The sequence below is a fragment of the Tenrec ecaudatus genome, chromosome 5 (genome assembly GCF_050624435.1).
Source record: "Tenrec ecaudatus isolate mTenEca1 chromosome 5, mTenEca1.hap1, whole genome shotgun sequence".
In the NCBI taxonomy this organism is placed as follows: Eukaryota; Metazoa; Chordata; class Mammalia; order Afrosoricida; family Tenrecidae; genus Tenrec; species Tenrec ecaudatus.
The window spans coordinates 179,154,995-179,226,155 of NC_134534.1; the positions used below are offsets into that span (position 1 = coordinate 179,154,995).

General features: G+C 51.8%; 1 protein-coding gene across 2 annotated transcripts; it reads right to left on the reverse strand.

The window, feature by feature from the left end:
• Nucleotides 1-4,495: 4,495 nt before the first annotated feature.
• Nucleotides 4,496-57,793, reverse strand: JCAD (junctional cadherin 5 associated). Of its 2 annotated transcripts, none has more exons than XM_075550359.1 (4): nt 57,714-57,793; nt 41,023-41,323; nt 15,648-19,303; nt 4,496-10,141 (listed from the first exon to the last, which is right to left on the reverse strand). In XM_075550359.1, exons 2-4 carry the CDS (start codon nt 41,262-41,264, stop codon nt 10,107-10,109), a joined length of 3,933 nt encoding a protein of 1,310 aa, XP_075406474.1. In that variant the 5' UTR covers nt 41,265-41,323; nt 57,714-57,793; the 3' UTR covers nt 4,496-10,106. The 2 variants fall into 2 exon arrangements, with proteins under 2 accessions (XP_075406474.1, XP_075406475.1); XM_075550360.1 differs by lacking the exon at nt 57,714-57,793 and adding an exon at nt 46,541-46,637.
• Between the last annotated feature and the right edge of the window lie 13,368 nt (nt 57,794-71,161).

Genomic DNA, 71,161 nt, shown 5'->3' on the forward strand with positions numbered 1-71,161 from the left:
CCATGGGCTGGCTGACAAAACAAACAAACAAAGAAGTGTTTATTTCTTTAATAGAAAAACCTCCATAAACAGGAGTCTCACTAACAAGGAGGGTCCACAAATCCTCCCTGAAACTAATATGGTTACAACAACTCCCTGGGAAGGTGGAAGATTCATGCTCCAGTGTTCGGTCCGGGCCATTTGTGTTCAGAGCTAGGGGGTCCGTCTCAGGCCAGCAAGCACTGACACAAAATCCGCCTGAGGTCTGTCCGGAGAGGTTGGAGGAGGCGGGCTGCAACGCGCCTTGCTCCTGAGCTATTCTACCTCCATGGCTTACAGACGCAGCTCTCCCTCCACCTAGAGCAGGTGCCCTGGCTCTACCCACCCTGGAAGTCATTCCCTAAAGACGGCCGGACGAGGTCTCCACAGAGCAGCCCTGGGCCAGCAAGGCCTGGTGTCCCCAGGACCTTGGCACCCACACCCCTTTGTGATTCCTCTCTCCCTACCCTTCCCTGCCGTGAGCACCAAGGGCCCCCACCGTGGTGGGCTCATGCCTGTCGCTGGAAGGCGCATCTTCCATGAAAGTGCAAACCTCACACTTAATAAAGCTTGAGATCAGATCGGAAAGGCGGGTCACTTAAAGGGGACTCTTCGGGTCTCTTGGTTGTTCCCTAGCTGGATGGACGCTGCTTTTACAAGCCTCACTTCCCTCTGACAGTGCATCTTGTCTTCCGGGAAATCGAGTCTTCTGGGCTGTCCATGAGTTCCCCCTACACAGGCACGGGCAAGGCTGTCCGGCTGGCGGCACTCCATGGCTGGGCTGTGAACGTCCACCATCCCTGCGGGCAGTGAGAGGTGAGAGGCGAGAAGTGAGAGGTGAGAGGCGGCAGAGGCAGCCTGATGTCTGCGGTGACTCTCTTCCTTGTAGCAGAACTTTGGTTTGGTTCAGAATCATGGTTTGTTGCCGCTAGGCGCTCTCCAGTAGGTGCCGACTCACAGAGGCCCCTGTGCACAACAGAGTGGAACACTGCTCGGTGCTGCGTCGGCCTCATAATTGTTCTTATGGTTGAGCCCGTTACAGCCACTGGGTCGCCGTCTCACCAAGGGCCCTCCTCTTCTTCGCTGCGCCTCTACTTGAAATCACCTCCAGGTGGAGGCCACCGTGCAGGGACACGGGAACATAAAGATACCAGATTCCACTGCCACGGGGCCCTCAGCCGTCTGCCTGGACGCCTACTGAGGGAGTACTGAAGTGTCCGTTTCCATTAAGTCACTGCTGTTTTCCATTTTCTGTCATGATCAGTTTGAACCTGAGCCTAGCAAATTTATATCGTATTGTAAGAATCTTACCCCCAACTTTCCTGACTGAAGGATTTTTATTTCATCTTCCTGGGAAGGTCTCCGCCAAGACGGACAACAAGCTTTGAAGTGGATAGAGAGGATCGGATCCCTGCTCTGCTGTGAGCTGTGTGCTATGAACAATCATTTAGCTGTTCGGGGCCCGAGTCCGTGGATCCCCTGGTGGTATAGCGGTGATACATTGGACTGCGCTCCTCATGGTCGGCAGTTCGAAACCAGCTCCAGGGGAGAAAGACAGGGTTTTCTACTCCCATCAACAGTGACAGTCTCAGAAACCCACAGGGGGTGTCGGTGAGGCAGCATTAACTCGGTGGCAGTGAGGGGAGAGTGCCTCAGTTTGGGTACCCTGGTGACATGATGGTCATGGGTTGGGCCGCTAATCACAAGGCCCAGCCATTTGCAAACCCCAGTTGCTCCCTGGGAGAAAAAGACGGGCTTTCTACTCCCATATGGAGTTACAGTCTCAGAAAGTCACAGGGGCTGTTCTCCCCTGTCCTATAGGGTCTCTATGAGTCAGCATCGACTCCGTGGCAGTGGGTTTGGCTTGGGGGCCTAAGTTTCCCCTTCTATGAAACAGCATACACTCAGCTGATAAGGCATGCAAGCTTCCTGGGCGCAACATTAGCATGTCGCCCCTGCCCTCCACCCCTGCCTTTGCTGAACACTGTAAGTACGAAGGTCAAGGTACATGTTAGTCTGGCTATTTTAGAGAAGGTCAAGGTACATGTTAGTCTGGCTATTTTAGAGAAACAAGTCCACAGAAACTCATGGATAAGAGAGAGTTTTACATAAAGGTTAAGTGCACATCAAGAAAACATCCCAACCCAGTGCTGCCCAAGCCCACAAGTCCAACATTAACCCATATGTCCAACACCAATCCACAAAGTCCTCCTCCATCTCACAAAACAAACGCAATGATGCCGATTGCAGGAGGAAAGCCGAATCAGTGAACATGTAAGCATCTCAGCACTGGAAAGGGCCTCCACACGGCTGTTCCAGCACCCAGGGCTGCATCAGGGTAGGTCCATGTGACTTCTCTTCAGGGATGCCTTGCAGGAAGTGAGTTTTGCCAGCTGAAGCAGGAACTGGCTAAGGCAGCTGCACCCTGGTCTGACCATCACAAAGCGAGAAACCTGAGAACTCGAAAGGTGAGGCTCACTGAGCCATTTATCTCTCCGACCTTCAATTAACCCCACATGTGTTTATCGGCCAGGTTGGCACAATAAACTAACTACCTCAGTACACAAGTCCACCCTGCTATCATAGCCTTTGATATGACACACGCTGTGACCCGGTGGCAGGGGGACACACAGGATGGAGCCAGGTAGCTAGGGTCGTGGTGGCAGCAGTAGTGGACACCAGCCAGATCCAGAACAAACCGCCTTTGACTCATAGAAGAGCTGAGGCTCTCCAGCCGAAACAGGGCAAAGGGGCCCACTGGACTGCTGCAAGCTGGTGCTTACCAAGTTTCCCATGTCTCCAAATCGCTGAGCGTTATCTGCAGCCTGTGGGATGTTCACTGGCCGCCCAGGGGATGGCCCACATGGGGGATGCAAGCAGAAGGGCTGGCTTCGCTGGCGGGACTCCCTGCAAACGTGTCTGAGTTCATGCATTTCAAGGAACTGGATGTGTGTCGTTAAAACTGTTGGAAAATAAAGAGATCGGAGTAGCCCAGTCGTGAGAAAGGGGGTCTACGTGGGCTACTGTGGGTTAAGCCATTGGATTTCCAGGCTGTGTGTTTGTGTGTGTGTTTGTGTGTGTGTGTATGTGTGTGTATGTGTGTGTATGTGTGTGTGTTTCCCCCTCCCCATCTTACAGCTTTATTTTGGTTATGTAATCTCCTGTATTGTAAATGTGGGTTCAATCACCAAGTGACTGAGATGAATCCTTGCTTTACTCCTTGCCCTCTCAGCATGATCTGAAACGCCAGCCTTCTAGGGGCCCCGGGGAGGTGAGCTTCGAGACCTTTGAGCTTTGAGACCCATGAAATGTGAAGACCAGCCGGAAACAAGGAGATCGGCTGACCAACGATGGTGGGAAAAGACCCAAACTAACAAAGGAGGGCAAGTCTTTTTCAAGAAACACAAAAGCAGAGACTATCAGTCTGTTGTTGGGTCTCCGGGGCACAAGCCTGGGTACAACAGAGGCACGGGAACGCTGCCCGGACCTGTGGCATCCCTGAGACTCTGGCGAGGTGGCAGCATTTCCCTGGTGGTGCACAGGGTTTCACTAGCTGATTTTTGGAAGCAGATTGCTAGGCTGGTTTGTGTGTGTGTGTGTGTGTGTGTGTGTGTGTGTGTGGTTTTTTTGGCCTATCCTCATCTGAAAACTCTACTGAGGCCCATTCAGGATCCCAGCAGCACCATGTGCTGCGTTGGGCAGGAATCGAACTGGTGTCTTGGCCATGGAAGGCGAGAGCTCTACCACTGAACTGCCGCTGCCCTTGGCGCTCCCACTCCAAGAAACAGCACATTGGGAGCTTGCTGGGGGCAGAGCCTCTGCAGCCAGAACCGCGCTGCTGGGCACAGGGCAGCAAGCCCCTGGTGGAAGGCCGACAACCTACAAGATGTGACAAGTACTCTTTTCCCCTAAAGTGCAGGTGTCAACTCCCATCATGTGCTTTCAACAGCCACCACGCGCTTCAATCTCACACTCAAACCATCCATGTGCATAGGAGACAAAAGTTATGTACAGCGTAGCCTGTCCTCTGCTGATTTCATGTTTAATGCTGGAGCCAAAATCTGAACCAAGTCAGTCTTTGGGGGAGACATGCACACACCCCCAAAAGTACAAACTCCCTGCCACCGAGTCAATGGGGACTCATTGCGACCCTATAGGACAGAACAGAGCTGCCCCTGTGGGTTTCTGAGACTGTGAGGCTTGGTTTGGGTAGAAAACCTGTCTTTCTTTCTTCCTTGGAGCACCTGGTGGTTCAGAACTTCTGGCCTTGTGGTTAGCAGCCCAAATGTGTAACCACTAAGGCACGAGGGCTCCCCTTAGACACACACACACACACACACACACACACACACACACCCCTCCTCTCCCCCTGCCCCCTCCAAGCCACCCCAGTGGTTCCCCTGGCAGCCTGGGAGCGGGGTGGGGCTCTTCTGGGACCAGTCTTGAAAAGTAACAGGGCAGCTCTCGCACCCACCCACAGCCAAAGAGGACGGACATAGGATCGTTCATGCAAAAGCTTTATTTGGAACATGTGTGGTACGGAGCATGCCAGCCAGCCTGGAACAGCAACAGGGTATTTACATTGTGCGGAGTACAAAGGGCACCTTGAAGACCTTCATCTGCTCCTGGCTGTCCTCCTGTCGACTACTTTCCTCTGCCCTGTCCACCTTCCCCAGTGCTCATTCTTCCACGCCCAACCTCACCTCTCACCACCAGGTCTGGGCTGCCCGGCCCTGGCAGTGACCCGCAGCTGGTGACAGCCCCTTCATTACCATCTGTGTCTTCCCTGGGACCCTCTCTGGCTGCCAGGTCAATTAAAGGCACCCACAGGAAGGAGGAGCAGATACAGTTCCCTAGGGATTTGCAGGGCCCTATTTTAATTTTACCCATTTTTTTAAGAGGTTGCTGATTTTTTCCTGACGGCTAGGATTTCGCTGACCCAGGTGGACGGCGAGTACTTCATTGGTTTTAATCATCGGTGGGTTACTGCTTTCTCCCTGCCTGGGACACATGGTTTTCATTTCCAACTCCTGCCATATGCTTCTCAACTTGAACTTGCCTTTGTCTCCCGCTTACTCTGGAACTGTGAAGGTTACTCATCTTGGCTCTGGCTGTGGAGTGGGAGTGGGGAGGTGTGGGGGAGGGGTGCAGGGAGTGGGGTGGGCTATAAGGGACAGATATGCTGCGGCTTTGGGCTTGCTGGAAAGCAAGGCCCTGCCGAGCCTGCCTTCCCTATGGGGCAGGGGCTACTTCAAGGGGAGTGCTTCAAAGCCTCCCTCCCAGACTCATGGCTGGAAAACCTGGGCTTGCCTTTGGGTTCAAGTCTCAGCTTTGGGGCTGAGGCGGCAGAACAAGAAACTCCCTGTTCTCCCGCTGAATTCACGAGCACTGCACAGCAGGGGCTCCGAAGGCAACCCAGGCATCTGCAGGCTTTCGATGTCTCCCCCCTGCCCCCCCAACACACTGCTGAGCCAACCGAGTGCGGCTTCAAGTAGGTAGACCATAAAAAAACCTTTTCAAGTGACCTCAAGCTGTATGATAGTCTCGTTTACCTCTCCCCACGCGTACACTCACATACTCACACACACATACTTTTTCCTTTTTTTTCATGAAACACACAGCCGGGGAACCGTGACATGGTTCCTTTCTTTAACCTTATTTTATCAGCTCCCCCTTCATAGCTTGGCAGGGCCTGGGGTGAACCATCCCACTGGCGTGTTCAAGCACCTCCCACCATGCAAACTTTTAAAGGTCATTTGCAATGTGTCTCTTAAATCCTGTCCTGAGTAGTAACTCTCCTCCCACGGACAGATGTACAGAATCTGCTGTTCAAAACAAAACAGAAATGCAAAAATCGTCCGGGTCGGGGCACAGGCTTGGCTTAAGATTTGCACTCCCTGCCCCCAGCCGTCTCCTCTTCGTGGGGGTGAAGGCTTGCAGGAGCGGGGAGAATCGAGAATCTGGGTGTTTCTCTAACCAAAGACCATTGATAAAGAATCCTGCTGCATGGCTTGGTCCCTTTCGAAGAGATGCTACCCTGACACTCTGACATTGGGGATTCTCGAGTCATTTCACAAAACAGAAACTAGCCAGAGCGCACACCCAGGATCCCTGGGGATCTCAGGAGCAAGTAGGGGGTTCACGTGGTCTCCTGCCTGTTGGTCCTTGCTGTTCCGAGCTGGGAAGTCACTTCAATGGTGGATCTGCCTCCTGGTTTGCGTGCGGAAGCACTAAAGCCACACTGCTGCCACTTGGCGGCATCTCCTGCTACAAGTGGTGAGGGCCCCTTTTGGGGAATCAAAATTTGCGTTTAAAATCCTTGACCTGCAGTGATTGACGCCCCTTCACCAGTAGTACAACAGAACAGAAAAAAGTTGTACTCAGGACTTCCACAGGAAACAACGCTTCAACCTGGGAGGCCGTAAGGAAACCAGGTTCTCAGGAAGCAAGACCAAACTCTTGCAGGACCCTTGAACATGAACTCCAAAGAGCTGTGCGCCATCTCGAGAAGAACCTGGGGACCCACGGATGGGCTGGCCGCAGTCCTGGGGATGAGGTTTTTGTTGGTTGGTTGGTTCGTTGTGGCTTGGAGAAAGAGAGAGGCCAAAAAGGATACGACTGATATTTGGTTTCAGAGCTGTTCCTCCAAGAAAGACTGCTGTCAGTCTTCTTCTCTTGGAAATCAAGGGCTACATATTCATGTCACGGATAATCCCTCACGCCACTGTTTACCCTAGTGGTCACAACTGGGACTCCATCTTTCCTGGTTGTCTAAGTATCGAACTGCAGATGAGAGAGAACTGCAACTCCTATGTGGGACAAGGAAAGGCAAACAGAAAATAACAAACAAAAAAACTGCTTTTTTTCCAGGCTACAAATAATAATGCAGGGTTAAGCGTGTATGGGAAATAGAAATAATACAACATTGGGCATTAAAGTCGAAACCTCTGGAAGAGTTATTTTTGATTAGAGGCTGTATTCTTTATCTCAAGAATTCACATTTAAAAATCCAGATTTTTGAGTGACTTAAATTTTTAGTTATTCTATTTTCCAAAAACCCAGAAGTATGTTGGAACCCAGAAATTAAGGTCACCCCCCTACCCCCCCCAAAAAAACCCCAAACCTTGTTGCCAGTTGGATCCTAACTCATAACAGGCCAGCCTGAATTTACTTGAATTTACCGCTGTCTGTGCCTCTCTCCATAATTCCACAGAAGCCCTAAAAGGTGAAATTAAGGCTAGAAGCATCCATATTGCTAGCTTCAAAGAAATGCAGAGAAATCTAACAATTTAGAATGAGACGGGGCTGGAAAGCATCAGATTTAGGTAGCCTAAGGTGCGCATCCTGGCGCCATCTGGTGCCACTTTGACTCGTGGGGGCCCTGGGGAGACAGAATAAAGAGTCCCCACTGCAAGGGACTAAGTGGGTATGACCAACCAACCTTTTGGTTAGCGGCCACGTGCAAATTTAAGGTGCAAGAACTTTTTCTCCTGAGAAATAAGGTGAAAATGGAAATTTCTCTGATTTTGAAAGTCTTTTGTGATTATCAACAACATTTACATGAAGTCAGAACAGAGTTTATGAGGGGAGGGGCTCAACAATTTGGTGGGGCAGGGGGAACCCAGGATCTCCCCACTCCATTTCCCTGCCGACTTTCTGAAGCCAGTGAGAATTGAAACGCCCTGCTCCTCTGGGTCGCAAAGGTTTTCTCCTCTGACAGGGTGAAGTCTGACACTTTTCTGTTGCTCCCTGTCAGTGGGAATGCTGGAGTTTTCCATCCGTTGGCAGGTTTCTACCTACTCGGGTACCTGCAGTGCTCACAGATTTTGCTGTGCTCTAGGCAGCTTCAAAAACTCAAGGGAAAATTCCATTTCCCCTGAACTGTTGGCACACGTGTATGTGCGCGTATCTAGGTAAAGATATGACACGGTGGCACACACGCACACATATCCACAACTGGGCTTGAGAAAGTCCGTGGGAAATGGAATGGAAAGACCGTGGATTGCCCCCATGCCACCCCTCAAGAACCTTGTGGACCTTCCTTCTGGAGGAAGGAGGCTTTCAGTTGCATTTACAGAAGGATGACCCAGGCAGGAACTCCAGGTGGCCCAGCCCTGAGTCAGTTCTACCAGATGACGTGAGTGTCAACCACGATGGGGGCGTGACTGGCCTCAGCCCCCTGCCCCTTCCTTTCCTGAGAAAACACAGTCTCCCCCAGGAATGGCAGAGACCTGGCCCAGCTGTTGATTGCTGTCATGGAAACCAGCCTACTGTGACCTGTCAGAAGACCTCAGATCTGGGCCGAGGTGACTCGGATGAGGAGCAGGTAAGAGCCAGGAGTGCAGGTAAGTGTCCTTGCTGAGACAGAGTCTGCTCTGTTTATTAGGGTCCAGACACACGGCGTTCTTGTGGAATAAAAGCATATGGTACAGATAAAAACAGGCCAGGGCTGCTGCCCAGCAAGCACTGTTCTGGGGCCAAATTACAGACCACCCAAGAGTTCACATTTTAAGAATTTGAAATGTCTAAAATTAGATAAGGTGGTTTGAAAAAAAGAAGAAGAAGCCGAAGAAGGCAGCGAAGGCAAGGCAGCCAGGGTGGGAGGGCGGGAGAAAACGGAAGCTTGGTGAGATGTTAGGCAGGAAGACAACCATACGTAGAAAGACGGATAAATGTACACACACACACACACACACACACAAAATGCCTCAGCCTGGGCAGGTTCATGTGGTCTTCCACACGGTAGAATACATAGGCCGTGAAATACTTCTGTGAAGGCAGTTACATATTGCCATGTTTCTTAGCACTTAAAAAAATATGCAGAGTTTGACCCAAGAACATTCTAGATAAAAATACATAATCCTTAAAAGGGGCGGGGGTGGGGTGGGGTAGGGGGGCAGGTCAGTGTACTCTCCGGGAAGAGCGCCCCCAGGCGTCCAAGGATGAAACTTCTATTTTGGTCATCGTAGTCGATAGATAGGGCATCAAAAAGCGTTGTAAGGAGGATGCTGGCTGGTTTGGAGGAGCTATTTCCAGACCCGACCTTACAGCTACTTTTGGGGGTGGGGGGGGGAAGAAAAGTCTTGGGCAAGTTATTTTATTAACCCTGTCACGTATCCACTGACGTCTCTTTTCACAAGGGAAGGAAGGGGCAGTGCTGTTTAAGTCAGTGCCAGGGACCAAGCCTGTGTGTGAGCCACTGCGAGTCCCTTCCACACCGCGGGATACCGGCTCTTTTAAATAAAATAAAGCTTCCTTAAAAATCTGCCGCCTCACAGCTGTTTACATCATAGAAAAATAGCACTTTTTTTGGTTTTGTTTTTTGTACAAAGAAATATAGTTACTTTGTTAAAATGGTCTGTTTTAAACTAGCAATTATTTATATAAAGACTTTCTAGACATCCACACAGAAAATAAAAAAGAGATCAAACTGAGTGCAGAGCAGGCAGTGGTATGTTTGCTAATGATCAAAGTATTTCCTTGTCGGCTAAAGAAAGGACTCTTAGCTCATTATCGTACAAGCTCCACTCTCTTAGGAACAAGAAAGGCATTGCTGCTACTCTCTGGTGGCGAGTCACGCACGAGCCGCGTCCCTCCGGCAGCAGGCCGGTCGGTGGACTGGACACGGGTGGGGCGCAACTCCAAGTGCGGAAGCATCGGGCAAAGGCCTCTGCCCCACAGTCACCCAGGTGTGGGGGCACGAGCTGGGTAGAGGAGGGAAGGGGGAACCTGCACCATCCTCAATCTGCTCACGCTCATTTCACTAGCTCTCCCGCGCTGTCATGTTCACCCAGGACCAGATCAACACCAACAGACGGACAGATGCCAACTTGGCCAAATCCACCATCACGGAGAGTTTCTCTGAGCACTCTTCTCCCTGCTCCGAAGGCAGGCGCCGCTCCGACGGGCTCTGCTGGAGCGCCACAAAGCGAGGCTGTCTGGATGACGGACTTCCCCGCTGTGGAGGTCAAGGACGCACCCTCACGGAAAGGCCCCGCAGGGTCTAGCGCACACTTGGGCCGGCGGGGCTGGTGGGCTCCAGTGAGTCACAGGACACGCAGTCAGCACCTGCAGTCCCCGGGCTCTCATCACACCCGTTCCACTCTGCTGGGGTCATAAGAGTCTGTGGAAAGGAGGAGGAGAAGAGGGCGGGAAAGATGATTAGTGGTACATTCGACGGCTGGCCGTCTTTGTTTCGTCCTCGGGTCACAAACACAGACCCTCGGGTAGCAAGGCCACACGTGCACAACCGTTAGCTCTTCACACGCCCACAGTCTCAGGATCAGGAAAGAGCAGGATGATTTATAAAGGGGGGGTGGCTGGAGCCCTGGGAGGTGCCAACAGCTGGCACTGCTAGCCTGAGAGGTACCCTGGAAGAAAGGCCTGGCGATCTACTTTGAAAACATCAGCCCCTGGAAGGCCTGTGGGGCACAGTGCTCCTCAGACAAGTGTGGAATTGCTGTGAGCCAGTTTCTACTCCACAGCACCTGGTCTCATTCTTTCGGTGAGATCGCCTCCCAAGCGCAGATGGAAAAATGTGAGTGAGGTGCTATTGTGACAGATGCCACGTGTACAACCTGGCGGTCATGTGTATCTGACGCGGCTGATTAAGAGCTCTATTGATTTCTTGCTAAATTACAATGGTGGAGGGTAGAACGCTTGCAATAGGATGTCTGTCTGGGTGCTCCAATGCAGTTCCCTTCCAGGCAGGGGACTCTGAACCCCCGATTGCTTGGCTGGCAGCAAGGGAGCTCTAGTCCCTGAGTGTCATCAACCAGCAGGTATGCCCACAAGCACCCTCTCCTGTGGCTTCCTCGATCTCTGTGCACACACACACACACACCTCTGAGGCCGCCATTGTGGGCTCCCGCTGGGTGTTGTGGAGTTGGATGAGCCCCACCCATCTGTGGACCAGACGTTCAGTGGGCTACGTTCGTGTGCATCTGCTTTCTGTCCCTGAAGCAGGAGTGACCCCTCCAGTTTTGAGAGCACATGCTTAGGAAACGTGGGCGGATTCGACAGGAAGACACGCTCATCTCAGGATAAGCAGGCACTGGGGAGGCCACACCCCCCCCCCATTTCTCCAGCAGCAAATGGGTGTCCCCTCCTCCAACCTTCTCAGCTCATCTACAACCTCCTTCTGGGTGCGCTCTGAGGCCGGCCTGGCAGACCAGGTGGCGAAGGCCTTGCCGCCCTGTGCTGAGGACACAGTGGCAGCAGTTGGCCTTCTCCTGACATTTCACACTTGGCGCTCCATGTGACAGCACGAGACAGGACCAGCTGAGCTCTGCCCTCCGGTGCCTTCTCGGTCGGCCTCATGGGACGCTGATTCTGAGGGGGGCTTCCCAAGAGGAAAGACGTCCTTTTCCCCAATGATAAGGGGCCGGGCCGTACGTTAATGGTGAGCATGGGACAGGTCCGCCTTCTGGCGGCATGGAAGAAGCTGAAACTCTCTACACCCCAGATGATGTCGGCAAAGGGTGGGTTCTCAGTGCCCTTGGAGACACCTCCGCAGAAGGCACCTGCGCCGCGTCCCTGCAGTTGAAGCGACAGGGAGCTCAGGCCCCTCCTGCCGCTCAGGGAAGGCCAGGTTCAATACGGTCCCCAAGGGGGCTGCCAAACATTCAGGCAACCAGTCCGCTGTCTTCCGATCTCACTCTCTGAAGACCCTCGCATGAAGCGGAGAGCCGTGGGTTGAGCATTTTTCTGGTGCTCACATAACATAGGTGGGCTGATTTCAAGGGCAGCTTTTACTTGACTGACACACCCCAAACCGTTGGATTTTAGCATGTGCTAAGTACAAAAGCGACTCAGAGAGTGTAGACACTGCTTGATGGGGGAGGGGAAGGGCTGTGACTCTGGAGGGTCCAAGGGGGCTGCAAAAAAGCCACAGACAAATGGCACCGGGGCACCAGGGACGTGAGTGCCTACCATCTTGTGCGCTCAGGTTGGTGCGTGCCCTGTGACAGAGGAGCGCCACCCGCTGGCTTTCCTGGGCTGCAGGGTTCAGGACGAGATGGCCAGGTCTGCTCTCCTGTGGATTCTCTAGGGGGATCTGAACTACCGACTTCCTAGTTAGCAGCTGAGGCTTTAGCTTCTGTGTCACCGGGGTCTCAGTTTAGACGAGCCACATGGACGTGGGCCTGGTTACCCTGAATGGTTAGGCTCCTGGTTCCTGTGGGCTCTGTGAATCTTCCTGCTACTAGCCTCTCACTGAGGGCGGCCCTGGTGGGTACTGCTCATAACAACACCCTTGACAGCTATTGACACGGCGCCAACGCCTAGACTTCCAACGGCACTACTCAGCATCACCCTGCCTTCCAGGCTTCCCCCACTAGAGCCCTGCAGCAGACGGCCTGCCTGGCTCACCTCCTGGGCTCCTATGAAGAGCATGTGCAATGGGGGTGGATGGATCCAGCAGGTTCTGAGCAGCCAGCGGCTGTCACTTCACTTCTGGCCTGGAGTACAGTCTGACCCACAGAGATGGGGTGCTGTGACCTAAATGAGGTGTAAGCTGCTGCTTTTGTAGGCAGAGCCCCCAAAGACCACTGAACTGATGTCAGCGGAATGACCATCTTTCATGGGAAACAGACACACTTCGGTGCAACATGATAGTCAAGGTGACTTCAAAGTTGGTGGGGAAAAAAATTTTTATTTTCCCACCAACTTGTTGAAGCCCCCGGCATACTGCCAAACAATGAAAGTAATGTAGTTCCAGAACTGTGTGTGTGTGTGTGTGTGTGTGTGTGTGTGTGTGTCAGGGGTAGGGGATGAACACAGAAAGCGTTCCAGAACAAATTGTAATTGAAGTGGACTCTGAGTTCAGGAGCAGTGAAATGGTCCCCAGGACAATGAGTGGTGGGGGTCAGGGAGTGGAGGTGAGGGCACTTGTGTTTCACATGAAACAGCGCATCCAAAGTGGAGGTAGAGGTGGGGGGACAGGAGAGGGGCTGTCGAAAAGTCACACAGTAGCACATCAACAAGACTGTGCTAATGTATCAAGTAACTGTGAGTGGAACGTTTTACCATCTCTGTCATCAAATGCCTCTCAACATGACCACTGAGAAGAGCGAGGCTGCTGGCCAGCCATCACAGAAAAGGCCCCCGGATGCCTGTCTGTGCAGCAGAGTAAGTAGGAGCCCGTCCCTCGGTGGCACTGGAGAGCATCAGAGACACCCAGTCAACCGTCAACATGTGGGGAGCCCCTGCCCTCGGGTTGGGGTCACTTCACAGTTCCTAAACAAACACCTGAGGCAGTGAGGAGAGAACCCACGGATGATGATTCGGCTTGTAACTATGGAGCTATATATTAATAAAGTCCTGGGAGGTGGGCTTCTCACAGCTGGCTGAGATGACACTTTGCACTATCAGGATGTCTTCGCCGACTGGCCAGCCCCACTCACGTGCCAAGGGATCAAGCTCATAACTGAGAGGCTGTTTTGCTGAACTATGGATTTATGCAATAAGATCTTTCTTGCACCAGGAAGGTGGCCATGAGCTGAGACATGGGAATATTTGCCAATTGATATTTAGTAACAGCAGGATTTTTTTTCTATTTTGAAAACCCTTAGAGTCCCCAGGAAGAAGTGGGGCTGAGCATCATCTCGGGCAGGTAGACACGCTTCTGCTGAGCTCCAGGTTACAAAGACAGTGCTGGGCGAGTGACCAAACACACTTCATCAGCTTGCCGAGCCTAAAACAGTGCTTAGAAGTAGGTGGGCGCAATTGGGGGGCAGGCGGCAAGGGGCAGGGGGATAAGAGCAAGTTTACAATGACAATAAACCCCACCAGTCTTAAAAATGGGCCCGTGACCCTTTTCTCTACTCTGATACTTCTTTATATTCCGAAGGAGCTCTTCCTCAGCAGACCCCACGTGTGTCACAGAATATGATCACGAGGACCTGGACACAGGAGATAGTTCAACGGTGAATTTGCACATGGGGCAGGGCAACACTGGCTAACACCCCTAAGAGCCGTACTGTATTGGGGAGCAAATGTAAAAAGTACCCAAGGAAGGTTTTTAGTTGGTTGGTTGGCTGGTTGGTTAACAATCGCCTTCTGGATTTTTCAGGTTTGGCAACTCCTACACTTCTTCCATCCATTTTTGAACTCTTAGATTTTCAAACGGAGATAAAGAGGGTGAGATGCAGCTCACCTGTTAGCTGCAACACAGTGAAGTCGAGGGGCAGAGGGGGCTCGGGAAGTGCAGAACGGGGGTCTGGCAGCAGCTATGTCTAACGGAACGCCTGGGGGTCTAGCTTTTTCCTTCCCAGAAAAGTCAGACATCGAGTCTATGCTGACTCATAACAACCCTATAGGGCAGGGAGAGCTTCCCCGGGGTTTTTGAAACTGTTAGCTCTCTTTGGGAGTAGAAAGCCTCATCTTTGTCCTACAGAAAGGTTGGTGGTTTTGAACTGCTAACCTTTTGATTAGCAGCCCAGCAAGAAGCCCACTTGGGCTCGTAGTTTCTCCTTACTCTTCAAACAATAGCAAGAAGAGTTTTCACGGAGTCGGTCCTGACTGGTGACTGGGGGCAACCCCACGTGTGTCAGAGCAGAGCGGAGCTGTGTGCCTCAGAGTTTTCTGTGGCTCTGTTTGTGGTGAAGCAGATCACTAGGCCTTTCTCCCGACGTGCCTGTGGGTGGGCTTGAACCTCCAGTCCTTGGGTTAACAGACAAATGTGTAACTGAAAAACAAAGGCTGAAACTGAATGATTGACGGTCCAAGGGATTTCTCAGGTGCACCTTTGGCTACTTATGTCTCAATATTTCCGATCATTTCTAACAGGAAATATTGATTGATGCTCAGCCCCTGAAGGAAACGCTCCTCAGTGCATCGTATGCTGTGCAAGTGGAACCCCGGAATAAGAAGGACGGAAGGAAACCCCATGCCCCTACACTAGGGTGCTGACGAAAGCACCACAAACTGCCCAGAGAACAAACAGATCTGCCTTGGAAGAAGTGCAGCTGGAACGCCCGCCAGTCCAAGGATGGCGAGGCTGTCTCAAGAACTTAGGACCTGTTGTCAGGAAAGATCAGTCCCTGGAGAAGGACATTGTGCTCGGTGAAAACGGAAGGGCAGTGACAGAGAGGAAGGCCTTCAGGCAGATGACGGGCACCATGGCTGTCACTATGGGCCCAAGCCTCAGAGCAATTGTGAGGACAGTGTGGGAGAGGGCAGTGTTTCTCTTTGTTGGACCGAGGGCCCCTTTGGGTCGGAACGAGCTCAACAGCACCTAACAACACCACCACCACCAGATCTGAATTGAAAAGGAAGTTTCTGGATAATTTGCTGTAAAACGGGGAACCTTTTTGGGGTTACAGGATTCAACCTTTATCTTTTCTGAAGAGGCAAGCTTCCACCCTTCACCGGCCTCGGACTGCTCACGGCCCATCGACCACTGTCCTGTTGGCTCTCACTCATGGCAGGCCCCACCGGCGTCAGAGTACATCGAAGCTCAGAGTACATGGAGTCCCAAGAGCGGGCTTTTGGGGAGGGGGACAGATCACCAGGTCCCTCTTCCTAGGCACCTGTAGGGTGGGCTCGAGTCCCCAACCCAACGGCTGAGCCCTCAACCACCTGTGCCACCAGGTGGCCCCAAGGGCCTGCACTCTCACCCGACATCTCACCTGGGCACCAGAAGTCCTGATCACCTTTCTTGCGTGCGCTCTGTGCAGCCGGACACCCACCATCTTCCAGGGAGAGGGTGGCCTTGGGGGTGGAGGCCACTCTCCAGGGCGGGACCCCACCATTGAGGGATGTGGAGCCCTGGCCCCTCTCAGCTCTCAGGTCCTCAGCCTCCTCCGTGGAGTCGCTGCTCCGGGAACTCAGGAGCCGCATCCGGGACACAGAGCTCACCTCTCTCATTCTCAGCAGGCGGTCGGGGTCTGCTCTCCTGGGCGGGGAGGCCAGCTTTTCCTGCAAAGTCTCGATCACCCGGGAAGTGCTTCTGCACCTCTTCTCGGCGCTCGGGCTCCTCTCAACCAAGTGGAACAAGGTGGACCTGAACGGTGGCCGTGTCTCTGCATCCTTGGGGTCCAGGGGCTCGGGGCCAGAGGTGAGGGCCCCATCCACACCCAAGTGGGCAGACTCCAGGGGAGTCCGTCTGGTCCCATCTCTCTCCCCTACAAAGAGCGGACTTTCCGTCCAGCCGCACTTTCTCCGGCCATAAAAGGCGTCTTTTGATGCTGCTGTGGCCCCAGGCGGGGCGGAGGGGACAGGAGGCTCTTCCCTGGGTGAGGCCGGCCTGAAGGCACTTTCATCAGCCTCTGGGCGCTGGCAAGAGAGTCCAGCTCTCCTGCTGGCCCGCAGGAGGGACTCCACGGCTACCTCGATGCCCAGGATACGCTCGGCCCGTTCTTGGAGGGACTCGTTCGGGGGGATTTCTGTTGCACGTGCTTGCTCTAAGGCTTCAACGGACTTGCTGGTGTCCGGTTCCTGCCCCTGGGACCGCAAGTCTGGGGCCGAGAGTCCCCGGTGTTTGCTTGCCAGAGAGAGGGGAAACACCACCTCAGTCTCCCTCTTTACCCTGCCCTGGGCAGCCTCCTCCTCTTCTCCCTCCTCCCCCTTGGCTTCCGCCACACAGGCATCGTTGGCAAATGTGTGGCCCCTCTGAGGCTCCCTTGGCTCAGCAGGGTGGAGTGGCGGGGCTGGCTTTGTGTCACATAACCCAAATGCCATCATCCTCTTTGCTGTAGGGCCTGGGCTGGCTCCTGGCTGGCTGCTTCTTGTTCCGGCCTCCTGGCTCCCCTTCTCAGTGATCCCGCTGCCCTGTTCCGTCCTGAATGCTTGCCCTGGGCTGTCTGCTGCCTGCAGGATGCCTGGGGTTGGAGGGCAAGCCCACTGCTCCTTGCTGTCGCTCTTCTGTCCCAACCTGAACCCCGCAGGCTCCTCCAAGCCCAGCATCCCTGGCTGCTGCTGACCCCTTACGGCCTGGCTGAACCCAGTGGGGGAGGACACCTGTCGCCCGGAGTTGGTGCTGAGGACCCCCGGCCCCTCTGCCTCGCTTTCTTCACTGCTGCCTCCACTGCTCGCGCTCTGCTCTTGAAGTTCCTTGTTAAAACTTTCTAACTGGCTGATCAAATCCCAGGGGCGGCGGTTCACAGGCTTCAGGAGGAACTGGCCAAACAGCTGCTGGCTGTTGCATGGGCTTGTGGGCTCCCCTTTCAGCACCTCGCCGTGGGGGGCAGGGTGTGCTCCGGGGCCCTGGATTTCCGGCGGCGGGGGCTGCCCCGGGCAGGCTTTGGGTGCCGAGGACGTCCTGGAGAAAGCACTGTGGCTCGAGGGGCCGAGGAAGGTCTGACCTTTGAAATGACGACCACTTGGGCGCTGCGTGTGGTCACCCGGGGCTGGCGCCGCGCGTGTCTGCGCACCGGAGGTAGGGGGGTCTACATGGTTTGGAGTCAGCACAGCCGCGTGCCCCCAGCCTCGGGGCTCTCTGCTGGGGAGGGGCTGTGGGCTTTGGGGTTCTTGAGTGAAAGCAGTTTGCGTTTGCTGGTCTCTGAGCTGGTGGCCTGGCCAAGAGCCGGAGTACTTGAGCTCTGGGTGTTTGGTCGGGCAAGCAAACCTGGGGTCACCCATTTGCCGGGCGTCAGCTGCACTCAGACCTTGTGTCTGTGGCTCTGTCCTGCTGGCCATGTGTCCAGTGAGTGCCTGCAGCTCCAGGTCAGTGGAGGACATGCTCAGGAGGCTGTGCTCCGGCAGCACTGGGCTCCTGCTATCGGCACTGGGCCCTAAGTCGTCGTTGTTCTGATCCGTCTCTGGCAGATGGGATTCGGATCTGACTGGGATGGAAACCAAGCAAAACACAGTCTCGTTCTTTCTTTTCTTTGAACCCTTCTTGGTCTGGAGCCCAGCTTCAAACTTCTTGAGCTTGGTAACGGCTTCACCGGTCCTGTCGGCCGGGAGGTGTGGGGAAGGGGCAGGGCCCTGGGCACCTTTCAGGTCAGCCCCTCCTCCTCCTCTCTCAGCAAGGCAATCTCTCGGGTCAGCAACGTCGCTGGACTCCCTGTCCCGGGAGGGCTGGCCCAGCAACCACGGGGGTCCAGGCGCAGGCGTGGCAGGGGCCCACTCACCGCCAGCTGTGAATGGCATGCTCTGGACATTTGAGAAGGCACCGCGGGGCTGCGTCTTCCTGCGAGCTGGCTCTGGGGGAGCAGCAGGCCGAGAGCTGCAGAACTTCTCCGGGGGCTTGTCTTCACAGAAGTCTTGGGGCTGTGTGAATTTAATATGCCGGATGCGTGGGTCATCAAAAGGGATGTACTGGACAGAGCTGCTGTGGGCAGTGCTGGGGCACGGGCGGTGGGGGTGCCAGCAGGGGGATCGGGGGCTCACACTGTATTCGGTCCCCGTGTCCAGAGAAGCTGTGGTCTTCTCGCTGGGGGACGGCTGCTGACTGAAGCCCCCACCTCCGTGCCTGGGAGCGGAATCTTCCAGGTATGGGTTTGTGATGTGCGGGGAGGGCGAATGATAGGACGGTGGAGGCACGTAGACCGGAGGCTCCAGACCTGAGTCGGAGCCGCTGCGCTCCCGCCTGGGGTCACTGGCTGTGGTCAGGCGGGGTGCATGCAGGTCGTCAGCTGGCTGGTGGTCCGGGTGTTCGCCACCATCCACTCCTCCCCTGGCCTGTTGGTGCAGCTCATAAGACGGCGGTCTGAGGGGTCTCCCAAACTTAGGCTGTGGCAAAGGTCCAGCAAGCCCCCCCTTCTCGGTGGTCCTTGTGGACTCTAAACTTGGTGCCCGATTTGGAGGGCCGAGAGGCATCTTGGGGGCACCGGGCATTAAATGCCTGTCATTCAGTGGAATGGGCATCTCCACATAGTTGAGGGTCTCTGGGAAAAGGACTTTGGGCAGTGACTGGGATTTGCCCTTGTTCTGAGGATGCAGGGCATACTCTCCCGGGGAGGGCAGGTACAGATCTTGAAATAGCTTCTCTCTGCCGCTGCTGCAGCCGTCAGACATTTGCCTGCCCAGCTTCCTTGGCTGCAGCCAGCTCTCCACACTCACATTCTGCCACTGGGTCGCGCCCGACATTCTCAGCTCCTCTTCCCCAAACGCCTTCTTCGTCACATTCTCTGTCCTTGCTCCGACGTCCCACGGGTCCTCCCTCAGGTAGACAGGACGACCGAGGGCCTGGGCATGTCCTCCGACATCGGGGTCCTCCCAGCCCCTCGAGACTGGTGGGCCACTGTACTCCTGCCCCCTCCTTCTCCAAACGCCAGGGTCATTCCCAGGCGGCAGCTGCGAGGCCCACGCCAACGGTGATGACGGCGGCTGGTGGTAAAACCTAGAAAACAAAGGGGTACAGGAGTTAGCCGCACGTGCCAGGGGATGGGGCACGCAGACCTGGCCCCGCACGCCGCTGCTTCTATGAGCGCCATTCCTGGAAAGACCAGGGCGGTCTTTCAGAAAGATGGATCCCAGGCCCTGCTGCCAATTGGAAGGCTGGCATGTCTACGAATCACAGCTGGCAGATGACCATGAGCCTTGCCATCAAGGGCCAGGGAGGGGCACAGGGAGCCTGGTCACAGGACACCAGGCGCGATGGCAGGGCCTGAGAGAGGAAGCAAGTCCCCTTGAACTTGAAAATGCCCGAGGGGGCGAGGGCACAGGGGGACGCTCTAGAAGAGAGTTTCGCAAGGCTTGCACCAGGGCTACCGATGAGAAACGCTACTTTCTGGCTCAGTCCCATCCTCTCCATTGACATCCGGGAGCGAGGCCTGGGAGTCTGCTTCCACATGGGGGTTACTCAATAGCTCGGCCCCCACCATCACCATCTAACAGACCCCACTCGGTTTCCAAAGTTGTACACCTTTCAGGAAGATAGACAGCCACCTCTTCCTCCCACAGGGTAAGCAGCTGCTGGGTTTGAATCACCCATCTCTGGTAAGCAGCCGAAGGAGCCGATACATGGTACTGCCAGGGCTCGGTGCTCTCAGCATCACCCAGAGCACAGCTAAAACACAGGCTTCTAGGGATGCCCCAAGTAGGCCTGGGTGGAGAGTGCCTGGGTCATGCCACAGGTTAACATGCTCAGCTGCTAGCCAAAAAGGCAGGAGCTTGGAGCTTACGCAAAGGTACCACAGAAGAAAGGCCTGGTGATTTCAGAAACAGTTCCACTCTGATACATGGGGTGTGCTGCCGAGAGTCTGAATTGGGTTGACCACAGCTGACCTGGTTTTGTTGTTGGTCTGGGAGAGGCCCGAGCACCTGCATTTCTAACAAGCGACCCCACCAGCAAAGAAGCCCATCAGCTAAACAGAAAACGTTTCAACCCCCTGAAAGAACTGCTGGATTCTCAAGTCATTAAAGGTAAGTTATAACCATGGGTGGCAATCAGGAAAACCACAGGGAAGCACAAGAAGCAGAAGTTGCGTGTCACATTTCTGTCCAGAGTGGCTTTGATGCGCACCCTGTGCCTGCACGGACACGCAGGCTCAAGCAGCCTTTGATACTCTGCGAAAGGCATCCTGGTGGTGCAGTGGCTAATGCCCAGAACTGCGAACGCAAAGGTCAGTGGCTTGTACCCACTGCCTTTCCTCTTTCATAAAGAGTCACAGCCTTGGAAACCCACAGGGGCAGTGCTGCCATGTCCTTGGGGGTCCCTGGGACACTGAGTCGATGGTGGTGAGGCTGTAATCTTGTTGCTCTGAGCTGGACGCAACCTGGCAGTGGTGGCTATTGGATTCCCTGTGAACATCTAACAACACTTTATCTATAAACAACGACAGCTGACACGTACACAGCATTTCCTGTGTGCTAGGTCTCTCCCTAAGGAACCCTGGTGGTGCTGTGGGTTACGCACTGGACTGCTAGCTCTAAGGTCGGCAGTTCAGACCCACTGGCTGCTCTGAGGGGAAAGATGGGGCTATTTGCTCCCCTAAAGATGTATAGCCTGGGAATCTCTGTATAAGGTCACAGCGAGTTATTATCAACTCGTTGGCAATGGGTTTTTTTTGGAGGCAAAGATGCCAAGATGTCATCTTACATGCTTTGGACATGGTGCCAGGAGAGGCCAGTCCCTGGAGAAGGACCTCGTGCTTGGTGAAGTGGAGGGGAGGCCCTCAGCAAGGTGGATGGACACAGTGGCTGTATCCGTGGGCTCAGGCATCGGCACAACTGCGTGGCTGGCGCAGGACTCCCCAGCGTGTGGTTCTGCAGTGCACGGGGTCTCTGTTGCCTGGCATGGACTCAAGGGCACCTCACAATAGCAGGCCGCGTGGAGCCCTGGCAGTGCAGTGGTTAAACCCACATCTGCTAACTGACTGGAAGGTCTATACTTCAAACCCGCCAGCTGACGCTCTGAAGAAAGACAGGGCAGCCTGCTTCTGAATGTAAAGATTTACAGCCTTGGAAACCCCGGGTCCCCATGGACCAACGGACAGGACTGTTTTCAGTAGCAAAGGGCTGGCTGACCAGACGTCAGGGAGCTCCGTGCTGCATCATGAAGTCGGCGCAGGGCCGGGCAGCGGTCCCCTTCCATCTTCTGTAACAACACAGCCAAGAGCTGGAGGCCACTCAAGGGCAGAAACAGGCCTAGAGAACCAGACGCTTTCAGTACATGGCAGTACATGAACTAAGTTAAGCTTCGCAGGCTTACTAACAGACGAAGAAACAAGGCCCCGGAATTTAAGCGACTTGCTCATCAACACTTACATGTAATGGGCACTCCCACTGGGCCAGCGGAGAAAGACTGGGCGCTCTGCTCTCGTACACAGTTGCAGGCTCGGGATCACACAGGGCCAGCACTGACTTGGCGGCAGTGAGTTTGGTTTGGGTCCACTGTGCCAGAGGAGTCCTGGGTCATGCGCGGGCCTGCTAACCACAGGATCAGCAGTTCAAGCCCACCGGCTGCTCTGCGGGACACCAGTGAGGCTTGCTGCCCTGTGAAGATTTACAGGCCCGGGGGCAGGTCTACACTCTCTGACAGGATTTATATGAGTGGGAATCGACTCTCTCACAATGGGATTTCGTGTTTTCACGCTGTGACAGTCTTAAAGCTTACACTGCCACCATACCTCCTGTTCTATAGGTAAGAAAACGGGAGTGAAGAGGCTAAACATTTCCAAGTCATACCGCGGCTCATTACCTTGGAACGGATTCAAAGACACGCAGTGTGAACTTAAAATGCATTTCACTTTGTTTTCCATTCTAATGAAAAACATGCCTCAAATGCCTAATATTAATAGATGCAGAGTGCTGTAAGGTGTTCTGTGATGCTTCGGGATAAGCGTTTGGCTGTTAACCCCAAGGTCAATGGTTCAAAACCACCAGCCACTACACAGGCGAAAGAAGAGGCTATTTGCTCCCGTAAAGATTCAGAGCCTGGGAAACCCCAGGTTAAGTAAGGGTCGCTCTGAGCAGAAATGGACACAGTGGCACTGGAGTTCAATAGTGCCTGGTCCACGTTTACCTCATTTTTTTTAACCCCCTCGTTAGGCATTTTGCTGGATTCCATGCTGGGGCATTTTGATGAGCGTGATCGCTCATGAGGAGTCCCTGCATGTTTCAAATGGTGAGGGCTGTACCACTAACCAGAAGGCTTACAGCTCAAACCGCCCGAGGAACGTCGGAAGGTTTGGCAAGCCGGTTCTGAACGTACACCAGCTTCTAAAGCCCACGGGAGCAGTTCTACCCAGGCTGCAAGGAGCCGCTGCAAGTCAGAGCCAGCGCGGCAGCGAGTAAACGAAGGAACGCTTTTGACCTTAAACGGCAATGCATGTTTATTTATGCATGTCTTAAGACTACTTAAAACGAAGCCTTAGAAAAAGTCTGGGTCTATCATGAGGTATTCATTTACTGTGTGCAGACTGCCTAAGGTGACTTCAGACAAACCATCCCAGGCCGAACTCCCACCTACGGTGCTGAGGAGAGCTGGTCTTGACGAACATTTTCCATCTCTGGTCAGTACAACTGGGTTCTGTTTCCCCCCCCCCCACCCCCCACAGCCCCTTCCTACTGCCCTCAGTGGATTTCTACTCCCAGTGACCCAGCATGGCAGAGGAGAACTTCCCTATGCAGCTATGCAGGCTCCAGGCTGCAAATCTTTACAGAAGCGCAGATTGAAGGGGCCCAGGCACAGCAAGGGGCTTGTGGCCCATGAGGTTCTTAGGACCCTCCGGGCACGGCACACCTGCTGGGGGAGGGGCAGGGGGAGCACCATTCCCAACACGTGGCCAGAAGGTTTCTGTTCCCGGGAGCCCAGGCAAAGATGCCCCTGAGGCCTTGTTGTTACTGAATTGCTTCTTTCCCTTGAAGGTGAAGGAGACCTCTGAGAGCCTGCTGCCACCCACGAGGAGCGGAGCGTCTCAAAGCAAACCTTTGCCGGGAGATGAAGGAGCAGCAAACATTTATCGTCCTGTGAAGTAGAACGTCAGCTGGCAAGAGGCCCCTGGGCGTCTGCATGCGCTGCTCAGACGCTCGCTCGCTGAGGCGCGTCTTCACATGGGCCACGCTGGGAGGCTTTCCTCAAAATCAAAAGGTTTGGGTCTGTTTCACAACTGTTGCGAATGGAAAGGCTACTTTGGGGGTCTTCGCCCTGCCTCTATGACAGCCGAGCAGACTGCCCGCCCACCCCACCCCCCATCCCCAGTGAGCCAGCCACCTGGCCCTTGTGCAGCTCTGGAAGCAAGCACTGTCCCTCCCCCAAGGGCGGCCCACCAGCAGCCTGAGAAATGGTGCTGAAGACAAACCACTTAAAGATGGTCAGCACCTGCTGGCTACCGACTCTGAGAGTCTCCGCCAAGCCTGAGAGCAAGCCGTGAAAACCATGAGTTAATAAAACGTTCCCAGTGTCTACCCAGCTGCCATGGTGCCAATGCCGACGCACGGTGACCCCCTACCTGTGCTCAAGCAGAACGGTTTGCAGTGATGGGGGCTCTGCAAGCAGAACACCAGGCCTTTCTTCCGAGGCCACTCTGAGCAGACGCCAACCGCCAACCTTCCGGCCGGCAGCTGAGCCTGTTTACCAGGTGCACCCGCCAGGGATGCACGGGTGTCCTAGACCCAATTCAACCAACCCACCCCCGGATGCCGAGATGATTCTGACATATAAGGGTCCCATAGGACCAAGTAGCCCAGCCTCTATAGGCTTCGGAGATCGTAACTCTGCGGGAGCAGAGAGCCTCATCTTTCTCCTTAAGAGGGGCTGGTGGATCCGCACTGCTGACGCGGGTTAGCAGCGAACGTGGAACCCACTGTAGGCCCAGGTTTCCTCAGACCCAGCTAAAGGGAAGGTAAAATCAATCACTGAAAAGTAAGCTGATGGTGGTGAGAAGGCTTTGCATACCCAAACCCCAAACCCAGTCCATTCCTGTCCTCTTGATCTGGCTCACGGAGACCAGGCAGGGCAGAGTGGAGCTGCTCCCGTGGGTTTCTCGGCCTGGACATCTTTACAGGAGTGGACAGCGTCAGCTTTCTCCCGCTGAGAGGGCTGGCGGGTTCAGCCTGCTCACGCTGTAATTAGCAAAGAAACACCATTCCCCATGCTCACGGTCTTGTACGTTTTTTTCCCCTAAACTCCCCAACTCTACGGAAGAACCAGCATTAGGTAACTAATGCTAATTGGCATATTGGTTTCACGGTAAACATGCAACATCTTGGGAGAGGTGGCTGAAATCCAGAGTGATATTTGCCGGTGTGCGTGCTCTGTGCGTAATCAGAAAAAAAATGACATAAATAGGACAAGAAGAACACAAGCGGGCTATAAAAAGCTCCTCTCCCAGAGAAGGAGTGTGGTCAGGTTTCAGGGGACTGAATCCTGTTCCCCTCCCTCAAATGCAGCACAATTACCTCGTATTTGTCAAAACTGCCATTGACACTACATGGAAAAGGCCAAGCAGTCTGAATTGGCTAATTTTCTTCTTCTGTTATGCAAGACACTCGAATAGCAACTTAGTGAAAACAGTCGTCAGCTGGGAACATGCAAGGCATCTAGGAAACAATATAGCCAGTGACAGAGAAACAGACCAAGCAGTCTTTTGTTTTGTACCTAGGGGGTTAGGCCCGGCTGACCAGAGAAACAAATCCACAGACACTCATATGTGTAAGAGAGAGCTCTATATCAAAATGTAGTTATACATCAGGGGGATAACCAGCCTAGTCCAGAGTAAGTCCATAAGTCCGATACTAGTCCACAAACTCACACAGCCACAAACAAGGATGCAAAATGCAGGATGATCACAGGCCGGTGGGTGACAAGTCTTGTGGATCCAATGGCGGTGGGAGCATCACAGGGCTGGCACGGGTCTTCAGTGGCTTGCTAGCAGGAAGGTGAAGCAGGGAGAGGGGGAAGGTCACACCCACAAGGAGGCACCCTCAGGCTGTGACCTGATTGACAGGTTGAACACCACCCCTATGCTTTCCTAGCTTCAAGTTGATATGAAATCATGTAACGACCACCCCTAGCAGGAGTAAGGCTCTGACAGACAAACACGGGCCCCAGGACACAGAGCAGAACTGTCCATAGGCTTCCCTAGACTGCAGTCTTTCAGGACACCGATTGGCAGGTCTCTCTCCCAGGAGTCGCTGGGTGGATTTGAACCACTGGCCTATCAAGCCCTTAACCGCTACGCCATCAGGGGGATTCCACGGGTCTGTTGTTACAGTGCATATCTACTCCAGACCAGTTCCCGAGTGTGACGGTGTGGATCTACGGGCTTCCCCAAGCGAGCCGAGGTGGGCCCGGAGCCAAGACTATGGCCAAATGCCCTTGAGGAAAGAAGGTGAGTTTTTAATTTTTAATTTTAATGTCAACAAAGGGACTATTTCACAAAAACATGCTGAGTACACGATGACTCGGTGGGAAAAGATAAGGAGAGCAACGTGGAATGCGGTAGCCTCAAGAAGTGGTGCTGACAAGCTCGAAGAGACAAGCACGGTCTTTTATCAAGGCAAGACTGAAGGCACACTTGCGAGCCGTCCGCTCCCTGCCTGGTCCCAGGAGAGGGACTGACACCGGGGAAATCGCTGATGAAAACAGTTTGGGAAGTATTTGGGAGATGAGCGTGTGGGAGCAGCGCGGGCTGCAGGAAGAGGAGCGAGTCTGCTCACAGGACGCAGAAAAGCCAACAGTGAGCGGGAGGAGCTTTGCCATGTGACTGCTGAAGAGATACAAAGGCTTCTTTCTGTGAGAGACCAGGCGTCATGCTGAGTGGCGATGCCCGCACTGACGTCTCGTGCTATGTAAACTTCCTCATGCGGCGACCCTTTCATACAGTTCCTCGTGTGGTGGTGACCCACCCCCAGCCACAAAATTATTTTCATTGCTACTTCATCACTGTCATTTTGCTACTGTTATGAATCAGGAGACCCCTGTGAAAGGATCGTTTGACGCCCCCCCCAAGGGGTCGTGACCCACAGGTTGAGAAGCGCAGCTAGGATGCTGCTAGATCTGAGCCTTTGAGGCCCCGATTAACCGCCAGGCAGAGCCGCCTAATATGGTGCCCGGAGTGGGCAGCAGAGGGACACGTGGCTTAATACCGAACTCAATGGAGGGGTGCTGCTGCCTGAGTGGACGACTGGACTGGGGGCTCCGGAGTGACACATGCCATTGATTGTTGAGACTGCGTGACCCTGCTCACTCCTCCATGGAGAGCTTCCGGAGCCTGGCCTGGTTCAAAGAGCCTTGTCAGTTGTATGACCGTCTGGAGGCCCCGCTGGACACTGGGGTGCCCTGCTGAGGTTGTCTGGTGCCCTGCAGGGGGAGTCTGGTGAGCACTGTGGTTCCCAATGGTCTGCACGCCTGGGATTCACCTTCCGGAGTCATGGCTGGGCACTCACTGCCCTTCCCCGAGTCTGTGCCCTTCAGGGGCTGCTCCTGCTTCCAGATGGGCCGAGCTTCCTCACTCAGACAGACAGACAGGTGGTTTGGATACAGAGGGGGTACAAGGCTGTCCGTGTGGCTTTGTGCTTGGGGCACCTCTTTGATAGCGCCGACAGGGATGGTCGCTCTGTGTCAGAGTACAGCAATGCTCCAGATCGCCAGTCGGTCCTTTCTGCTGAGGCATCTCAGGGCACGCTCACACCTCCCCGCTTTCTGGCCTCGCACTGCGCCGCTGGGTGGGCATCATCTCTCCAGAGCGTCTTCTGTTTTTGTGGAGGGACTGTCCTCGTTCCCAGGGATGTTTGTGCTGCCTGCCCACAGCTTGGTGTACTCGGTAGCCGCCCCCTGGAACCCCCTTGGCCTTGGCCGGGTGTTAACGAGCACACGGGACAGCGAGCAGGCAATGGGAAAATACGGAGCCGAGAGGGGAAGGCGAGAGTGTCGCTGTCAGGTGAGGAGAACGCCAGCCCAGAAAGGTCAAGCTGCTCCGAGAGCTTCGATGGGTCCAAACCCCAAACCAGACGCGCCGGCTCTCTGACCACTGCTGAACCCACTGCGCCAGCAGGGGGTCACCATCAAAGGCTGGGCATCTCTATGCACAAAGCCTCCTCCCAACCAAGCTAGCACGCCATCACCTCCTCGGCAGAGGTGGGACTCAGAAACAGAGGCCTGGCCGGGCTGCGGGGACACAGCCCTGGGGGCCTGCCATCCACCATCTCAAGAGAAGGCCCGTGAATGGCCACCAGTGGAGATTCAGCCGAAAGAAAGTCCCAGTAGACTGTTAGGGTAGAATCCCACCCACTTTGCTATTTTTAAAATATCATACACTTAATAAGGGGTCTGGAAGAGGAAGCACAATTAATCATCGGAACTTGTAAATGATGCTCCATGCAGACACGGGCTCCCAGGGAACAAGAAAACGATTCACAAGCACCCAGGTTAGCAATGTGCACAGAGTGAGCTGAGTGGGACTCCTCTGGGGGGAGCACCTGCTATCTGTGGTGCCTGTGTGTGAAAAACCTTGGCCTTGGTGGGGGCCCTGTAGAACTGGGCTGAGGTGACTGAGGACCACCACCTCCCCGTCTCCGGGAGGCCTCTCACAGCAGGGAACGCCCCAGTACTATAACGTCTTGAAAGGCCGAGGTCTACTAATAGGCAAGAGTTGCGCTACTGTGGTTGCCAGCAGTGTGCGGACCGGTCTTTAATGGGCTTCGTTTTACAAGGTCTCGTAAAGTCCTCTCCTGTCCACAGAGCACGGCCAGGGCCTCCCCACAAGAGGCCTGCTGCACGCGATGTGGCCTGGGGTAATGCATGCTTGTTACAAATCTGTACATTCGCTGCTGGTGCTCTTGGCACGCTGACCCGGTTTACAGGCTGTGGTGAAAATCCTCGTTCAACAAAACCGGGGCCTGGGAAACCATCCATGGAGAAGGGACTGTCTGGGGGCAGGGTTTCTCCCCTTCCTTGTGGAGACCCGGGAGCAGTTCCTAGCCAGGGAGCCTCATGCAGCCCACCCACCTCTGGAGGGTGACATGTAACTCTGATACCAGACAGGTCTCCTCAGAGGCTCCAGATGGCGGTCTGTTTAGGGAGAAAACCAGCCTTATAAACCCTGTGGCTCACGAGGGTCTGAGGCTGTGAGGCATGACAACCATTGCTGCCACCACCACTGCCGCCATGGAGGTAGACCATTAGAAGGGACCAGAGGGGAGTGCATCGTGAAAGAGGGAAGCGCATGAGGGGGACCCAATGCCCATCTGTAGACAACTGGAGTCCCTTGCAGAGGGGTAGTGGGGAGGAGATGAGTCACTCAGGGTTCAGTGTAGCAATAATGAAACTCACAACTTACCCCCAACTATCATGATCCCAATTCTACCTTGCAAACCTGGTTAGACCAGAGGATGCACAGTGGTACAGTTGGGATCTGGAAACACAGGGAATCTAGGGCAGATGAACCCCTCAGGACCAACGGTGAGAGTGGTAATATTGGGAAGGAAGTGGGGGTAGAAAGGGAAAACCGATCTCGGAGAGCTACATATAACCTCCTCTCTGCGGGATGGGCAACAGGAAAGTGGGTGAAGGGAGACGCTGGGCAGTGTAAGATAAGATAAAATAATAATTAATAAATTATTAAGGGTTCATGAGGGAGGGGAAGCAGGGAGGGAGGGGGAAGGGAAAAATGAAAATGAGCTGATTCCAGGAACCCAAATGGAAGGCAAATTTTGACAATGATAAGGGCAATGAATGTATAAGGGTGCTTTACTCAATTGATGTATGTATGGATTGTGATAAGAGTTGTATGAGCCCTAATAAAATGATTTTAATAAATAGGTAGATAGATAAATAGATAGAGTTGTATGAGCCCCCATAAAATGATTTTTAAAAAGGAAGGGAACAGAGATAAGGTGGGAGGGGGCAAAGAGACCCCACCAGGAGGAGAGGCAGCGACACTGCGGAAAGAGGAAGACAGGGCAGCGGGGAGGGCAGGCGATGATGCTTGGTGGAGAACCACGCAGGGCCGGGCCATGGGCCCCGTGAACCGACCTGCCGTCCTCCGTGGAAGGTGCTCACAGCTCTGGGGGAGGATGGTGTCCTCTCCTTCTGACCGCGACACCTAGGAGCACAAGCCCCCAGTCTCTGGAGTCAAGCCCATGTGTCAACCAGCACCGCCGGTTGCCGGGCACTGCCATAAGCACCCACGCGTGCTGACAGTGGGGCTGTGCACCTTCCGGTTCCCAGGGGCTGCGTGTTCAGAAGCAGATCGCCAGGCCTTTCTTCAGCAGGGGCGGTGGGCAGACTCACACCTCCCCCCTTCTAGTTCGCCGCCCCAGGTGGGCTAACTGTAAGTAACATGTGGGAAGTAGAGGCGCGTGCCTTAAAACCCATGTGACTGATCACAGTGTCAAGGCCACATCGATGACCTCACATCTGAAGGTGAGAAGTCACCCCAGAGTCATGCTCACTCAGCAGCCGGTTGCCCAAAGGGGCGTGTGCAAGTCCTCTACCCACACAAGGACCCCCGAGAGACACACATGCATCTTCGGGAGAGATCGGGCAGCGCACCGTCACCACCACTGTGGAGGAGGTTCTTCCTTAGAGCTGCCACCAGGGAAGCCACCCCTTCAGGTAGTGTCTTCCCCAGGGAGGGGCCGGGAGAAGCAGCAGAGAAGGAGCTCCCTCCCCGGGTCACCCCAGGAGAAGCAGAGGCAGATGCCCTTCTCTCCTTCCCAGTGCAGGACCTTCTCACCTGGTTCACTTAGTGCAGGCTCCCAAGCACACGCTGGTGGCCTAGCTTCTGTCACAGGGACAAAGCGTGGGGTGAAAAGATGGTGCCTGGGGCCCTGTCTGGGGGAGCCAACAGCAGTGGGGTTCAGTCAAATAGAATGCCACTGGCCCGCCCCCTCGGAATAAAGACCTGGTGATCTGCTCCTGCGGAACCCAGCCTGGGAAACCTAGCGGGTATTTCTGCCCGACCTATAAGCTGGCGGTGAGCTGGACTGGACTCACCAGCACCCAGCAACAAGGGGCCGCCTAGTGGACCATGCTTCTCGCCCCAGCCAGCAGGAAGCAGTGTGGTTGAGCTGTTCTGGGAATTTGTGTGCCTGTCTGCCCGGGGGCCAGTCTGCCTCGGTTTACTCACCAGCACCACAGCTTTCCAGCTTCGACTCGGCGTCTCATTCCTGGTTTTTCCCCACCGGTATTAAGAGGATGGCGATCCTGCCTGAAAACCACAGGGTTTTCAAAGGCTGGTTTCTGGGGAGCGGACCACCAGGCCCTTCTGCTGAGGCACCTCTGGGTGGCCTCAAACTTGCAGTGTTTGGGTTAACAGCCGAGCCTGCAGACCGTTGGCAACACCATCCCGGGATCCGGGATCCGTGTGGGAGGTTATGTGGAAGGTCTTGTGCCTCTCATCCCCCAGTGCTCGGGGTGTGGGGAGCCCCAAGGGAACAGAGGAGAAGAATGGGGTGTCAACATTCCCTGCTGATTATTTTAGATCCGAAATGCCGCTCCCCTAAGAGTTGTAATCAAGAGGGCTCGAAAACAACAGGAAGTAATGATAGGGCTGTCGGAACACGGAGGCCACTCCCGGTGCATGATTGGTCTCTATGGATAGGCTGCACCCGTGTCCATAATGACGGCATGGGGCAAACTGACAGTTTATTGGGGAGCAGAGCAGGAAGAGCGGAGCTCTGGTCCATCTTCTCCTGTCAAGTGGGTGAGGGCAGGTGGTTCCAGGACTTTGGGGGGTTTTGTTTTGTTAGTTGTAAGGATGGATCAGGTGAAAGGGTGTCCCGGGTGCAGTACAGACAATGCCACCACTGACAGGAAAGCCAATAAATGAAATCTCAGCCCACGTCTTTCTCACTTCCTCTCCTACCTCGCGACGGGCTCCCCCACCGCACCTCACTCCGTCGAGCGCTCACTGTTCCCGGGCAGGTCAGCCTAGAGGCATGCGGGGTGGATGTCTGAGGCGTCCCCCTGTCACCGCATCCCACCGATGAGAACGCACGCTCCAGGAGAGCTAAGGAATGGCCCCGAGGTCACAGAGCTAGTGTGCACCCATGCACCACACAGGCTACAGCCTAGGCTGGCGGGGCATCATCAAGGGTCCGGAGGGAACACCCTCTTCTGAAGCGAGGCGACTGAGCCCCCAAACCCACGCAGGTCTTTCCTAGGCCCCTCAAGGCCCCACCCGGCGCCTCTCACCTGGGGATGCCCTCGCACATCAAAGAAGAGAGTGCGTAAGAGCCCCTCTCCCCGGGTGGGGCCGGGGCTGCCAAGAGAGATGATGTTCCTGGCTGGGCTGCCGCTGACGTCCCCAAGCTGACTTCGGACTCCTTGTACTTCCTGCCCTGGGCGTCTAGAGAATCACGGCGACAGGGGTCAGCCTGCTCTTGTTTGGGGGAACTGGCATTGGTCAAACAACACTGGAAGAAGCATGTGCAGGAGACAGGACCAGAACAGACACTCCTGGAAGGTTACGTGCTTGTCAAGAGAGAACCATGAGGCTCCGAAGAGGTCACTGGGTGACGGAGCAGGAAGCTGGAGGTCTCATCTTCCCGCGTGTTCGCCAGCCCAAGACACACATTCTTCCCTCCGTGAGACACAAAACCTGATGCCATTGGTTGAGTTGATTCTGATGCCAAGCGACCCTACAGAACAGGGTAGAACTGCCCCCGTTGAGTTTCTGGGACAAGAGCTCTTTACGGGAGTAGAAAGCCTCCTCTTTCTCTGTCTCATGAGGATCGCCTGGTAGTTTTAACCTGCTGACCTTGCAGTTAGCCTCGTGGGTAACCACAGTGCTACTATGACCCCCTCTACGGGGACCCTATGAAACTCACACCTCACTGTGACCCTCCACCACACACCCCCCCCGGCCACCCCCCGTGGGTTTCAGAGACAGGACCTGTTTACAGGAGTAGAAAACTGAATCTTTCTTTCAGGGAGCTGCAGGTGGTTTTGAGCTGCCAACCACAAGCCCAATTCTTAACCACTACACCACCAGGCTCTATACCTGGTGACCCTGTAGGACTGAGTAAAACTCCTACTCAGGGTTTCTGAGATTAAATCTCTACGGGAACAGACAACCTCATCTTTCTCCTCAGAGCAGCTGGCCAGTTTTAAGGACCGACCTTGAAGTGAGCAGCTCCATGATTGGCCCACTGGGCCACCAAACTCCACCTTTCTCTGTGAAGGGCTCCAAGCAGCACAACTCTTATGAGTCCCTGGGTGGGGTGCAGTGCGGCACCAACAAACCATAGAACACATACAGCTTTCCTCTAGTTCGTTTATGCTTTCTCCCCCCCCCCACTATCATGACCCCAGCTCTACCTTACAAATCGACTAGATCAGAGCATGTACACTGGGACAATTAAGAGCTCTCTTGACACACGGAATTCAGGACAGATAAACCCCTGGGGAACAGTAATGGGAGTATCCTTACCATGAGGGTAAGGGGAAGGTGCAGGGAGAAAGGGGGAAACAACCACATTGATCGACGTATAACATACACACACACACCTCTGGGTGATGAGCAACAGAAACATGGGTGAAGGGAGACAGCAGATGGTGTAAGATATGAAAATAATAATAATTTATCCTGTAACAAAGGTTCATGAGGGTGGGAGGGTAGGATAGGGGGGGAAAACGAGGAGCTGATATCAAGGGCTCAAGTAGAAAGAAAATGTTTTGAAAAGGACGCTGGCCACATATGTCCAAATGTGTTTGACCCAATGGATGTTAGGATTGTGATAAGAGCTGTGAGAGCCCCAATAAAATGATGTATTAGAATAACTTTTTAAAAAGACCACGAGTGGTACAGTTAGCATGCTCACCACTAACCACAGGCAGCAGGCTTAATTCCACCGAAAGGCATCTTGAAGAAAGCCTGGTGAACTATTTCCCCCATACCCACGGGCATACCTGGGATGGCCACCAGTTGGACTGAGTTGGCAGCAAATGGTTCAAATGAGAAGGAGCCGTCCACAGAGAGACTGGCCACGGGGGGGAGGGGGAGGGTTTCTGAAGCACAGCCGCCACGTGGTGGCCTGGGCCTGTGTCCAGGGAGCCGGCTGCCTCTCACTACCTCACAGAGGGAGCTTCTGACAAGTCACAGACCTTGTCTGGGCGTTAAGTTACGTAGATATGTGTGAGTTGGTTGTATCATACAATTCAGGCTAGCGACAGTGGGGTAAAACCACAAAAACCAAACCCAAAAAAGACACACACACACACCCCTTTGTTATTGGGATCTCTGAGGGGTTCCAACGAACCTATTCTGCTGCTCACAGGAAGGCTGGCAACTGGAATCCTTTCGGGGTGGGGGTGGGGGGTCCTCAGAAGAAAGGCCTGGCGATCTAACTCCAGAACCTCAGCCCCGACAAAGGCCAGAGACACAGAGGGGCGTCGTGGGTCGGACGGACCCAGTGGCCAAGAACGGCAGAATAAACAGGAAAGTAACTGCTGGGTGAAACAAACAGCTGAGGCACACGGACTGTTTGGGAGCCCATCCTTTCCTAAAGGGGCAGAGAGGCACAGGACCGCACGCGGCATTTGAAGGGTTCCTCTTCGGGGGGACCTGGGTGGGCACAGCGAACGACATCTGAGATGTCACTGCTGGCCCAGCTAGGAGCCCGGTCCAGAGGGGACGTTCATGGATCAAACAGGAGCCGCCCCCAAGGAGGGCCCCAGCCGACAACATCAGAGGCTCTTTGCCATCTCTAAGTCTCTAATTAGCCACAGCTGCCACTGATGACAGCAGATAACCACCAGTCATTCCCGTGGTTAGCTGACAAACATTGGGACCACCATTCCTGCGGCCGAGCAGAGCAGGGCAGAGCAGACTCCCGTGTGGCATTGGTACGCCAGGCCGAGTCCAGCCACTGCTACGTAACGTTAGTTCACAGCTTCCTCTGATCACAAAATTCCAGAGGAAACACCTTAAGGAAGCCCCGAATGCCTGATTACAGGCTTTTACACATTTTCACGGAAGCTCAGTAGTATTCATCTTTATCCAGCTGTAGCGACCTGCACTTGATGAAGGCAGCTGCCTCCAGGTACAGTTAACACCTAGCATTTCCCCTCTGCCCACTTGCTCTTTTTCACTCTCTGTGTGTGTGCATGTCTGTGTGCATGCATGCACGAAAACGTGTGTTTAAGCAATCAAGCCTCGCAACTGGACAGTCGGTGCATACATAGATACACTCAAAACTCGATACACTTGGAAGTTGGAAACATCCTCTTGCATGTTGCCAGAGGCGACCAGGGGTGGCACCTTCAAATACACCTAGTGAAAGCAACTGTTGTGAAAGGGAGCACATGAGAAGCTGCCACGCAGGGTGGGGGGATGTGTGGAATAAAGCCCAAAATCAAGACATAGACCAGGCTTCCTAGCTGGACAGAACCCCCGGTGTCTCATCATCGCCATCTGCTCCCGAGTCCACTCAGGAGAGGCTCTGCATCTACACAGGTGCTCGGTGGCGTAAAGGACTTAAAACGTGAGGTAAGCCGTCTTTAAAGTCACAGGAAGAACCCGGTGATACACTGGTCATAGCACCTGGCCACTATCCACAAAGTCAGTAGTTTGAGCCCCACAGACAGCCATGCTTCGGGAGAAAGAGGCTGTCTGCTTCCTTCCGTAATGATTGTCCAGCCTGTGGGACGGTTCTGCTGTGAGTCTGAGTTCACTTGATGGCAGTGGACTTGGTTTGGTTGGAGTTGTGGATGAATGCTCTGTGAGCCAGATGAGAACTGGTTCCTGGTCAGCCCTGGCCAGTAACGGTCCCCCTGCTGCCTCTGGTGACATCTGGCCCTGCCTGCTTCCTTCCCCATCTGGCCACCGGCAGTGTGTAGGGCTGACCGCCCCCAACCCTCTTGGAAACATCGACGCAGCAGAGATCTGTGGACAGTATGCCCCAGGGGGCTCAGCAAGAACATCATCACACTCAGTCACCATTGGCCAGTGAGAAGAGGCCGCTCTGCAGAGGAGGGTGCAGACGGGCAGAGATACAGAGACAAGGGCCAGCACAGCAACCGTGACCGAGAGAGACATCAAGGGGTGGAGTCTTCTTGACGCCCACCTTCCACAGTCCCACCCGGGCCAGCTGCCTGCTTTTCTTACCGACGAAGGTTCCATGAGCTTCCCCACTGGGGCCTTTGTGTCCAGGTGGGTTCCAGCCACTAGCACCCAAAGGCTCTAGAGAGGAAGAGCCCCAGGTACTCTTCATCCTGCTTAGAGTTCTGCGGTGTCTCCGCCTGTCCCAGTTCCTCCCCAGCAGTGAGGGGGGAAGGTCGGGAGTATGGAGGCTGACAAGAACGAACGCAGGAAGCCGGTGGCCCTGCTTCTGAGTGGAGCCTCCCCCAACTCGCTCCCGCAGGCCTTCTCCCTGGCAGAAGCTTCACCGCTCCGCACCGGATCCTGGCCTGGCAGACTGATGCTACCACCCCTGCTTATGAGTGGTAGGCTTGAGCTACTGGGTTTAGTTTGGTACCAGCTGGACATCTGTTAAATGGAATGGTCTATTTTAGGAATTAGCAATGTCCAAAATGAATTAGTTATGGCGCCAGCCTTCAGGAAGCTGACAGTCCTGGGACCTGGGGAATGCTGAGGAGTGGCGGCTTCAGTCCAATTAAAGGAACCTGGAGAAGCTGGTGGATGGAGGCCTATCAGGGGAGGCTGGGGCTTCAGGCAGGGGGACAGAAGGCAAAGGCACCCCTAGTGCTGTGTGGCCTGCAGGCTACATCCAGGAAGGGCCCAGCAGGAGAGCTGGCCCTGAGGCTAGGGCCACCAACACACTGGGGTTTGAATGTGCAGGCCATGGGGGTCCTGGAAGACCCCATGAAGGAGTTCTCTAGATAACCAGGAAGAAAAATACCACATCCATACAAACAGACAAGACACACAAGGGGCTTTAAAAAACATGTGGGGAAATGGAATTAAAAGATAATGGGGGGTTTTTCCAAGAAACTTCTTATTTTTTAATTTAAATCATTTTATTGGGGCTCATAGAACTCTTATCACAATCCATACATACATCAATTATGTAAAGCACACTTATACATTCGTTGCCCTCATCATTCTCAAAATTCGCTTTCCGCTTGGGTTCCTGGAATCAGCTCATTCTTTTTTTCCCCTCCCCTTCCCTCCCTGTTCCCCCTTCCCCAAGAAACTTCTTAAGTCCCCTCAACAGTTGTTGGTGTGTGCTGTCAATCAAATTCAGACTCATGGCTGCCTTACAGAACAGAGTAGAGCTGCCTCAGCAGGCTTCCTAGACTGTGATTCTAAAAGAGGCAGGTAGATCACCAGTTCTTGTGGATTCCAGAGTCACTGGGGCGGGGGAGGGGCCTCAAACCACTGACCATTTGGTTAGCAACCCAGTGCTTCTCAATCATGCCACCAGGGCACCACACATACACAGAGAGAGACACACACAGAGACAGAGACTGAAAGAGGTAGAAGATAATGAGAGAGCAAGAGATTTCCTTTACCGAATTGGGCAATGGCAAGGAACTGGCTGCTCATATGATTATGGGAGCTGGCAAGTCCAAAACCCTTAGGTCAGGCAGACTCGAAACTCAGGCAGGATGTCCTTGTTACAGTCTTGGGGCGGAATTCCTTCTCTGGGAAACCTTCGTTTTTTGCTCTTAAGACCTTCAACCGATTGGATGAGCCCTCCCCCCTCCCCCCTGGCTGTCAGTGTTCATCACAGCTACCCCGCACCTTCACAGCAGCAGCCAGACGTGGGTTCGACCCAACAACTGGACGCCGGAGCCTAGTCAAGCTGACGCAGAACATCAGCTGTCACAGCCCTGGGAGGGACACGCCCAGGACTGAACACTCCCTTCTGTGCTTTGATGGCTTATTAAGCTATTGGGACCAAGAAACACACCAACACTTAATTCTGGAAAACAATGGCTTGGTTAACTGGCATACACTGTGCCCAATGAGAAGTGGCTCGACCTGCCTCCACCACGAACACCTCGGATTGAGTGCTTTGGCAAGTCTGTTAGCCCGTTCACGCCTCCTCATGTCGAGTGTCACTCTCTCTTTATTGTGTGGCAGGCTGCCCTCCGGTGGGCTATCCACTCAAGGTGACCCCAAATACAACAGGGCCTGACCATGTGATCAGTAGGGTTTTCCCAGGCTGCTTTTTCAGGTGGGAATCACCAGGCCTGTCTCCTTAGTGGGTCTTAGTCTGGAAGTCCCACAGAAAGTCGCCCAGCAACAAAACAAGCCTCCAAGGACAGGGGGCGGGGGGTGGCTGCAGATGATGACATGGGGTGGAAGACAGAACCTTTATCACAGAACCACCACCCCCTGCCAGGGGTCCTCTCTGTCACACGTTCTCACAACCACTCCATGTAGTAAGTCCAAGCAGTGTCTTTAACAAGTTAAGAAACAAGGATCCTTCATGCTGGGAAGCCCCCCCAATGCACCATGCCTATGTGCCTGCTTTGCTTGGAAATATTCTCCTGGCTATCCGACAGACACCAAAGCCATCACCAAATCCCAGCTCTCCCTGTACTACGGAAGGGAGCTGCTCTACAGATTGTCCTCGGCTGTCCTCTGTGTGGACACAGACTGCCAGCCCTTTATTCCACAGTGCACTGGGCTGATTCCAAGCCCTAAGCTTAGGTTAGTCGTGGCATGCACCTCTTGGCCATCACTGGCTCTTGATTAAGAAACACTGGGGCTCAGGTGATGCTAACTTTCAGAGGGAGAAATGAAAAAAGCAAATGCTGCTCATTCTCGCCGGAGACCCATAGGGTTCCCTAAGGAGTCAAACCTCTGTGTGGCAGTCACCTACTCTGGTGTCAATTTAAGGGTCACCAGTGTAGGGGTGGAGTCTAGGGTGTCAATCTGGACATCGCCAATGAGACTTCTGTGTGGGCATGGCCTTCTCCTGAGAATTCTGGGAAATCTGGTACTTCCTCCTTGGAGGTGGAAGACACTTCTCTCTCTCTGTGCCAATTCCTGGGAGACATTGCAGAAGACAAGCCACATGGATGCAACCAGACCTCGGAAGCCGGAGAAGCCACAGAGAGACCTCTGCCAGCGCTGAGATGCTTATAATGACACTGGATCCAAAGACTTTCTTTCTACCCACTGGCCTGTGATCTTCTGAATTTGGTGTCATTGCATGTGTTTCATGAGTCTGCAGAGGATTTTATAGACTGATATGGGAAATATGGGCTATTATCGGACTTATGAACTTGATCTGAACTGGGCTGGGATGTTTTCTCAATGTTCAATTGCTCTTGTATATAAATCTCTTTCTTATACACATGCGTGTCCATGGATTTGTTTCTCTAGTCCATCCAGACTAACACACTCTGCTTGTGGACAAGATCACATCCCACTGAAATCGCATTGAACCATGTACATAGTGCAGTGTTGTGTGAGGCACTACAGGGTGTAATTTTCAGCTCCCACAGGCAGGAAAGGGCCACAGCTACACTGCCAGCCACGCATCCTCGGGCCGTGGAAGGTGGCAAGTGAGATGGGCAGCCCAGCACAGAGCAAATACAGCAGGACCTTCCAGACATCTGTACCCCTTCACTCCTGGACAAGGCCTGCCGGGGGGAGTAGTTGGAGATGAGGCAGCATTGCCGTAGCGGCCAATAGCCGCCAGGCTGCCTGGATACCCAGGCTTGAGGTCATTCTCTGGCCTTCGGATTCTCCATCTAAAAAGTAATGATACTGCCATCTTGCCTACACCTCAGTCACGCTGACGTTCAACTCTATGACCTTCCAAAGCACCATGACTTCCATCTTCTGGGACAGGCATCGGGGGTGGGGTGGGGTGGGATGAGAGTAGGGTGGAGGTGAAGCAGAGACGTGCTTGTGGGGTTCTGGGCATTGGCCCAAGGCTTGGGGACACCAAGAACTGCAGGGACAGAAGCCCTCATGACCTTCCCAGTCACCCTGATGGTCCCTAGTCCTGGATGGCAGCCAACAGCGGTCATTGCCTAGGCAGGGCAGGGAGGCCATAGCTGGGGGTTGGGGGGGAGATCTGGCAGCAGATCCTGTATTCAACATTAGCCAGGGAATGGCAGACCTCTCTCTCTCTCTCTCTCTCTTGCTTTCAAGTTTGCTCAACTTACTGCCATTGAGTCGATGCTTACTCACAGTGACCCTATAGGGCAGGCAGAACTGCCCCTGTGAGTTTCTGAGACCGTGACTCTTGACAGGAGTAGAAAGCCTCGCCTTTCTCAAAGAACTCGAACCGGAAGGCTCATTAGAAGTGAGCATCGCAGTTGCTGGACTCACTTTCTTTGGACATGTCTTCAGGAAAGGGCATCGTGTTTGGTAAAGTAGGGCAGAGAAAATGCGGGAGACCTGCGATAAGATGGGCTGACCAAACAGCTACAACCAGGGACGCAAACAGGCCAAGGACGGTGAAGGGGGTGCGAGACCAGGCTGTCATACCTCAGGTTGGCATGAGCTACTGCCGACCCGACAGCCTCTAACTCCCACCACCACGACCACCACAGCAGGCAACCGCCATTATCTGCATGTACTTTTTGCTTGCCCGCTTCCTTCTGTGAATCCGCTCGGGTTGGCTTTCCTTGTTCGCTTCGTGCCTGGTCCCGTTAGTCACCCTGCTCCTGCCCTTCTTCCCAATCCGTGCCTGCTCCTGGCACACCGTTCAAGAAGAAACACAGGTTTTCGAAGTGATGACGAAGGTTCCCTCCAGGCTCAGCCTGCGCTGGTGAGCACGGCGAGGCCCTTCTCCCGAGCTAGCTCGGTGGCAAGCTGCCTAAATTGCCTTTTTGGACTTTTCTCTTGCTACCAACAATGCAGCCGCCCCCACTCCCCCCCACCCCACCCTCAACACACACACACACACACACACACACACACACACACACACTTTCTTCCTTGACAGGAAACCTCCACAGAGGCAGCTGCATTCAGCTGGGATCCCCACTTCGGGACCAGGGAGTGTCCAAGGGAAAGATGGGTTGGAAGCCAAAGGAAGCGAGCGTGTGGCTCTATGAAAAGAAGGGTTAGTGCTTCGCTGATAGCGCGGGGGCCATCGGGAATGTGCTCCTTTTCAATGCCGTTACCCATACAACATCAAAACACATTCAGAAAAAAAAAAAAGCCAAGTGCACTACAGATGCAGGTGCACGTCTCCCAAGAAGGAGTGTGGCCAGGGTTTCGAAGTGACACCTACCTGAGGCCACACGGACACAGTAGACGGCTAAAAGACAGCGCTGAGCGCGAGGATGAGACCCTGGGTCGGTGGAGTTTGCAGTGAGGCCCCTAGCTCACGATGACCCGCTCTGTAACCTTCCAAAGTGTAGCCCCATCGCCACCATTGCTGGCGCGTCTCAGGCACTTGCGGGGACTGCTGGGTTCGATCCATCTCATGGAAGTACCCCTCGTGTTTGCAGAGCCTCTACTTTACCACACATGCTACCTCTTTTCCTCGACTGACCCTCAACCACTATTTACTGGAGGCCTGCTGTGGGCCAGGATCTCGAACGTTCCAAACACGGGGTGGGAGGGGTGGGGGGGCGGTGTGTGCATGTGTGTGTGTTTAAAAAAAAAAACCAACAACCTTCTCATCTCCACGCTCCTTCCCAGACCCCAGCCACACAGACGGTGCCAAAGGAGCACCCTTACTGCCCCAGAGCCCCCATCGAAAGGACACCAAGGGCCCACCCTGTGGACTTACCCCACATCTGAAGCTCGCTGGGGCGGCCTGGGGCTCCTCGGGGCGCCCGTGCCTCTGCCCGGGGCGCTCTTCCTGGGTGCGGAGGCCGCAGGGTCCTTCTCATAGCCGTTCAGCAGGCTGTGGCTGGCTCGGTGGCGTGTCCCTGCGGGCCGGTGGCCCTCGTGGTTCTGCTCCCGTGGTGGCGCGGGGCTCCGCGACAGTGTGTACCCGTGAGAGATCAGGAGGTCTTCCACACTGTACATGATGCCCCCAGTCCCTCAGAGCTCAGCGGCGGGCAGCACCACGGTGGTTGGCTCCATCGCTGCACAGGGGCAAGACAGAGCTGTGTCATGGGCGGTCCCACACCCCTTCTCCCCAGAACCGCCCCCACGCTGCCCCGTGGACGCCCCCAGCGAGCCGCTGTACCGAGACCACAGCGCAGGGACACAGCACAGGTGACCCACAGAGGAAGAGGCGTGGATCCCCCAACCAGAGGCGATGGCACTCGACCCCCTCAGGGGGAGGGCGGTGGGTGGGCACCACCCTGGTAGGTGCCACCCTGGCTGCCCGGGAGGTAGCCACAGCGATGCTGAAGATGTGTCTCTCTGACAAGATTTCGGAACAGAGCTGGGGCCGAGAGATCAAGAGTCATCATCATCGCCCCACCCCCACCCCCACCCCACCCCACCCCACCCCTTGCCCTCCCCTGAAAAGAATGGGCATGCAGATAAACACAGCCTCCTGCTCCATTGAAAGGAGTGAAAGGCAGGCACCCAGCTGCTACCTAGCTGCACCTCCTGCTGTCACGTGGCAAGGGCCAGAGCACCATCCTTGATCCGCAAACCCCCCCCCCCCCTTGCACTGCTTCAGAGTGGGCAGCCTGCAAAGGTGGTGAACTCGCCTCTAGAGACCCAGCTCAAGGCTTTCAGCTCCCAATGGGAAAATAAGCAGCATGCACGCTGAGCGAACACAAAAGGCCCAGAGCACAATCCAGAGGTCGCCCCCTTCCACGTGGAGCGTTAAGGAGTCAGATTTCGCCCCCAGCGGGGTCCTGGGGAGATGCTTGGCTGGACATCTAAGTTGAGATCTTCCACTCCCCAGAACCCGCCATGGTGCATGGATAGCTTCCACATTGGCCACTTCCTGGCCGTCGGGGCAACCCACCAAGGGGGAAGAGCGAGAGTGGATGGGAAGAGGGCAGAGCCTGTGTAAGAGAGTGAAGGGGCCGCGTGATCTGCACGCAGAGACAATCAGATGTGTTGATAGGATGGACTGTGGCTCGGGGGAGCTGACACCGGCTGTCGGGCAGCTCTGACCTGGGCAAGAGGACTCCAGCCCCATCGGGCCAATGGATGGAAGGAAACAGGGCTGCCAGGGGCACCACAAACAATGAACAGGAAATGCCTGCGAGGGGAGAGGAAGACAGGCCTATGGGCTTCCTGAGTGGGGCAGGGGGTCTTGCCAGGGCCCATCACATAGCTCGCTGACTGTGCTAGGTTTTGCTCTTCCTGTGGTCACCATGGAGTGGACCAAACACTGGAGGGAGGTCTACAACCTTCCACTGGGAACTCACATGTTTTATGGAAGGTGACCTGCGCTGGCAGTTACGAAAAACCAAAAGGAAGCTCCCTGCCATGGAGCTGATGCCAACTCCCAGCCACCCTACGGGACAGGGCGGAACTGCCTGTAGTGTCTCTGAGACTGTCGCTCCTTACGGGAATAGAAAGCCCCATCTTCTTCCTGAGGTGGTTTTGATCTGCTGACCTTGCCGTTAGCAGACCCGTGGGTATAACCACTCCACCACCAGGGCTCTGGCACTTAACTGTAGTGATGGGAAAATCACCCCAGCATCTGCGCCTTTTCTGACACACTCCCGCTATGCCTTTTACAGCGTTGGCTGGGTTAGGTCAGAAATGGAAGACCAGGAGAGGCCAGTTCTTGGGAAAGAACAGCATGCTGGGTAAAGGAGAGGGCAACAAAGAAGAGGAAGGCCCTTGACAAGATCAGTGGACACAGTGGCTGCAGCAACGGCACACAGATTCATCCTACCGCTCGAGTCAGAGCCGGCACACCAAGAAGCAAGCGGCTTGGTGAACCAGATGAAGCCAAACCCATCTTTCGAAGATGCTCTCGATTCATAAAAGGTCAAAGGTGCTCCGAAGGTTGGAAAGGACTCGCTTGTTTGCATCTCTCACAGGCCCGTGGGAAACAAGAGTACAAAGGTCACGTGCTATGGCTCACAGTGCTCTGAGCTGGTGGGGAGGGAGAGGGCCCCTGTGGCTGTTCCCTGGCCACCACTCAGATTTATAGCAGGCCTCCGCCCTGGGCTTCCACGCGTCCTTCACTTCCCTGCCCCATCTCCATGCCCACAGATGTCTGTGCTGCCCCACACTCTACTAATCCCCAGCATATCCGGCTTCTTTTCCCCACACCCTCTTCTACTTAGGAGGGATGGATGGGGCTGCCTCCGAAGACCTCAGTATCCCATCACTACCTATCAGGAAGAGAGGTGGAGATGCTAAGAAGACTCCAGAGTTCCAATTGTTGCTTGGACTGGAAGCCTGGCCTTTTCCAAGTCTCTTTCCCAGGTCGGATAGGAAGCTTAGGGGCAGTGAGTATTTGCTACTCCCGTAAAAGGTTACAGTCTTTGAAACGCAGTGGGGCAGTTCGGCCCCGACCTATACAGACCCTATGGTCCTGTGGGGTCACTATGAGTTGGCATCAACTCGATGGCAGTGAGTTTGTGGACTTCAGAGAAGGAGGGTGGGCATAGCTGTGCCACTCGCAGGACGGAATCGGTGTCACTGGACTGAATGTGAAGGGGTCCACAGGCTGATGGGCGGCTGTGTACATTTTAAACAACAAAATAAAACAACGAACACATTATCTGAGGAAATAAGGTTTCTTCCTAACCTGAAATACCAGCCTTGTGAATCCATAGTGTTGAACTCCATCACTCAAACATTGCCTGTTCGTGCGCACAATTGACAAGATGAGAGTCGGTGTGGCTGCTGGTTTAGCATTAGATGTCGCAAACAGGCTGTCTGCATAAACCAAAACGTGCAGTACTTGGAGGGACTGTGGGTTCTAGTGCTACTCGTAGCTACAGTCCCCCGATGGAACAGTTCGTTTACCTCACCAAGCCTCCGTTTTGATTTGCCAAGTGGAGTGCCACCACCTTCCCATCATACAAGACCATCTTGGGGACCCACAAGGATATGCAGAAATGCAAACCACCCTGCAAATATAAAATGATGAACTTGTCCTGCCGCAAAGGTTCTAGTTGGTCTTTGATGGCCGCCTTGGTTCATGGGAAGATTTCCCATCGGTCCCCATCTTTCCCCTGTCCTTCTGGCCATTTGCTAATTCCTTCTGTGTCATGCAATGTGATTTTCAATCTCGAAAACTGTTCAGGCACTCTGTCTATATCTATATCGCCCACATACCCAATCTTTGCAGCATGGGCACTCCAAACGCATCACACAGAACAACAAGCATTATTTCATATCATCCAGCATGAAAGGGGCTCAGGTGGAGTAGTGCTTATGCATTGAGCTGCAATCTGCGAGGTCGCAGTTCAAAACCACCAGGCACTTGAAGGGGGGAAAGCCAAGTCTTTCTCCTGTAAAAAGCTAGTCTTTGAAACTCAGTGGGGCAGTTCAGCCCCGACCTATACAGTCACTATGGTCCTATAGGGTCATAATGATTGGCATCGACTCACTGGCAGTGAGTTTGTTTGTTTGTTTGTTTGTTTTGGAATGGGCCCAGTACTGGGACACATCTGTGTCCTTGAGGAGTTTTCCTAGTGGAGGAGAAACCTGGAAACTAGCCAATGAGGGTGAGTGGTGAGGAGCAGGCCCCTGCCTGCAGAATCAGAGGAAGGTGATGGGACCAAGAGCAAGATGGTAGGAAAGGGACACAGGAGGTTTCTAGAAGATTACATCTAAGTAAACAAAATGAAGACCCTCCATCTCAAGGCTTCTGGCTTGTCCATCCAGGGAGTTTTGGTAGTTAAGCTTGATTCTGTTTTGTTCTGTTTTGACAGCAACCACGGTAGCTGTGTACACACACATCCATCAAAGCTTCACAGGACAAAAGAATTACCGTCCCAGCCTGAAGTGCAGTGTAACATATTCTATTCTATTTCAGGTTTTGAAGAGGATAGTTCGCACCCACTAAATGAGTTCGCTTCTCCACTAGTGAGTCACTCTTACCGTCTGAAAGTCACGGACAGAGAAGTCATTCCTGCCCCGGTCTGGAGGCTGAGCTCGAGGCACTCCGAGATTTTGCCAAATTCATAGATCCTGTCAGTCCATGAGACAGCCCTTTGTCCATCAAGTTCAAGGCCCTTTTCTCAAGAGCAGACATGGCTATCCTAGCATATCAAAATTGTACTTTCCAAGTGGCCGCCCAGCTGCTAACGGCAGCTGCTTTGAGAGTTCAGAGAGCAAAGAATGAAATGGCACACGTTTTCACGCGTAAAAGTGCTGTCTTCTTTCCTTGGTTTACCTCTCACCTCCTAGGGCCTTGATCCCCAAAGCCTCTAGCATCACATCACCAAGTACCTGAAAAACCCAGCATGGTTGGTGTAAGAAGCAAACCCGGAGTCCCCTGATATCCGCCAGTCTGCAATGCTGGGACTGCTAAACTCCCCTCCTTGAGAAAGCCAGGTGGCAGCTTTTCTTTTCTTCCCCACTATCTTTCCTGCTTTATTGATATTCCCTAACCCGTGGCCTAGTAGAATAAGTCCACCATAAACACAACAACACTACAATGTGTACCACCACAATGCTGATAATCTCCTCAAAGAGCTACCCGTATCCTTACAGATGGGTCAATCTGGGTTGTTGTTAGCAGCTCTGAGTTGAGTTCCAACCACTCCCATCCCCCACCCCCCAGCTAATGGCAAGCCCACAACTAACCAGATGGAACTGCTACCATTCCTAGGGTGTTTCGTAGCTGAAGTTAAAAAAATAATAATTGCCAGGCCTCTCTTCCTAGTCTGCTTTGGTCGGGAAGTTCTGCTGAAACCATAGCAGTAGGAAAGCGTCCACTGACAGATGGGTGGTGGCTTCCTATATTGGTTGGGAACGAACCCAGGTCTCCTGCTTGAAAGGCCAGTATTCTACCACTGAGCTGCCAAGTATATCAAATGGTTTATTCTGAAAAAAGGTGGAAGCTACACTGTCTGTGGCCCAGGGGAGGGGGCCAGGAGAGATGAGGGGAGGTAGCTGCCACACCACATGATCAAGGTGAGAAGGAGCAAGGACCTTCCCTACAGTCAACGCGCAGAGAAAGCCTGCCCCTGGAGCTGGGGCCCCGGAATTCTGACTCTGGCTTCTGACACTGTAAGGAGGAGACACTTCCATTTGCCAAAACCATCCACGTGCGCTGTTTACCAGCACGGCACCTGACAACCAAGAGAGGGGTCTTGTTCTATTTAACTGTGTTTCCCGAAGTGGAAGTCACTGCCCTCTAGGGAGCGTGGGAAGCATCCAGCACAAACCCAGACTCTCTGCCAGCGCTGATTCTGACTCACAGCAGTCCTCCCAGGCAAAGGAGAACTTGATCCGCAGGTCTCTGACACTGTAACTCTTTAAGGGGATAGCAAGCCTTGTCTTTCTCCTGAGGAGGGGCTGGTGGCTTTGAACTGTTGACCTTGCAGGTAGCAGCCCACTGTGTAACCACTGTGCCACCAGGGCTCCTTTGGAACCATCCAGGGGCGGGGGTTGGAGAAGCAATCACCTACCTCTGCTTAAAAAAAAGAAAAACAGATTTAATTGACAGGCAATGTTGTGTGGTTTGTTTTGTTTTGTTTTCTTTAAAAGGGGCTGTAGGCCAGATAAGCTTGGGAACCTATAAAGCAGAGAGAAGTCAGGGCTGGACCCGGCCGGCATCCCCACTCGGCAAACCCTTCTTTCTTATCTGCCTTCCACCATGTTTTTCCCTAGTTAGATTTGACCCATTGGGGGGGGGGGTGCCAAAGAAGCCATTGATTAAAACAAATGTGTAGGTCAGGAGACAGGAAGAAAAGTTGGAATGAGAACAATTCTCATGTTCTAGAAGAAAGATGTTTGTGATGCGTTCACACAAGCATCATGGGGAAGAACAATAGTTGTGGGAATTGGGAGCTCTGGAGGGCTTGCCCAGCTTCTGCCATTAAAATGCATGGGAGGGGGTGGGGTCCAGAAAGTTCCTGGAGAAATTCCCTTATCACTCGACTCCATTTGTCCTCGGATTTTTGAAGGCTCCTGGTCCTGGCAACAAAGCCCAGGGACACCAAGCAGGGCTCAGCCTCATGGCTCCAGCTCACCTCTAACGGCCTGGCTTAAATGACCCTTTCATGGGCTGAGACCAAAAACAGAAACACTTATTAGCATGCAGTCTCTACTTTGGGTGGTTGGAAGGGAGGCGTAGGAATAACAGTGTTGGAAAGCCGAGGTTTTCTAGACGAGGTTCATTGTTTACTTGAGCCATGCCCTCACTGGCCTTGTACTATACGATTACCTTTCTATGCCGGCCTCCCCACCAACCTCCCCCCACCCCCCCGTCCAAGGAAGCTGATGAGAGCTTGCAACATGCTCAAAATACCTTTCTTGAAAATGCGCAGGTCTCTGCTCACCAAGAGTATCTTGTGATTCGTGGTGAACATACCACCGTCTTCCAAAGAAACAATCAGCGCCGAGCCATGTGCACAAGCATTCGGAGTCCTGGCGAGCGACGTGGTGGTCATGCACTCCCCAGGAGAAAGATGAGCCCCTCGATTCCTGTAGAGGGCTAATCTGGAACAGCCACAGGGGCAGTTCCACCCTGTCCTATAGGCTCGGTCGCCGTGAGTCGGAATTGACTCAGTGGCAGTGAGTCTGGGAGTTTGGGGTCTAGGCACAACCACAAGGACATGCTTGCCCCACACGCTTCAGGAGAGAAGTACAAGTGAGAGGTCAGAACAGTAGCCATCTATGGAGTATCTGAAATATGTCAGAGACCGCGAGTTGTTGCTTGACATGCTTGATGTACACTTCCGCCAACGCGCCGATGCAGCTGGGCTCGGGCCCACTGTCCAGACAGACCATGAGCCTGAGGCCGAGCAGCTGAGCTGTGCGACAGAGCTTGTAGGCGGCAGGTCTGCCTACAGGCTGAGCCCCATTAGCCTACTTCACAGCCCGTGCTGTTAGGTTAGGCTTGCTCATCTACATTGCCTTCCTTCACGGCAACACAGAAGTTTTCCAAATCATTCACAAATGTAAGAAAAGCATGAAACGGGCCGGCAGTAAAAGGAAAAGTCAAACATGAAAGGAAAAGAGTCCTTTGTTTTCCTAGATTAAATGGTTCTTCTAGATGACCATTCTCTCTCTCTCTCTCTCTCTCTCTCTCTCTCTCTCTCTCTCTCTCTCTCTCTCTCTCTCTCTCTCTCTGACACACGCACACACACACACACTCAAATGAGGTATCCATGCTTTTGCATGCGTGTGTGTGACCCTAACCATAAGACAGCACTTGTCTCATCTTCTCCCATAGAGTGGCTAGTGGGTTTGAACCATTAACCTTGCGATTAGCAGGTCAGTGCATAACCCATTACACGGTGAGGGCTCTGCTGACTGTAATTTTCTTTATTGCAATACTCCTAGCAGGCGTATTGGACAGGGTAGAACTGGCCCTGTGGGTTTCTGAGACTGTAACTCTTGGCGGGAGTGAACAGCCTCATCTTGCTACCATGGACCAGCTGGTGGTTTTGAACTGGTGACTTTATAGTTATGATCAGCAGCCCAATGCATAACAACTGTGCCACCCAGGTGCCTCAATTGCAACCTTAGTATTGTTTTCTCGTTTGGATTTGAGCAGACGAGGGCCAGGGACAAAGAAGGGTTTGAAGGGAAGACAAGTCCTTCAGAGTCCCGAAGTTGTATTAAATTGAGCAGGCTGCAAGGGAGTGAGCGACGAGGGACGGTGCAGTAACGAGAGCAGTTGTGAGTAAAGAATGGCAATGGCTTTTAGCCTGGGTGAATGGTTACTTCACGGAGAGCGATAGGGAGGTCTGAAATGATTGGCTGGAACAGACAATAGGTCATTTAATTTTGATTCAGTCAACCTACTCTGACAACAATTCCTTTTCCCAAAAGTACTGCCAAATGGGTTTTTAGTAAAGATAAATGATGTGTCCCTTCCGAAGAACCTGAAATGGTAGCCCTTAGACTCATTTACCATGAGGCACATTTCTGCGTGCTTCCAGCATCCTTGACACGCCAATGAAAAGGAGCCCTGGTGCAGGACGTCCCTGATAGCTGAGGGACATGCCAATCATGTCCACCCACCTCCCTATAGGGATCAATTGCTTTTTCTCCACATTTACCAGGTTCCGCAATATCTGGAAGTAGAATGTGCCTATGAAATCTTGCGTATGCCAAAAGCACGTGAAGAAGAATTTACCCCTTATTTATGAGGATAAATGGTGAGTGTTAGCAGAACACCCTCCCCCACACACACACCCTATCATATCACATCAAGTTAACACATCACACAAAAATTCACTGCCAGCGTGTCCCTTCTGACTCAGTGAGCGTGCAGGACAGGACAGAACTGCCCCTGAGAATTTCGGAGATTATAACTCCTTACAGCCTTAGAAAGTCTCATCTTGAGTTTTTGGAGTGTCTGGTGGTTTCGAACTGTAAATCTTGTGGCTGGCAGCTCAAAGCATGACCCACCACACCACCAGGGTGCCCCTAAATAACACACGGGACTTAAAATCACATTAGCACACACAGCAGATGCACAAATGTGCTTGATATAATTGTTGCACGCGTTGTTCTAAGAGCCCCCAATAAAATGATTTGTTAAAACAAAAACACCAGCACACAGTGTTCACAGACACAGTCCAAGGCTAGGGTGCCGACATGCTGCCCCGGGGAAGGGACGTGGAAAATCACTCTCACTGCTCGGGGTCCACGCCGCCTCTTTCAAAGATGAGCTCATGAACATGAACATCCACTGAGTTCTTCTGTTTAACAAACACAAACGCAAGCCTTGCCTCAGAGCTGGTGTTCTTTAGAAGTCACGCGCATTGATCTGGATGAACGTTCTATGTTTGCACTGCGTTAGTCTAGCAAAGGAGCCCAAGTGGCGCTGAGGGTGAGGTGTTGGCCTCCTAACTGCAAGCTTGGCGGATCGAACCCACCCGCTGCTCCACCGGGGGATAGATGGGGCAGTCTGATCCCATAAACATTGACAGAGTGGAAAATCCACAACAGAGTCCAGGATAAATCAGAACCGACCCAAAGGAAGGCCGTCGGTTTGTTCTGTAGTCTCATAAGTGGGCCACGGTGAAACAGAAAGATAAGACAGGTGAGAATCACCAAAGTGTGACACAAGAGACGTGAGGTGAACACGCGCTTTTTGAAAGTCAGCATCCATTGACTTGCTCGAGGCAGGGTTGCCACAAACCCGCGATTTGCTAAACGCACAGTGTCTCCACCAAGCGCTTAAAACCATCAGCCTGTGCTGATGTGGGTCTTCTGGCGTAGAACGAACTTTACAACGGCACCAGGAGGATCTGTCTCTGTTGGCTTGCTTTGAGCCTGAGATCCTGCATCAGAGATCAGGAGAGAGAACCCCTCTGGCCTTCAGTCTTCTCGGGAAAGAAGGAAATGAGAAGCGTGAACTAGAGGTTCTTCAGCGTTCTCTTAGGCCCAGAAGTCCGCGCACTCTCTCAGGCATGTTTGCCCGTGGGGCACACGAGATGCCTTTCTTTCTAAGCCAGCTGGCGGCCCTGAGAAGTGGACAGCTTGGGACCATGCAACAGAAAGCTAAAGCAGTCACAGGACGGCAGACCCTCCGACCTGGTACTCACTAGACCCCTGCCAAGGCCCACGGGGAGGGGGGGGGCAAGGGGGGGAGGGCTGGTGACTTTCCCTGAGGAGGAGGAGGAGGAGAAGGAGGAGACTGGGGGGGGGCAAGGAAGTCAGGTCAGTATTGGACACTTCTTCCTGTGCAAATGGATCAAGATGCGTTTCGCACTGAGCTCACAGAGAGTGAAAAGAGCCAAAAAAGGGCCTGCACACGGTCTCCCCACCCCCACCTCTGATGGATGTTCCAGTCTAAGTGGTGTTATTTCAATTATGGATCGTCTGGTCACCGGCAAGTAAATGTAATTGGGCAAGTATCATTTCCTCTTCCCTCCCCATGCGTGAAAATATGTCTTCATTCTGATAGAGTCGTACGGTTACTCGAGGTAATACAGCGAAACAAAATATTAATAAGCTCATTAAATCAGCTAGCACATGCCACCCTTTTACAAAGTTGTCCAGGACATGAAGTGACACCACAAAAAAATTCACCCTCACCTATAACCCCTCCCCCCAAATGTAAATGAAACCAAACCCCGTGGCTGACTGTATCACACTGCCAGAACTTCCAGGAAGTACTGTTTGCTCTGATGAGCATGTGGTGAGCTACTGAGCTCCCCTGATGGTGGGTGCACGGAGGGTGGGGCTATGTAAATGGATTTCCTTTGAGGACACCATTTCCTTTCTTAAAAATTGTGAAGTAATTTATCATGTGAAACCTTATGCGCAAGAGTAGTACCCACTTTCTTGGCATCCATGCTAGCAAAATCCATGCTAGCAGACACACACAAAACGTCACAGAGAGGCCCTTGTCCAAGTTTGATTTATAATCACTGAAAAAATGGACCCAATTAGGGGATGACTTAAAAGTTCTGGGATCTCTGTAGGATAGAGTACGCGTATCGCACACCAAAACTCAAACCACGCTCACTGGCACCAAGCCGATGCGGACTCACGGCGACCCGGCTGCGCAGGGAAGAACAGTCTCTGCGGGTTTCCGAGACTTACATCCCTATCGTTCTCCCGAGGAGCGACTGGTGGTTTTGAAGTGTACATAGCAGACCAACTCACAACCACGAAGCCACCAGGATTCCTAGCTGGTACACACAGACATACACCTACCAGAGAGTACACACATGTATAAAATCACCAAGTGTCTACAGGGACGAGAAAATGTTCATGATCCCATAACCAAGGATCGAGAGAGGATGAGAAAAAACGACCTAGTTTCCACGCGGATGTGAATCTCATTTATACACAGAGAGAAAGGCGTCAAAGCCAAGGACACGAAGAGGAAACATGGCACGGTATCAGCAGTGCTCTTGGACTGTGGCTTCTCACGCATGGGGCTACTAACCACAAGGTGAGCAGTTCGAAATCACCGGCCACTCCACACGAGACAGGCGAGGCTTTCTCCTCCTGTACGGAGTTATGGTCCCCAAAACTCACAGGGGTGGCTCCAGCCTGTCCTACAGGGTCAGTCACCATGATCCAGAAATGACTCAATGGCAGGGAGTGATTGGACAGTGCTCTGATTGGTCAAGATGGTCACATATGATGGCTCCAGATGTTCCAACCCCATTTATTTTATCATGGGGGCAGGAATTAAAAAGAAAAGGTGGCTTAGGTGGGAGGAAGAAAACATATCTTTGAAAATATATTACCTGTTTGGAAGAATCAGTGACAACTTACAAGTGGCACTAAAGAAAATAATAAATAGTTTGTTACCTAAGGTATCGTGTACAGAGCGACTAGGGCTTATCGGCTACACGGAATCTTAACCAGCTTCTTATAAGCCTAAAATTCACAAAAATCTACAAGAATGCTTTCTTTTTTAAAAAAAATCTACAAGGTTTTTAAACAGTATTCTACAGATCTTGATTAGACATTGTTACTCCTCTGGGAAAAAAAGAGAAAAAAACACCCTAAAACTTCTAAGCTGCATTCACTGACATTCCACACTTAAGATGTAATTGGTTCCTCAAATTGTTGGCAGTTCGGTGTAAATATTTCTTCAACTGACAACTTTTAGCTCTAATGTTATGATTAATATTTAACAAAGGAGTTTCTTTAAACAGGAGGTAAATAGCCAAGACATAAAATAAACCAGACTGGAGCTTGTTGCTAACTGATACATGGGTTTTTAATGCTTTCCTTTTTTTATTTTTTTATGGTAGACTGTGTATTTTATTAGGAGCAGTAGGGCTGTCATTTCCCTTTCCAGTCTTAATACTTGAACAAAGAAACTCCACCTTTCCAGCCTAACTCCTGGGACAATACGTTCCCTCAGACTGTTGTTGCTATATGACACAGTGCAGTCACCAGCTCTGCCCGGACCCCAGAGCTGTTAGAAATCTCATAATAAAGCATACTTTATCTGTGAAGTAATCATTTTAATAGGGCATTCATCACTGCTTTAAATTGACAGAGAGAAAGAGAGAGAGAAACTTGGGTCCAAGATTAAAAAGATCCTGAATGATAATCTTTTGGGGTTGGGTCAGCGTCCACACAGTGATACAAACAGAGAGTGAGCCAGCAAGGAAACGCCAAATCCTAGGCACTGACTTATTTTATTTTTTTCATAAACTCTCTCTGAGCATGCAAACACTCCCGCTTTCTCACTCGCCTCCAAATTCTACACGACAGTATTCCCGCTCGGGCTTCCTTGTCCCGATTTTAGGAGACCCTAAGTACCCCATTAGCCTGTCTGAAAAATTAGTCATTTTTAAAAGACTGAAATTGGATAAGGCTTGTTGTTGTTTTAATCTGGATTCACAATATTTGTAATAACTCTGCAACGTGTCACAGGTTAGAATGGTGGCATTACGCACTAATATGCTAAACGCAAAGTTAGCGTTGGAGCCCACCAGCCATTCTGGGGGATAAGGAGAAGGCGTGGTGCTCCCATAAAGATCCGCAGTCTTGATAACCCACGGGGAACACGGTCCTCTGTCCTATAGGGTTGCTATGTCAGAATTGACTTGGTAGCACTGAAGTTGTGGAGTGTTGTCATCTGATAAGAGCCCTGCTGGTCAGGGAAGCATAGGACTGACTGCTAACCACAAGGTTGTGGGTTCAAGCCCACCAGCCACTTTGAGGGAGAAAGATGAGGCTGATTGTTCGCATAAGGCAGCAGTTCTCAACCTGTGGGTCGTGACCCCTTTGGGGGATCGAACAACCCTTTCACAGGGGTCACTTAATCCATAACAGTAGCAAAATGACAGGAAGTAGCAACGAAAATAATTTTATGGTTGGGGGGTGGTCACCACAACATGAGAAACTGTATGAAAGGGTCGCGGTATTAGGAATGTTGAGAGCCACTGCCATAAGGACGGAGCCTCAGACACCTTATACTGGGTCACTGTGAGCCAGAGTCGACTCTGGTTTTTGTTGTTGTTTTGGTTTGTTTTTATTCAAGGTCCACACATAAAGTTTCCTAATTTCCTGAGATACTCTATTAAACTGACACCAGTTTTAGTTTTGTTTTTAAATCTCTTTAGACTGGAACACCCCGTGTCTTTAAAGTTATTTCACATAGCTTTTATATTGGCATTAATTGTCTAATTACAAAATTCACACCAAATCTTTCCAAAAGTAGGTAGTGCAATGTTCGAAACTCCAGCAAGAAGGGAAAGTTTCCTGGCTCTTGCTGTGCCCAGAGATCACCGCCAGCAGCAGCCTGGTTTCTGTTTCCTCAAGCCATTTCCCCATGACATATGCTTGCTTCCCCAACCCCACTCCTCTTTGAAATATTTTTGCTATTTACACCACTATCTAAATTCTTTCATTTATAGATAGAAAATAAATCAAGAGAACCAAGCATTAACAGGTCAATGATAAGATATAACCGATGATTGAATTTCAAAGATATGTGGTAGTCTGAAAACACATTTCATCAGCGGTATTATCTGTAGAAAGTTGTAGGGAGAAAAACACACCTAAAGAAAATAAAGGTTAACAACCCTAATTCAAAACAAGATGAAACTGATGAAAAGATTAAACTAGTATTTCAGGTTTCCAGTATTTTTTTAAAGTGGATTTTACGGTTTAAGGGGTATCACTCTATCAAACTATTAGAAGATGGACCTTCCCTGGACCGTTAGTTTTAACAAGTGAGGGGCCAGGCCTCAACATTCCTGAAGTCAGCGTACCCTTGAAACAAAGGACAATAGCAAAGGTTTTAATGAGTGAGATAACCCTTTCCATCCAAAGGGTGAAAAACAACATCTGTTAAAAACCAAAAAACCCCGGCAAGAATAGGTTCAGCAACAGGGCTGAGAGGGATTGAGATAGTCTTTGCTTATCAAAATAAAAACCACAACAGAACAATTGTTTCTCCCCCCACATGCTCCATGTTCTAAACTCTCTCCGGATTAATCAGCCTGGAGTCCGTCCAAGCTCATTACAACAGGGACTCTGGGCTCTTAAGGGACAGCAGCTAGTGTTTATTCTCCTCCCTTGTCCACTGGGCTCTCCCAGCCCGGGGCGCAGAGAACCAAGACAGGCACCGACCACTGGGAGCTCCTTGCTGCTAAGTATCTCTCAGATTCAATGGCGAAGTTGCATTTTTTAAAAATCAGACTCCCAGTTCGTCAAAATCACCTCTGTTTTTTTTCAATCCAAAAAGTGACCCTGGTTGATTTTCCTTGAGCACTCCTGATCATCAGTTAAATTTGGAAGCTACTGAACAATTTTGTAATCTGTGACTACTCAGATGAGAGAGAAACTCTGATCAGCTTGTCAAGCCCACCAAGATGTGGCCCCTCAGGTATTTATTTTTCCTGAAGTTTGCTTCCTACCCGCCTCCTCTCCCCCTCTCCCCCCCACACACACCCAACCCTCCTAAATCTCTGGGTTCCCGCCAAGGGCTTGACCTTCCAGTCTGTGCAGCAAAGGGTGTCTTTTAGCCAGGAAGCCTCCTCGGATTAAAGGCCTCTGTATAACAAATATTTGCTTGCCCACTCCAGCCGAGAAAAACAGTTTGCTGTGCTGCCTTCTGGGAGAAACACTGAAGAAACACCGAAGAACTCCAGGGAGCTTTCTCAGAGGCTGTGGGCTAAGAATTAGGTACTAAAATTAATTTAAATAATTAAATCCAAACCCACAGAGCATTCCAGAACACCAAATGAATTTACCAAACTCTTCAGTTTCCAGCCCAGGTCTCATGAAATAGAACCTGCGTGTGATCTGGATAGACAGCTTTCCAGCCCTTGCCTGACCGAATGGCTTGAATCCAGTCGTCTAAAATCTGAAATCACTTGACATAAGGCATAGTTCTTAAATATTACTTGTAGAGCCTAGGGCCACTCTGTTTGTTTGGGCTGTGGAATCAGCCCACAGTCGTGTTTTTTGTCCAGGCATTTCTCAGTGTCCCGGTCTCACAGTGCCCTCTCCTCTCAAGATTACCACCGCCCCCCCCAACCTCCCAACCCTCACCCCAAATCCCTGGGATGGCTATTCTTTGCAAATCTGTAAAGACTAAAGCCACAAAAAGAAAGCAAGACGCTGTAGGGGGAAACATCACTTTAAAGGGCCACAGGCAGAAACGACCACCTGAGTTGGGTAGTCTACACCGCCCTACCAGCCCTCTCTCCAAAGCATCACCACCACCCCCAGCCTTGGTGCGTGAGGCATTGGTACAGCATAGTTGGTAAGGGTGGTGAATCTGCCTAAAGGAATTCCCCAAAGTCCTCCTATCGTGGAAAATGGCAAAGTGCATGCAAGTTGTGCTGCCGTGAAGTTCTCGGTTTGTTTGTTTTTTATTTCTTTCCATAGTAAAATCACAGCTTCTGTTTCGACCCGCTCCCCACCCCCACCCACGAAGAATCGGAGGCGCTCCCTTCTATTGCCAGGGACTAGAGAGAAGGCGGTGCTTTTAAGTGTAGGCGCGGAGCGGCGGTGGTCGCCCGGTCGTCACGGAAAACCCTGGCATTTCATGGTGAAGTGAAGGGGGTGGGGTGGGGGTAGGGGTGAGGGGCGCAGGGTGATCCCCTCTAGACCTGGAGCCCGCAGGCTCCAGATCCAATAAACGAACTGATTAGCGGGATTTACAGCATTCTCAAGCTGCCTCTCCGCACCCCCCTTGCCCCCAACACACACTTTTTTTTTTAACCTCCAGGAGCAGCCGGGACGCACAAGCACTTGCAGGGAAGGTGCAGCCCCAATTAGCGCCTAATCCCCAGTGCTGCCCCGGGAGGCGGCAGCAGCCCGGCCGGCCCGCGTTTCGGCCACCGGGGTCCGCGCCGGGCGGGGCAGGGCGGCTCCAACGCCCCTCCCGTGGGACCGGGCGGCCAGGCGCTGGGCTCTGTGTCCAGCTGGCGCGGGCGGGCTGGGGGACACCGTGGGCACTGGGGGAATCTACTGGACTCTCAAGAGCAGTTATCAGTGCCTGGGTGGGGGTGTCTGCCAAGTCTCCGCAGGCAGGCCCGGGAGGACCCTGGGGCTGCGGCGGGGGCGACTTAGAGAGGGAGCCCCGCCCGCCCTCCGGGTCCACCCCACACGCAGGGGCGGCTGTAGCGCTAACGCCAGCGGTAGCCGGCCCTGGGAACTGGGGGTCCCCGCGCCCCCACCCCGGGCTGGGCACCTAGAGGCGGGGGACTCCCCATCCCGGCCACGCCGGCGCCCCGCCCGCCAGGGCTGCGGACACCCGGGCCGCCATGGCCGGCTGTCGGCTGGGCATCGCGCAGGGGGCTCCAAGGGGTCTGCGACCGGACACCCCCAACACTGGGGAAGGGGAGCCGGGGAAGGGACCAAATCCGGGCTGTAGAAGTTGGGGGGAGACCGCGGAGGTTGGGGGCGAGGCCCGCGAAGCGCCGTGGGTGGCCATCAGATGGAGGGTGGGAGTCAGTGGGAGCGAGAGACGTTAGGACTTACCGAGCGGCTCCCTCATGCTGCCCAGCGCCGCTGCCGCCGCTCGGCCGGCCGGGGACAGGAGCGACCCGCCCGGCCTGCAGCGGCCGCTGCCGAGCATGCCCGAAGCCGCCGCCGGCCCCGCCCACAGCCCCGCCCACCGCTCCGCCCAGGCCCCGCCCCCGCGGCCGGCTCCGGGCGCTCGGGCGCTCTCCGCGGGAGGGCGGCAGGCGAGCCAAACCAAAGCCCCAGCGCGGCCAGCCAGAGGCAGGCCTCCTTCGTTCGGGATTGGGGAAGACGCAGGTGGTCCTCCCTGCCTCCTCTTTCTCTTTCCGCTTGCGTTTGAGCGATTTTAAGCCTCTGCAAATGCTCACTATAGGTACAATTCAAACACACTCCCAAAGAGTCATACACGCAAGCACAGAGCCCACTGGAGCACACACATACATAAACACAGAAGCATACATGTGCACGCCGCCATCCAGTCGATGCCAACTTATGGTGACCTATAGGACAGGGTAGAACTGACCCTGTGGGCTTTTTGACACCGTAATCTTTACGGAGTAGGTCTTGTTTGTCTCCCCCAGAGTGGCTGGTGGTTTCGAACCGCTGACCTTGCAGTGAGCAGCCCAATGGGTGACCACTAACTACACCAGCAGGGACAATAGGGAAGGGAGGGGGAGGGGAGAGGGTGATGGAGAGGGAAGGAAGGGCAGGAAACTGAGCTAAACACCTAAGAATCAGCAGCAGAGCTCAAAGGACCTTAGGTCAGTTGCTCTAAGCTCCCTTTGACACTGAGAACACTGTCTCTGCCCGGGGAGTAGGAGGGGGTCCGTGGGAGAATCCACACAAGAATGACCCCTTCCTGGCTGCCTGCCCACCCACCCACCGGTGTTTCCCTCGCCGTGGTGGAGAGTGGGAAGTTTAGACTGCTGCCTGTGCCCAGTCAGGGGCAAAAGTCCATGGTCTCGGGAGCCAGAGAGGAGGCAGGCAGCGCTCCACTTTGCTGGGGACTTGGGAAGAGGCCGACGGGTTCGGGTTTTAATTGAGTCGAGGCTACCAAAGCAGATAGGTTTCCAAATGAGTTTTTAGAAAGCGATTTAGCCACAGCGTGGGTTTAGGACGGTGCCGACTCCTGTAACACCAATAGCACTCCAAACTTGCTCTTCTCTCCCCACCTGCCACCTTCATCAGGCTGGGGAACGTATGAAGTTGCAGTTCAGGGACAGCACCTTAGCTAGCAAGTCACAAACTCTGGCTTGGAAAGTTTACTCTGAAGCACTGCTGTGGTCTGTCACTATGAGCAGTACACAGGCTGATGGAGACCGGGGAGAGAAATCTAAGCACAGTATGGGAGAAGAAAGAAAAATACAAGTATAAACAAGCGCTGTGTTGGGCACTAGGCACTCACTCTAGTGGCACAGTGGTTACACGTTGGACTGCTAAACCACCGAGTCAGCAGTTTGAAACCACCACGTGCTCTGAGAGAGAAAGATGGGCTTTCTACTCCTGTAAAGTGGTACAGCTCACAAGCCCAAAGGCAGTTCTGTCCTGTCCTAGAGTCACTACGGGTCAGAACTGACTCAATGGAAGCGAGTTTGGGTTTTCTGTATGTGTATGTTGAGGATTAGAGACTGTGCATCTGAGAAAACCAAGTGAAACGGAGCCCATGGGCAGCCTGGTCCAGTTGTCAAGAGTCAGGTAGCTTGGGTCCCAGTCTTGGCTGTTTCTGCCACTTTCTAGATGAGTTGCCTTACCCCTCTTAGCCTCCATCTCCTGAAACAAAATGAGGATGCTGACAGTACCCATCTCTTAGGGAAGTCATGAGAAGTCAGTGACACAGGGCTTGCTATCTGCAATTAGTGTGTCAGGCAGTCCGGAGAATGCAGACACTATTAACCTTGGCCATTAATGCTTGTTCCACTAGTTTTGTTTGGGTGGAAAGGCTTTGTGGGGAGCAGATTGAAGGACAGGAAAGTTATGGTTAGGCAGAAACAAAACAGGCTTCATTTCTAGACATAAGACAACGGGGGTGGGGGTGGCAACAACATGCAGAGGCTCTGTCTGTGGAGTCGCAGTGACTAGCAGAGGTGATATATTACTTCTTATAAAAACATCTTTCAAAGATGGATTGCTTCAATGATTTCTGTGATTCTTGTTTCTCTTCCATATACTTCAATGTGACACATTTTTGTCTCTTTTTTTGGCTGTGTGGGGTACCCATTTCTGCACAAAATGTTGTAAATAAAAGAGAGAGCCAAAAATTTCCCTCAAAATCACTTAGCTCCCAGTGGGTTGAGATTAGAATATGCTTCCCCCAAGGACAATGTGACATTGTGTTTCTGGGTCAACCCCACACAAGTTTTACAATGTAGCTGAAACGGCCTATAGCTGCAGTCAACAACATCTCGCCATGCTAGGAGCTGAGCTCAATGAAGCCCAGGAACGTTTATATGGCAGGATGCATGACAGCAGAAAAGTTGGTGAAAGCAAAATTATTTACAAATTCAGAGAAGACTTAATTGAAGCTCCTCCCTCCCATTGATTTTATGTAAGATTAGGACCTTCGGACAATTTGCGGGAAAATGGAATTAGAAAAGACCATGGAATTTTTTTGAAGCCTCCAACTTTTTGAAGTCTCTGGTATATACATACATACATACATACATACATACATACATACATACATATATATTCTATTTATTACTGTTCTTCTCTGTTTTCAAGGTAAAATGCACTCACAATTCCTTCCATCGCACCATGAGAGCATTCTCAAGTACCCTCTTATGAGCACCTATGGCCATGGGTCAGAATCAGCTCGATGGCAGCAAGTTTGCTTTTTCAGGTATGAGACACATACTAACATATATAATGCCTCTACACCTATATGTGTACATCGTTTGTTTATTAAAATGATACATAACTATACATTATGTGAGGGTAAGTACTAGGGTTCCAGTTCAGGCTTAGATGGGTGTATTCATGTTGAAAACGTGTTGTAACACGACTCCATGATAAGCGAATGGCTGCTGGCAAGTTTTCAACGAGGCACGTGCCTTAGTCTCTAGGATACTTTCCCAAAAAAAGGATAATTTTTGTGCCTGGGGGAATTATTTTTTCAATCATTTTATTGGAGGGAGGGAAGGGCTAAAGTCAATTTTTCACAAAACTCAAGTGAACATGTTCTCAAATCATTTAAATTTTGTCTCACACAATTTTGCTTAATGAACATTTATCTGGCCTTACTGCAGCACTGTTTGACTTCTTGTCTATCACAAGCCCTGCTCGCAGGTCACTTTTCCACCCATGACAGAGGCCCTGTATTAATCTGGGTGGATTAGAGAAACAAATGAAACATACAACTCTCCTATAGTTCTTTAATGCCCCCCCTCAACACTATCATGATCCCAATTCTACCTTACAAATCTGGCTAGACCAGAGGATGTACACCGGTACAGATAGGAACTGGAAACACAGGGAATCCAGGGCAGATAAACCCCTCAGGACCAGTGGTGAGAATAGTGATACCAGGAGGGTAGAGGGAAGGTTAGGTAGAAAGGGGGAACCAATTACAAGGATCAACATATAACCCTCTCCCTAGAGATGGACAACAGAAAAGTGGGTGAAGGGAGACTCAGACAGTGTAAAACATGACAAAATAATAATAATTTATAAATTATCAAGGGTTCATGAGGGAGAGGGGAAATGAGGAGCTGATCCCAAGGGCTCAAGTAGAAAGGAAATGTTTTGAGAATGATGACAAATGTACAAATGCACTTGACACAATGGATGTATATATGGATTGTGATAAGAGTTGTATGAGCCCAAAATAAAATGATCTTTTTTTAAAAAAAGAGCTTTATATAAAAGAGTAATTATATATTAAGAAAACATCCAGCCCAGTCCAGATCAAGTCATAAGTTCAATATTAGCCCATATGTCTGATACCAGTCTATAAATTCCTCTTCAGAGACATGCAGCCATGCAATGATGCTGACTACAGAAAGATCACAGGCCAGTGGGTGGAAAGTCTTGTAGATACAGTGGTGGTGGAAGGAACTCAGCACTGGTGTGGGTCTCCACGTGGCTCCTCCAGCTCCAAGTGCTCTGGCTCCATCAGTGTAGTTCTATGTGGCTTGTCAATAGGAATGTCAAGAGAGTGTGTATCCCGCCTCCAGGGAGGAGGACAGGATTTCCCAGAATCCTCAGGAGAAGGTCATGCCCACACAGAGGCATGATTGGCTATGACCTGATTGACAGGCTAGACGCCACCCCTTCACTTAAGTTGGCAGGAGAGTATGTAACTGCCACAGGCCCTTTTCAAATGAAGAAGTAGATGGGGAAAATGAAGATGGAGGAGAGTGGGGAGGGAGATTTTTTCTTAAGACTTGGGAGAGAACTTATGAAGTGAGAGGAAGTCCAAGTTTAAGAGATGCCATGAGTATGAGTTGCTAATCATCTGAATTATAAATAGAGACAGAGGAAAGGGGGACTGTGGCAAATGAAGGTAAGAAATGTTGGGAAACATCTACTGGACAAGATGATTTCCAGCACGTGTGTGTGTGTGTGTGTGTGTGTGTCTTCCACCCATCTTTCTTCTTGTGCTATAGTGATCTGCATGTTGCTAGGAGGCTGGGAGTTATGCCACCAGTGTTGTTTTTTTTTAATCCCAACAGTGTCACTGATGCTGGGCAGCTCTCAGCCGGTCCTCCAGACTAGGACAAGGAGCAGAAGGTCTGGAGGTCTTCTGAAAACTAGCCAACCCAAAGCCATGGGGCCAAAACAGAACGCTGTCCAAGCGGACTCCAAACTTCCAGCCCTCCTGAGAATGGCACGGACCAGGACAATGTTTTATTCTGTTATATATAGGGTCGGCATGAGTCAAAGCTGACTCAACGGTAGATAGCAACACCACACACAAACACACTCCTGTGTAATTAAGCTTGCCAAACAGGGGGTGTTTTTCCATAAGTCAGGTTCTCTGGCACGCAGAAAGCACCTGCGTGCGTTTTATTTTGAACCTGAGAAGACACTCATTCCTTTGACTAATGACTCCCACTTCCCCAAAATCTCAGTTCTTTTTTCCCCACCTACTTGATTTCAAGATATTTAAACACGGAAGGGGGTGGAAAACGCCCAATTATTTTATGATGTAATGCTGCAAACTATAGAATATGATTCAAAGCAGTGTTTGGCCTGAGAGTGTGTGGAACTTAGCGCTGCCTGGTAACATGGACTGGCATCTAGTCCCACGTGTCGAAATGCCCCTGCCTTCCTCTGAGCCCGGAAAACAGATTCCACAGACTCAGGAAGGAACTTGGACTATTGAGTCATCTCAGGCAGATGTGCAGTGACCAGAGAAAGAATGCTCAACCACCTGCTTAAGGTGGGGGTAGGGGTGGGGAAACAAACCTCACTGCCATTGAGTCAATTCCGACTTACCACCCACAGAACTGCCCCTGTGGGTGTCTGAGACCGCGACTCTTTCCGGGAGCCAAAAGCCTCATCTTTCCCCTATGGAGCAGCTGGAGTTTTTCAAATTTTGAACTTCAAAATTAGCAGCCCAAGGCCTAACCACTCTGCAACCGGGCTTCCTAAGAAGTGAACAGGGTGGGTGGGGCAGGGAAAGAAAATCCTTGGTTCTTTGAAAATACTACCCTTTCAAGACTCTAAAATGACCCTCCTCCATCCTGATTAAAAGTTCTTCTCTGATAACTTTAATAAAGTTTCCTTTCACTGGTTAAGATATCCCTCCATAGCTTTCTTAGTTTGTAAATCACTGCAAAGGGTGATCTGGCGGGTGGTCTAATGGTTCCACACTCAGCCTCAAAGCAGGAAGGTCGGCAGTTTGAACCCACGTTAGAGGAAACCAGCCACTAACAACCGAAAGGTCAGGAGGTGCACTTGTAATGCTCTGCTACATAATGACTATAGTGAAGTCACAGACACTAGAAAGATAGGAGAGAGAGCACAATGAAGGAGTCAGAGACAGTGCATGGCAGCGTGCTCCCTCAGTCCCTCTCGATGGTCCACATGGAGGAGGAGAAGACAGAGTCTTTACTGTCTTGGGACATTTATAGGTAGCCCGAAGACATGCATATTTAGTAGTTACATAGATCACAAGGTGGGTGGAATCAACAGTAAGGCCCCTGAGCTCACAGGTGAGGACACCTAATACCTGCATTGAGGGAAGGTACAAGGGGGGCTGGGTGACATGGTGGGAAGAGATAGCAACACGATGTCTGACTTTGTAGGGAGAGCAACTCAACCACGTGGTCATTTTAAGGCAGCACATCTGTTAGGGGAGAATCTGTGGGATCGTGTACATGGCCTTCGTCACTAACTTACCAAAGTGGTGGCTTTCCAGAACACTAGCTTTCCAGATTCCCTCTGTTACAAGTTAGGGAATATAGTCCTCGCCATATTTCCTCCAGTGTTTGTTTCTCACAAACCCGCTCAGGGGCTCCCAGAAGAAAGATCTGGCTATCCACTCCCATAAAGTTGCAGCCTAGAACACTCACCGGGGAAGGTCCTTTTTGTCACCCAGGGACGTGATTCCGAGGTGGATCCCAGGACACCCAACAGCAATCACAACAATAGAGCAATGGCCGTTCTTATTCTAGTTAATTAAAAAATCTTTCTATTAGGGGCTCTTACGGCTCTTATAACAATCCATACAGCAATTGTAGCAAGCATATTTCTACATATGTTGCCATCATTATTTTCTAATTTACTCTCTATTGTGCACCAGTTCTCTTTCTTAAAAGATTAATGTTGTGAATGAAACCTGGAAGTCCCTTTGGCTGACTTGTTCTAGAAAGTCAAACAATAAACTGGTTAGACAAAAACTAGACATTTTTTTTCAATGTCAACAGTTGTGGATCAAATTTATTTTTAGGAATTGACTTGGTTTTGATTAATCTAGCAGCATACATGATTACATACCTTTGGGGCGGGGGCATGAAGTAGAAATCTGCTCCGTAAAGCATGCTTTATGGATTAAATAGCTCAGAATCAACTGGTGGAGTTGGGTAAAGCCAGCTCCTCAGGTATCATGAACAACAGACAAAGTGGGAGAGCCTGGGGTCCACACATGGAGTCAACGCCTCCATCATTCCTACACACACTAGCGTTGGATGGGCTGGGACCCAGAGCGCACAGGTAGAAATACCGCGTGTGAAGAAATGATTAGTAAACTACTTAGCACCTAGTAGAAAGGCGGTGACAAAGCAGAAGACCTTGACGAGATGGATGGCCCGGGGGTTGTTACAATGGACTCAGACAGAAGAACACCTGTCAGGAGGACGGCCAGGCACAGGCAGGGTTCTGTTCGTGGTACAGAGGCTCGCTAGGAGTGCAGCGAACAACAATGAACACTCAAAACACAGTAGCAGCAGCACCATTACGCAATGAAAAATACCATCGCGGTGGCCCTTGGGAATAAGTGTCACAGTGACTGAGGAGATTTGACACAAACAAGAACAGGAGCGAAAAATGACAATGCTGGGGATTAAGAAAACTGAAACAGGTTTTATTTCTCCACCCCAGTCTCCTACCATCTCTTTGAGGAGCCTGAACCTGGAAGTTTATGACATGAACAAAACCATTCCTGAGTTATAGCTGTCGATTTGTGCCCTGTCCACCTCATAAATCTACACATTCATGAAAAGCGAGGCTCATCCGTAGCCAAGGGTTGCTGTTCACATGTGGTCGACAGAACATCCGAAGCACCTCCCCTGTCTGCTGTCTTCAGTGCTTTGCCAATTTTCCAGGGAAACCCGTGAGCGCCACCCCCCCCACCCCCCACCCCCTCAGCCCCCGGAGACGACAGTGCCGGACTCGGTTCCCGTTGGTGACCAAGAAGATGCCAAGGTGGCTTTAAGAACATCAAGATGTGGCGGACATCAGAATGGTCCTGAGACAGGCCCTTCTGGGGTGCCTCTTTGGCCACCCCATACCAGCTGAGCAAGAGTGTTGTGAACCCCGTGGGCTTTTAATCTAAAAGATGAGCGATGTAGAAACCACTGTGAACCAAGGTCGGTACCAGCATTTCCAGAGCAAGGAAACGCTTCCAGTTGGGGGAGAGAGGGACCTCTCCCATTTTCAGTCCGTCACTGATGGCGAGAAGCACAGAAAGAACACCAAGGAAGAAGGGAGAGGTGACCATTGACTTTGACCGAATGCCTCACATGACGGAGAACAGACAACGAGGAAGGACTGAGCTCTCCCATGCTGAGGAAGGAGCTGCTTGACCAGCTGCTGTGTAGCTTTGAGCCCGTGTCAGAGACTGAAGGCTTCATGGATGGTAGCAGAACATTGTCAGACATTGGGCCGGAGGATCCACCCCTCTGACTGGAGGGCCCTCTAACTGGGACTGAGGAAGAAATGATTTCTTGGTGATGTGGGTCGGATAAAGCCGGTGGGAGCGGAGCCTCCGGGATCTTCCTTTGCCGATGGAGCACAACTCAAGGGAAGGAGAAACAGCTGGAGACCTGTGCTAACGATCGGAACTTGAAATGTGCGAAGTTTGCAGCTAGGAAGATTGGAAGTGGTCAAAAATGAAATGGAACACATGAAGATCAATATCCTAGCTATTAGCCATTTTAAGTCAGAAAAATCACATTTACTGTGCTGCTAAAAACACAATCAAAAGGAATGGCGTGACATTCACTGTCATAAAGGACATTGCTGAATACATCATGAAGTACGGTGCTGTCGGTGATCGGATTATATCTATCCACCTTCAAGGAAACCCAATCAATACAATTATATTTCAAATGTATACAGCAAACACAAAAGCTAGTAGTGGAGAAATTGAAGAATTCTACCAACATCTTCAGTCAGAAATTGATCAAATTGCAATCCAGATGCTTTGGTAATTATTGGTGCCTGGGATGCAAAAGTTGGAAGCAGAGAGGAGGGAACAGTAGTTGGAAAATATGGACTGGGTGATAGAAATGAAGCTGGAGATCACAGGATAGCATTTTGCAAAACCAGCAACTTTTTCGTAGCAAATACCTTTTTCCAACAACACATGAACTTCCCCAGATGGAATACACAGAAATCAAATTGACTACATCCTTGGAAAGACACAGTAGAGAAACTCAATATCAGCAGCTACACCCAAGCCAGGGTTGACTGTGGAACAGACTTTCAATTGCTCATACGTAAGTTCAGAATAAAGTTCAAGGAAATTAAAACAAGTCCCTGAGAGCCAAAATACGACGTTGAGTCGGTCCCACCTGAAATTCAAGAACCTCTCAAGAACAGACTTGACACATGCAACACTAATGACGGAGACCTGATGAGCTGTGGGAGGACATCAAGGCCATCACTCGTGAAGGGAGCAAAAGGTCATTAAAAAGAAAGTCAAGAAAGAACAGGTCAAAATGGACATAAGAAGCGACTCTGAAATTTGTTCATTGTAGCGTAGATACAGCAAATGAAAGCAACTATGAAGTCAAAGAGCCGAACAGAAAATGTCAAAGGGCATCTCGAGAAGACAAAGCCAAATCCTATCATGAGATGTGTAATGACCTACAATTAGAAAAGCTAAAAGGGAAGGACATGTTCAGCATATCGCACACTGAAGGAACTCCAGGATGAAGCTAAGCCTCCAAGTGTAACGGTGAGAGGTTCTGGGGCAAAATACTGAATGCTGCCGGAAGCGTCAAAAGAAGATAGAGAGAACGCAATAATCCACACAGTCACTGTACCAAAAATGACTAGTCAACAGTCCACTATTTTTGGAAGCACCTTATGACCAAGAACCAATGGTGCTGAAGAAACACGTTCAACCTGTGCTGAAACTAGGGTCCAGGAATTGATGGAATACCAATTGAAATGTTACAACAAGCATATGAAGCACTGTCTGGTAGTTACATCATTTCATGACAACTCAATAAATTAGTGCAGGGGTGGAGTCTAGCCTCTCATATCAGGTCACAGCCTGATGATACTTCTTTGAGGGCATGGCCTTCTCACGAGGATTCTGGGAACTTCCTCTCTTTCTCCCTGGAAGCAGGCCACATACACCCTCTCTGTTTCACCTTCCTGTTGACATGCCACATGGGGCCACACTGATGGCAGCCAGAGCCCTGGAGATGCTTCCACCACCATTGGATCCACAAGACTTTGCACCCACTGGCCTGTGATCTTCCTGCATTCGGTATCATTGCATGTGACTGCATGAGTCTGAAGAGTGGTTTATGGACCAGTATCAGACTTATGAGCTAATATCGGATTTAGGGACTTAATCTGAACTAGGCTGGGATGCTTTCTCAATATACAATTACTCTTTAATATAAAGTTCTCTTTTACACACGTGAGTGTTTCTGGATTTGTTTCCCGAGTCAACTCAGTCTAACAACACACACTGAAAGTACTCATCTATGCCAGGCAACTTGGAAGACAGCTACTTGTCCAACGGGCTGGAAGATAGTTGTACTCATTTTGAAGAAAGAACACCCAAGAGGATGCTTAAATTAAAGAACAACATCAATGATATCACCTGCAAGTAAAAATTTGTTGATGATCATCCAACAATGGTTGCAGTTGTAGCGGTATATTGACAGGGAGCTTCCAGAGGTTCCGGCCAAATTCAGAGCAGGACATGGAGCAAGGACTATCATTGCTGATGTCACGTGGATCTTGGCTCAAAGCAGAGAATATCAGAAAGATGTTTACTTATGTTTTAGTGATTATGCCAAGGCATTTGACTGTGTGGCTCTTAACAAGCTAAGGATGACCTTGGCAAGAATGGGAATCCAAGAACACTCACTGTACTCCTACAGAAATTATACATGGATCAGGAGGCAGTTGTGCAGACAGAACAAAGGAATATTGCATGGTTCGAAATCAGGAAAGGTGTGCGACAGTGTTGTATCCTCTCACCATACTTGTTTAACCTGTGTGCTGAACAAATCGTCAGAGAAGCTGGCTTAGATGGGGAAGAACGTGGCATCAGGATTTGAGGAAGATTTGTTGACAACCTGCGATATGCAGATGACATAATCTTGCTTGCTGAAAGTTAGTAGGACATGAGGCACTTGCTGATGAAGATCAAGGATCACAGTCTTCTGTGTGGATTAGGGCTCTTTGAAAAGAAGACAAAAATCTTAATAAATGGAGAAAAGGTTGTAGTTGTCCAGGATTCTGTCCTGTTTGGATCCACAATCAAAGTTCATGGAAGCAGCGGTCAAGAGATCAGAACATGAGTTGCATGAGGTAAATCTGCTACACAAAAGCTCTTAGGGAATTGAAAAGCAATAATGTTACTTTTTGTTTGTTTGTTTTTGTTTTTGCAAGAATGTTACTTTGAGGACAAATGTTTTCCTGACCCAAGCTGATATTTTCAATTGTCTCATACACATGTGAAAGTGGGACATGGAGTAAAGAAAGCAGAGAAGAGTGAATCATTTGAATTGTGGTGCTGGAGAAGAATATTGAAAGTACCATGGACTGCTGAAAGGACAGACTGATCTCTCTTGGAAGTACAGCCAGAGTTCTCCTTAGAGGTAAAGATGGAAGACTGATTCTTACGTACTTAGAACGTGCTGTAAGGAGCGAACAGTTCCCAGAGAAGGTCATCATGTTGGTAAAGTAGAGGGGCAGCAAAAAAGGGGCAGGCTCTCGAGAAGATGGATTGACCCCGTAGCGGCAACAGTGGGGGCAAGCTTGGGAACAATTATGAGGATGGTGCAGGACTGAGCAATGTTTTGTTCTGTTGTTCATAAGGTAGCTATGGGTCCACCATGGCTCAATGGCACCTTACAACAACTGCTTATGTCAAGCAGGAGTCCTGATAGTGCTATGGGTTAGGCAATGGACTGCTAAATGCAAGGTGTGTGGTTCAAACCCACCAACCACACCAAGGGAAAAGATGAGTCTCTCTGCTCCGGGAAGGGTTCATTCTCTCAGAAATGGTATATACAGTTGCCATGCGACTGAATCGATTTGATGGCAGTGGGTTTGGTCCATGTTCTTACATGAATGATCAGGTTACCCAATAAGCAAGATAAGCATGGCCTTACTTGTGCTTACTTACTAATCTGTAGTGAACCATTTCACTTTTTTTTTTCTCACTGCAGCAAAGATTCCGAGTTTAGGTATGGCCGCCAGTTGCCTCTCTCCCAACCCTACAGCTCCTTCCTACAGAGTGCAAACCCAGCTTGCATGGATATGACCCCAACCCAACCCATTGCCAGGGAGTCAATTCCTACCCAATATGATCCTGCAGGACAGAGTACACCTGCCCCGGAGAGTTTCTGAGGCTGTGGATCTTTTATGGAAGCCAACCGCCCCCTCTTCCTGGGAGTGATTGGTGAGTCGGAAATGCTGACTGTTCAATTGGCAGTGAATTCTTAACCACTGCCACACCAGGCCTCCTTTGCATGCATAAACAACAAACCCAAAACAAATATCGCTACCACTGACTGTTTCAAACTCATAGCAACCTTATGAGACAGAGTAGAACTGCCCCTGTGGGTTTCCAGGACCATCCCTCTTCACGGAAGTAGAATACGCCATCTCTCTTGCAATGAGCAGCTGCTGGTTTCGAACTAGTGACCTTGCCGAAAGAAGCTTGACAGGTAAGCACCTCCTCATCAGGGCCCCTTTTATGTGTATATAAGATTGCGTTCACTAGCCAGCTGTACGTTTCTGAAATCATGATTCTGAGTATTGATGAAATTATAAATCTCTACAAGGAAACTTTACAAAGCTTTACTTCTTTGCCTCCTTAAAACCCCCATAGTAATCTGCGTGTGCTTGTGGTGTGGCACGTATTATGGTATACGTGGTTTGCATACATACTGAGTGCTGCCCTGGTACAATGGTTGATCATTTGATCTACCGCTGACTACAAGGTGAGTGGTTCAAACCCACCTGAGGGCTCCCAGGAAGAAAGATCTAGCAATCTCCGACAAAGATGGCAACAAAATAGGCAACCACTCTGCTTTGTCATGTGAGGTTGGGATGGTTCAGGATCCACCACCCATGGCATCCAACCACAGCAACTCCAATGACAACTACATGCTTCATTCATTGGGTGGCATGGTCACCCAAACCTAGCAACCTTCCTTTGCGCAGATGGGTGGAACAACTTTGTGCTGAATGGAACCATTGAGACTCCATTTAAAACATGCTCACAAACACACATTGTGGCAATATGGGCTTGTGTGCACAACCGATCCTCACCACATGCGTTACTGAGTCCTCACCGTATGATTCACCAAAGGAAGAAGAGGCGACGTGGCAGGCAAATGTCTAGATGTTCCTCTTGGTCTGTTTTCAACATGGCTGGGCTTTCCTTCTGCTCTCACCATCTTCTATCCCAAACCCAGCACCCTGTCCCCAAACTCGATGCTTTTCTGTTTGTTCTGCTTTGGGCCTCTCGGGTCTCTGGGTGAGGTGTTCATCAAGCTGGCTGCATGCTCTTTAGGTGTTTTGCTTACCCCATGGAAATGAAATTT

Bases quoted from the DNA above. Each gene is read 5' to 3' on its own strand.
- JCAD (XM_075550359.1), bottom strand. From the start codon at position 41,264: ATGTACAGTGTGGAAGACCTCCTGATCTCTCACGGGTACACACTGTCG. The intron at 19,304-41,022 runs GTAAGTCCACAG...TTTGTTTTCTAG, and splicing joins CAGCGAGCTTCAGATGTGGG to GTTTTACCACCAGCCGCCGT. The intron at 10,142-15,647 runs GTGAGATGTCGG...TCCTTTCCACAG, and splicing joins TCAGGACTTCTGGTGCCCAG to ACTCTTATGACCCCAGCAGA.